We start from the raw sequence: 72,089 nt of genomic DNA, 5'->3' as shown, positions 1-72,089 counted from the left end.
CCTGACTTCTTGCACCCGCAGTATGCAAAGAGCCACCTTTATGGGATGCACGGCCAGCCTTTGCCTGCTCAGACTTGGCGATAAACTCAGGAGTTTGCCAATATGCCTTAAGTTTCTCCCACTGTTCAGCGTTTAGCCATTGGGGCATCGCCATATACCTTCTAGCCCTCGAAAACCAATCAGACAACCTTGCACTCCCCTTCTTCTCAAAGTTTGCAGCAACCCTATCATTGGCCATTGGATCCCATGTACAATACATCTGCAAATCAAATAGCTAATGTGAGATGATTTATATAAAAGTAAATTCAAGTTATGAAATGTATAATAAGATGCATACGTTAAACTCTCTAAACATAGCCTGTCGAGTATCATATGGGATTTCACCCCATGAAGTATAAAAATGATTGCCATAAAGCCTCCGAACAACATCCAGCACGACTTTTGTAGTGTCGTGATCTGGATAGAACCTGCAGTTAAAAAATTTAATGCATATTAGATTAAGATGAAAAAAAAACGTTAGGAAAACTTAATAAAAGACAATCTTACCCAACTCCCTCAGGAACGATGAAAATCCGACCCATCCCATCTCTATCTCCCGGCTGTAAACCATGATGTATCGGTTCTTATGCAGGAGCCGGTGCAGGTGCAGGTGCAGGTGCAGATGTATCGGTTATTATTATTTTTTTTAATGAAACCGACGTCCCACGTCGGTTTATTTTGGCGGAATTATATTTTCAAAATTCTTCCAAAAAAACCGACGTCGTCCGTCGGTTTTCTGATTAAAATAATTTTAAAAAATTAAAAATACAAAAAACCGACGCCGTGAGTCGGTTTTCCGTCGGTTTTTTGAAACGACGCAGTGTGTCGGTTTTTTATCCGTCGATTTTTAGCAATTTTTTAGTAGTGATCATAAGCCGACTAAGACTAGCTAACGTATATAAAGACAACAAGTAAAGATAAACACGTAAACCAACAAAGTACAAATCAACACGTATCCATATCCACGGTACAAGTCATCACCTATGTGATAACATCTAAACCTAATTGTGCCAAGTCTCAATATAATCAATCCGAACCAGTACATCACAATCATATCACAACAAGTCATCACCTATGTTATAGCACCAAGCCCAATGGTTCCAAGTCTCAGTATAATCATTCTGAACCAGTACATCACAATCATATCACAACAAGTCACCACCTATGTTATAGCATCTAAGCCCAACTGTGCCAAGTCTCAGTATAATCATTCTGAACCAGTATTTCACAATCGTATCACAACATATCACAGGAAACCAAAAGGCACAATGCAATGCAATAATGTATGTAATGCATATGCACCGTACACATGTATTCTGACAATGGAACATCACGTCTCGGCAACACAACCTATGGGGGACCCGCGAAGTCCATGTACCACTCGCTCTAGAAAATGACCTCGGATCACGAGCACTCTCTCAATCCCGACAAGAGACCTCGGGCATCGAGCACTCATTTGTTCCCGGCAAGAGACCTCGGGCAACATACACTCATTTCGCTCCGAAAAATGACCTGGAATCACGGACTGTCATCTCTCTTTTACGCTCTCCGCCAGAGACCTCAAAGGAAGGCTACACTCTCTCACTTATCATCATCAGTACCATAACCATGCAATATCAATGTATCATGGAAATGAGTATGAACACAATGCAATGTAATATCAACAAACCATTCAATCCCAAATAGTACTGTTGACACCCAATTTTGTCCCGTCTCTCCTCCGAAATACCTATTTACGCTTCTAATATTTTTGAAAAATTAAAAAATATATATTTAAAAAATCAAAAAATATAATTATTAGCCTCTTATCAATACCGGCATTTCATTATTCTATTACAGTTACTAGCCATCATTATCATTATTATTATTATTATTATTATTATTATTATTATTATTATTATTATAATTCACAATTTTATCATTTCAGCATTTTTGCCAGCTTACACACACGCATCGCATTTATCTTTGCATAATTAAATAATAGTATTTATTTTACTGTGGATTTTCTACATATTATTACACGGTTATTACCATGTCATATTTTTTTTATCTGAGCATTAATGATTGCATATTTTATATTAAATAATATTTTAATACAAATTATTTAAATAGGCCTTTATTTTCCCAATCAACTCATATTATTTTCGGACCAATTCACAAAACCAGTCCACATTTTAATTTATGTGGCCACATTTTAATTCACCCCAGCCCATCCTTTTAATTTTGGCCAGCCCATTCACTTAATACCAGTCCAAAAGAAATTAAACCAGTCCATTATCCATTAACCCGGTCCAACCCAAAAAAGGGACCCGACCCGTTTTCTTAATTAATTGAAAACGGGTAGGGTTCCTATCCCCTTCATTTTCCCTCTCCAGCTGCGCCTTCACCCATCCCTTCCCTTCTCTCTTCTCTCCCGCTCACCTCTCCCTTCTCCCTCCTTCGGCTCTCTCTCTCTCCCTTTCCACGCCTCCACCACGCTCCTCTCCACTCACCACTGTCCCCCACTACACCTTGTCCCCCCCACGCTCCTCTGTCTCCCCACTTCTCTTTACCCCGCTCCTCTCTTCCTTTCTTCAGCACAAAAAACCAAACAAAAAACTATAAATAGTGGTTTAGTTGAATCGTCAAAGGGGGGGGGGGGGGGGGGGGGGATTTTTTGAGCTTGATCGGTGAAACCCCCAAAAGAACAGGATCTTTGATTCAAAAAGTTCCCCAATAACTGATTTGTTTTTCGGTTCAAGAAATCCCTGCGAAATATTTTGTTTAGTTGTCACAATATCACAAAAAATATCGAATCAGAAATACTCAAACGATTTTTTCGTCTGTTCTGTGTTTGTTGCGAATCTGAGTTTCGCAACCTCGAATTTGAAGTGTTCGAGTGTAGATCGAAGATTCGCACCCACTTCGCTGCACCCGAAGAAGGTAATACCCCTTCCATTAGTTATTTTTAGCGAATGCTTGAGTGTTAAACTGCTTACTTGATTCGTTTGATCGTTGATGATTTAGTTCCTGTTTGTGTTCGTTTTTAGTTGTATTACGCGTGTTTGAGCTTAGTCTAATCCTGTGTCTAGTTCTGTGGTTATTTAGTCCTATATTAGTTATCAATTTGGGTTAGTCATGTGTTTGTTAGGTTCATATTACTTATATGTTTGTCATTCGATTAGTTCGGAATATTAGTTTGTGGTTTGCTAATGATGTGGATGTGTTTACCTTCAGTTTGCCCCGTAAGGTTCATTTTATGCTTTTTGTTTTGATCAACCATATGCATCCAATTCGTAACAGTTAAGTGTAATTTGAATGCTCAATAATGATGGTTCACAGGTTAGTCTAGATCTGTAATTACTTAGCTATGCCATACATGTCCAGCCATGCCTAGTTATGCATCAGATAAACCTGTGGTTTACCTGGCTATGGTAATAACATTTAGTTTAGGTTTATTATTATCCCTCATATTAGTTTAGCAGAAGCCCTATCGGCACAATTGCATATGTTCACTCAGATGTTTTAGTGGTTCAATAAAGAAATGTGAATGTTGTTTCAGCTTAGTGTCCCTTTCATATCAGTTTGGCATAACCATATTGACCTTTTATGCCTCTGTAGTTGTTTGTTTGATTTGAACTTTGTCTGGCAGTTGTCATGGTAATCTCACTCAGAATAACAATGGTTTTCCTTCTTTGACTAGAATGTGTTGTAATAAAAAATGAATGAGTTTCAACATGTTAGACTAAGTTATTAAAAATCTATGTTCTGAATCTCATCTGTCTACACTAGGAATGCCAGTTTGGGTTTGGTATTGTTTGAATCCCCTGGGTATGAGTTCATTTACTAAGGTCTCTGCTTGTTCTATAAGAGTTTGGATAAACATTTGGCCTTAGCATAAGTTCATTTGAGTCTGCTTCGTGGAGTGTATATTAGCCCAAGTTAAACATTAGTCTGTTTCTTCTGTTGCCATTCTTAGTTTGGTTGTTGTTGTGATATGTACCTAGTCCAGATATTAGCATATGGTGCAACTTTTTAAATATTTTTGAAGCCACTGCTGAGACTTCAAACTGATGACAGTTTCAAAAGTTAACTTTGTTTTCAATATAGTTTGTCTAAATTTCTAGTTTGTAACTGTTTCCTGGCAAGTATCTACATTGTTGTTGTTAATCTCCAGATCAGCCCTTAGTTTGGACCTTAGGATCCATGATCATGTATTATAGTTCTGATTCTGCTGTTGTACCCTTCTCTTTCCTTTGAAGTCATAATTCGTGCCCTTTCCCTGTCTTAATATTCGAAATTAGTTTGAATTATTGAGTCGTAAGCTTGAAAGTAATGCTCACCTTGGGATATCAGGAAGTTGGTATATCTCCCTTTTGCTTTGTTTTCTGGTTTGAGGTTCAATTCAATACCTCTTCTTTCCTCCTTTATATGTTGACTAAAGAGTAGTTGCACTGAGAGATTTCTTTTTCCAATCTGTCATTGAAAAATGTAGTTTGACAGAGTTAACCTAAGATTGTAAAAAGTATTATCTTATCTATTCGATCAATGAACGTAGGAGTCGGAGTTATAGATGTCTATGCTAAAACCATGTTAACTTTACCTGCGATATTGAATATGAATCCAAGGATTTGCTGTTATGCTGTCGGAATATTAGTTGCATGTTGAGAATGTTTACTTAATCTTGTCCAGTTTATACCTATCAATTCATTTAGTTTGACATAGAAACTGTTCTGAGTTTGTTTGGACTGAATAATGAGTCTTGATCCCTCAATAGACATTCCTTATTTGTTTTCTTATGCTAATTTAAAGATATGTCTAGATGAAAGCTTAATCTTAAATGATCCTAACTTGCCAAGGATGTGCTAGTGAACTTGTTTGAAATATGTGATGGCCTGTAGTACATTAGTATTGGATAGCTGTTTGGTTTACATAGGTGTTCGCTTGAGCAGGCTATATTGTTTGCTTGCTGTTGCTGTTGTGTTTTGGGCTTGTTCATTTTATTTCTTAACTGATCAGTCCACCAAGTATAGAAATACATTTGAAACATGTTTTGAGTTTTTTTTCTTTATAGTATGCTTATTCATCTAGTTGTTAAACCCTTTTCTTTCCTCTCTATCTCCATTTCACGTTTAGATATACATAGCATATACACACCTGCTGATCTACTTTGAGTTTCATTTTGTATGTTTAGTCTTATTCGTTGATTATATGCTAATCCTTTTCCTTTCATTTTATGCATGAACATCGCATACAAGTTCAAGGGACTCGTTCTTCTTCTGCATTCGGTGTTGGGCTAAAAGCCCAACGAAATCCTCTCGAATCATTCTCCATCAGTCCATCTGCAGCAGCATATAAATTGTTATTGGGCCGAAGCCCAACAGCAGCCTTTGAACGCAGCCCAATCAGCAATCTGAAAGTGGGCAGAGCCCACTTTGATATCTCCAGCTCCCTTATTTCATTTTTTTTTTATGCATTTGATTTGTATTTATGCAACTAACATCTTACTTGTTTGTTTCCCTAGCTAATTGAATCTTAATGGGTTAGTATAAAATTTAGTTTAGTTAAAGGGTAGTCAATCTAAGGAAAACTAACAATTAGTCCTGTAAGTTTCATTTTCTTCCGTTATATTGAAGTTATTTGAAGCATTTATAATATTTAGGATAATTAATTTTTCAATAGCATGAAATTCATATTTTTCTTAAGTCAAAGGAATCATGTTTTACTATCTTAGGAATTTCAAAACGTCACTAACACGCAAATAGGAACTAAAGAATATTTTGTAGACATCTTAAGGTTTCATCCAAAATTATGCACACTTTAGTCAAATGTAGTTAACGAAACATAATCTCGGGTATTTCTAAAGCGCAAAGCTAATTAATACATAATTGTTAAAATTGTTTCATATAGTTATCAAAAAAGCATGTTACAAATTCGCATTTCTTCTTTCTATTTATATATTATATGTAAATTTTATTTCAAAGAGCATTATTATTTAAGGTCTTAGCAACATTTTATAAGTTTAGCTTAAATGACATTTGAAGTTTCCTTTTGTGTAAACTATTACATTTTCTACAAAATCTTATTCTAAATAGCATTTTTATTTAAAGCCATATCAACTTCTATAAGTTTTAAAATAACATTTAAAATCCTCTTTCATGTAAATTATTATGTTTTACTTAAATCTTATCTTAAGCAACATTCTTATATTTTTTATAAATCTCAGCAACATTCTTAGTCTTTTTTCTTAAAATTTCAGGCATCTTATTCAATCTAATTAATTAACCTAAGTTTTGTCGGATAACCGTAAGTTAACGGATTCTAAAGGATGCCTAACCCCTTCCCTTTAGGATAATATAGAGCCCTTATCTAGAATCACACTGGTTAAGCAGACTATTAATTGAGGTTTAGTTTTAACTTTGCCTTAGTTAATCTCTAGGTGTCCTAATTCACCGTTAAATTAATTAGGTGGCGACTCCTTAAAACAAATAAATAGGAATCACCAATACGTCATACTCCTTAAATCGACCTGGTTAAAAAGGGGTACGACAAGTACCACACAGGGCACACAAGTGATATCAATAATAAGGCTACACAATAAGCCACAATGGAATCACAATCTCATCTCAATTACAATCAAGTAAAGTACCGCAATAGCATATTCATGATATATCACTAGTCACAAATACCCAATGTCTCAAGGTGGTAACGAGCCAATAAGTAAATAGATCAAGATAAGTCAACGACGCAACGGGGTGGCTAGCCCCCAAATCATACAACAAGGCCCAACCTAAGACAATATCCAACCCAACTTCATACCCGAAGGTTTACATGCATTCTATGACAATATCATCTAAACATACGCTTCGCTAATCGAAGTCTCACCACACTACTAAAAAACTGGTAAAATTCGACGGACTGCGTCGCTTTGAAAAACCGACGGAAAACCGAAGCACTGCGTCGGTTTTGTGTATTTCTAATTTTTTTATTTTTTTAATTAAAAAACCGACGGACAACGTTGGTTTTTTCCGTAAAATTTTGAAATTATATTTCTGCCATTTTTTTGTTTTTACAAAAATTGACGTCCCACGTTGGTTTTATTAAAAACAATTAATTAATTAAAAACCGACGAACAACATCGGTTTTATTTTTAAAAACATATTAAATAATTTATAATTCATTTTGTTTTGTAAAATATTAATAAACAATTTTTTTTAAAGAAACTGACGGACTACGTCGGTTTTTAATTTTTTTTTTTGGTCAAAGGTTGGTCAACATTTTAAAAAAACCGACGGACCGCGTCGGTTTTTTCGTCGATTTTTTTTTTTAACAATATGATAGAAACGGGTTTGGAATATCATTTGCCATCTTCCCCAAAAAAATAAATACCCACTTCTCTCTAAAATAAAAAACACTAACCTGCCGCCCACACCTTTCTGCCCACGCCCGCCACCTGCTGCTATTGATACCCAATTTTATCCCGCCTTTCTTCCAAAGTATTTATTTTCGCTACTAAAAGTTTTGACAACTTAAGAACAGTTATTTATATTTAATTGCAATTATCAGCTTTCTATTAACATCTTCATTTTCATTATCCAACTATAGTCATTGTCTATTATCATTATTATTACCGTTATTATTATTATTATTATTATTATTATTATTATTATTATTATTATTTTCATTATATTGCCATCACTTAATATTATAATCATCAAGAGCACTTTTAACATCTTACGCATCGCATTTATTTTATACAATTAGACGATAGCATTTACTTACTTTTAAACTTTATAAATACTATCGCGCAACTATTACGATATCATAGGATTTTATCTCTATTTGAGTACTATTTTTATATTAAGTAATATTTTAGCACGCGTTAATTTATAATTAAATAAAAATTGTCTTTAATCCTAATTCAGAAGCCCAAAGAAATATAAGAATAAGGTATTTTTTTTTTCAGACCAAGAAGACTTCATGTTAGCCCAATCATGTGATCTTTTATTCAACCAATATTGGCTCAAAAGCAGTACACCAGGCCAGCCCATTTGATAAATTCATCCAACCCAATAAATTTAGTCCATTAAGACATTAAGTAGAATATATCCTAACCGTTGGATTACATCTAATGGTTCAGATTCACTCTTCATTTTAAACCCTACAAACTTGTTTCTCTCCCAAAGCAGCCGCACCTAGCTTTCTTCTCCACTTCCATCCTCAGTAATGTTCCAAAGGTTTTCAACCCCAATATCAGAAGAGGTCTCACCATTTCGGGAAAGACCTCCGAATCTCATGCTAAAAGGGCTCTTTGATTGAGGGCTGAATTCGGATTGGTGAGTTCAAATCCTTTTTCTTTTATCAGTTTCTTTTCATTTTCTATAGTACAAAGCTTTAATGGATTTTGGCTCCTTCTTTCTTTTCTGATCTGGTGACTGAAATATCCATAAAAAATCCGAATGTTTGGATTTCAAATGGAGTTTTGACCAAGAAATCCCGCCCAAAATCTTGGAACCCTAGTAAACCCTAAGCTCATCCTATAAATACTATTGTTTGGTTTTCATTGAGGGGGCTTGGCTGCTATTGTCCCTCTCTAAATATCAAAAAACAAAAAAAAAAAAAAGGTTTTGGAATCGCCGCCAACCACCCTTTTACCTGAAATTTTGATCGCCTCTCTTGCTATTCGCAAGCTCTTGTTTCCTCCCTTTCTTACCTCTTAAAAATCATCTGCTTGTTGCCATGTTTTGCTCATTCATTGTTGTTCATATCTAAGAAAAAAGCCTTACTTTGCTTAAGTTTCTGGAAATAGAATCTCTGTGTTCAACTCATTTTTTTTTGTTTTTATCCGTGAAGGAGGTCAGAGTCATTCGGATCTGAGACCCTGCACCCCAGTTCACTGCACCTAAAAAAGGTCAGTCTATCAACATTATATATTTCTTTAAGTTCATTTACTGTCAAAGCATGAAACACTAGTTGGATGGCATAAAAATTATGTGTTAGTTTCATTTTTCTTAGAAACGTGTCAGGATTTATTTTGATGACAGTTTATATTGCGATATAATATCTTTATATTATTTGATATTATTTGGTATCATATTTGTAGGGAGATAATTACCATATATTAGTTAGTTTCCTTGTTTCACTAGGATCTTAGTTTCCTTGTTTCACTAGGGTTCAAGATTGTATCCTATCTATATTCTCTCTTGGTGAATGAATGGAATAAGTCAAGATTGTATAGTTTCTACATGGTATCAGGCCACACATTTTTTTTCTTCTCTTCATCATAAATTTCGATGACCGGTGACGCCGTACCTCCTCCACCACCACCCAAAATTGAGTCTAATTCTCCCTATTTTCTCGGTCCTCAAGACCGACCCGGGGACTATATCATGCCTACTCATTTCAAGGGCGCATCAAATAACGCTGCCGTCGGTCAGCACTTTACTTCCGATCAATGGAAGGCTATTACGGGATTTTTTGGTAATGCTACAATTCCCGAAAATTGCTTGAATGGTAAGTTTGATGTTTTTTCTTGGATTATTGACACTAATGCTACTCATCATGTTACCGGTGAGAAATCTTGGTTGTTTGATGTCCATACTGTTGATTGTCCTATTGGTTTGCCTAATGGTGAAAAGGTGTTTGCTTCTTTGGAAGGTTCTGTTCGACTGTCAGATAAAATCACCTTACATCATGTCCTTTATGTGCCTTATTTACGTTGCAACTTACTCTCCGTCTCCCAACTTACTGATAATTTACATACTATTGTCTCTTTTAATTCTTATATGTGTGCTATTCATGACCCACTGAAGGAGCGGATTGGAACGGGAGTTAGGAGGGACGGACTATACTATTTTATCAAACCGGACGTGGTGTAACATGTGTCTACTGTCGTGGCAACGTCCGCATTGGAATTGTGGCATCGACGATTAGGGCATCCTTCCGAGAGAGTAGTTAAGTTGCTTCCTCATGTCAGTAGTGATAAGAGTAGTTTAGCAAAGGATTGTGAAGTGTGTTTACGTGCTAAGCATCCTAGAGACAAATTTCCTTTAAGTGATAATAATGCATCTAGAATATTTGAGAAACTACATTGTGATTTGTGACGCCCATATCGCCATGTTTCGTCGTGTGGAGCTCGTTATTTTTTAACAATTGTTGATGATTTTTCCCGAGCTGTTTGGATTTACTTGTTGGTTGATAAAACAAAAGTGTTTCCGATGTTTATGGCTTTTGTTGCTATGGTTGATCGACAATTTAATCAAATAATTAAAGTTGTACAAAGTGATAATGGTACAGAATTTAATTGTTTGATCGATTATTTTTCCGCCACTGGTATTTTATTTCAAACCTCTTGTGTAGGTACTCCGCAACAGAATGGGAGGGTAGAGAAGAAGCATAAACATGTGTTGAATGTTGCGAGGGCTCTCAGATTTCAGGCCAATTTGCCTATTTTTTTCTGGGGTGAATATGTTCTTGCTGCATCTCATCTCATAAATCGTACCCCCACACCCAAATTGGAAAATAAAACACCTTTTGAAATTTTATTCAATAAACCTCCTTCTTTTGATGCTATTCGTACTTTTGGGTGTTTGTGGTTTGCTCATAATCAAAAATCTCAGGGTGACAAATTTGCTAGTCGGAGCAGAAAGTGTTTGTTTGTGGGATATCCATTTGGTAAGAAGGGGTGGCGGTTGTTTGATCTTGATACGAAGGAATTTTTTGTCTCTCGTGATGTAAATTTTGTGGAGGATGTGTTTCCTTTTGCTTGTCCGGAAGATGTTAATATTTCATCTAGTTTTTTTTTATGAGGGTGCTGAAATTGATCGTGATTTTATGGTGTACGGGGATGAATTAGGGGGCGAAGTTGATAGTTCGGAGGCTGCCAAGCAGCAGCCGCAAACCATTGCCCAACCAGTGCCTGCTGGCAGCCAGGCCGAGCTGCAGCCAGCGGCCACTGTCCAACCCGCTGGGAACCCAGCGCCAGCTGCCAGCAAGGCTGAGCGGCTACCAACAGCCACTGCACAGCCCGCTGGGAACCCAGCGCCCGCTGGCAGCGAGGGGGGGCAGCAACACCATACCCCAGTCACGAATGTGGAAGGTGGCTTGGGGCGTGGTTTTCGGGAGAAATTTCGCTCTGTTGTGCTTCGTGATTATGTGACACACTCAGTTTTTGCTAATAGTCTGTCCCCTACAACTCCTGTTAACAATCAATCCTCAAGTACTCCCTATCCTTTGGCACACTATATTAATTGTGACAATTTTTCTGTAAATTATCGTAAGTTTCTTGCAGCTATTATTTCGGGTAAGGATCCTAAGACCTTCAAAGAAGCCATGAAACACAAAGGTTGGAGACATTCAATGAAAGAAGAGATACGTGCATTGGAAGACAATGGTACATGGACTTTGGAACATCTTCCTCCGGGTAAGAAAGCACTTGGTAATCAGTGGGTGTACAAGACCAAGTTTTTGTCAAATAGAGATGTGGAATGGCTCAAATCGCGCTTGGTTGTGTTGGGAAATCATCAACAAGCGGGGATTGACTACAATGAAACTTTTGCTCCGGTCGCCAAGATGACTACTGTTCGAGCCTTCCTAGCCATTGCAGCATCCAAAAATTGGGAACTTCACCAAATGGATGTTCATAATGCCTTTTTACATGGTGAACTTGATGAGGAGGTGTATATGAAGCTCCCTCCCGGGTTTGAAAGTCCAGATCCTACGTTGGTGTGTCGTTTGCGCAAATCGTTGTATGGGTTGAAACAGGCCCCTAGATGTTGGTTTGCAAAATTGGTGACTGCTTTGAAAGGGTACGGTTTCCTTCAATCTTATTCTGATTATTCTCTTTTTACATTTACTAGAGGGAATATTCAAATTAATATCTTGGTTTATGTTGATGATCTTATTATTTCTGGGAATGATTCTGCTGCACTTGCAACTTTCAAAGCCTATTTGAGTGATTGTTTCAAAATGAAAGACCTTGGGTCTCTCAAATATTTTTTGGGTATTGAAGTAGCTCGTAGTTCATCAGGATTGTTTTTGTGTCAACGCAAGTATACTCTTGATATTATTTCTGAAGCAGGATTGTTAGGTGCAAAGCCAAGTGGGTTCCCTATTGAGCAAAATCATAAACTTGTCCTTGCAAATGGAGATTTATTGTCGGATCCGGAGGTCTACCGTAGATTAGTCAGGTGTTTGATTTATTTGGGGGTCACTCGACTGGACTTGGCATATTCTGTTCATATTTTGTCTCAATTCATGCAAGAACCCCGAATTGAACATTGGGAAGCGGCCTTACGAGTGGTCTGTTATTTGAAAGGCACACCAGGACAGGGTATTTTGTTACGTGCCGACAGTGAGTTGACTTTGCAAGGATGGTGTGATTCTGATTGGGCGGCTTGTCCGCTTACTCGTCGTTCGTTGACAGGTTGTCTAGTATTTCTAGGTCAATCTCCCATCTCTTGGAAGACAAAGAAGCAGCACATAGTTTCTAGATCTTCAGCAGAGGCTGAATATAGGTCCATGGCTGCGGTCACTTGTGAGTTGAAGTGGCTGAGAGGTCTGTTGTTGAGTTTAGGTATACAACATTCCAAGGCGATCAAATTGTTTTGTGATAGTCAGTCCGCTTTGCACATCGCAAAAAATCCGGTTTTCCATGAACGAACAAAGCACATTGAGGTAGATTGTCACTTTGTTCGTGATGCAATTAATGAAGGTTTGATTTCTCCGTCACATGTTTCAACATCTTCACAATTGGCAGACATTTTTACCAAAGCTCTCGGCAAAACTCAGTTTGACTTCTTGCTTTCCAAGTTGGGCATTTTTTATTCCCATGCTCCAACTTGAGGGGAGGGGGGGGGGGGGTATTGCGATATAATATCTTTATATTATTTGATATTATTTGGTAGCATATTTGTAGGGAGATAATTACCATATATTAGTTAGTTTCCTTGTTTCACTAGGGTTCAAGATTGTATCCTAGATATATTCTCTCTTGGTGAATGAATGAAATAAGTCAAAATTGTATAGTTTCTACAGTTTATTAATCAAACCATATCATTGATGTTTGTCAAGATGTCTAAATAGCATTATAATATTATTCATGTTTTGATCATTGATGCTGCCTAAATACGAGATAAGATTGTGTGTTTAGTAGTTTCATTATGAGTCATATCGCAGTTTGTTTTCTAACAGGAGTTTGTTAGTCTCATCTTCATATCTAAGTCTAGATATAATGGCTATGTGTTAGACCCCCAGGTTCTGCGCGGCGGTGGTGACGCAGAAGAGAAAAAAAATCACCCCCGTCACACTATGGGTGACTTGTCATATGCTATTAAGTAATGGCATACCATCTGAGTTCTGTTGGGTTTTCTTAAACTACTAAAAGGCATTAAATGGACTCATGCTATTTCAAAACTTTGGATGGGACTTTAAACATGGGACATGACATGGATAACTATGTAATCTTTGTTTTAGTATGGTTCACAAGCTGCTATAATTCAAGTAGTTATGTTGTTTTCTTTGGGTTCTGTTTGTTGGTTTCCTGATGGATGTTTAGAAATCATATTTCTCTTTTCTAATTCTTATTTTGTTTTTCTCTTTTGCATATGCACATGGGACATGACAGGGATAACTATGTAATCTTTGTTTTAGTGTGGTTCACAAGCTGCTATAATTCAAGTAATTATGTTGTTTTCTTTGGGTTTTTGTTTGTTGGTTTCCTGATGGATGTTTAGAAATCAGATTTCTCTTTTCTAATTCTTATTTTGTTTTTCTCTTTTGCATATGCACTTGAAGCGACATCGAGTCTTGGTACAAGACTCACCACCATACCCGAGCATGGAGTCGATAGCACAAAGTTTCCCTTAAATGCATCAAATCTGTCAAGAGGAACGAGCAAAATTGCTCGGGACTTCTTTTGGCTATCCTTCTATTACCAGTCATTCCATTTTCATTTTTTTTATTTTATTGCATTTTTTTAAATTTATTTGTCAAACACAATCGCTGGTTTGTTTATGCTTGGTGTATCCCTGTTTTGGGATTTTAGGATAAACTTAGTTAGCGTAGGTTTTATTCTATCATTTAGACTATCCCAATCATTTATTATTAATAAAGTAATATTTTCACACTTAAAGAGTGGTAATATTTATATAGGAGCTGAAGATGAATCTGAAAACAATTTTTTGAAGGCGACATTATATCCATTGAAATATATTAGTGCACTGTTTGGACTGGTATTTTTATTATTATTTTGCAAATATTATTTTATTTTCTCGCTAAAACTGTGGCTTTGGAACAACTAGATTAAAAATTCCATTTTCAGTTTTGGCATATTTTAAGATAAAAAGAATACTATTTTATAAACGTTGCTCATGTTTTGAATTGACTGCTACTTGTTTCGAATCATTCAAATTCAATAATATTTCAATATGTGAAAGTGCCAGGATTTGTAAAGATTTCTTTTATATTTTATTTTGGCTTTAAAACTATAAAGTTGACTACTATTATTTATGTTTTAATACTATAAGCTTGCTAGTTACAAATTATTTTCTCAAATGGTCATAAAGTATCTAAAACGTTATACTTATATTTTGAGACTATTTTTTTTTTAAACCTAAGTTTGACCGGTTAACCGTAATTAACGGATTCTAATGGATGTCTAAGACCTTTCCATTAGGATATTTAGAACCCTTGCCCAGAATCATTAAGTTAAATAGACCTTTAAAAAATGAAGTCTATTTTAAACATTTATCTAGTTAATAGCTAGGTGTCCTAATTCACTGTTAAAATAATTAGGTGGCGACTCCTTAAGTTAAACAATATAAGGATCACCAATATGTTGTATTCTGCTTTGACCTGGTTTAAATGGGGTATAACAGCTTGGCGACTCCGCTGGAGACATTTAGGTTCTTAACCATAGCAAACTTAGGTTAATTAAGTTATTGTGCTTTAGTTGTTCCTCTTATGTGATTTGTTTTTTAATTTTATGTGATATTTTTGTTATTTGCTTTAACTATTTATTTTATGTGAATTCTTGTAATTATGTGTTACCGCTTTCTTTAACTGTCATTCCGTTCATATTTTCTCCACTTCTGGAAACTCACACTATCACACGTACACGCGAGGTGTGTTTTGCGCACCCGCAAATTTCTTTCAAAATTCCAAAATTTAGGAGAGTTGGCATATGCGCGGGGTGTCCGAATTTCCGGTGATCGCGTAGCCTTCTCACTCGAGTAGTCCGCTCGGGAACCTTGTGTCTAGTAAGCCAAATCTTAGAAAACTTAGGATAGAGCTATGCCACCAATTCCATTTAAGTCATGCATGCATAAACCTTAGGTGGGTTGGTCCTTGGTATCGACTCCACAATTAGGAAGCCCGCCAAATTGTCGACGGGTTTCATGACCCAACGGCGATCAAGCATATTATGTGCAACGTGATAATGATAGAAGGATCCAAGCTTAATCATGACACGTCGAGTTTGGAAATCATCTTTTTTCTTTTTTTGTAGGATGGATTTCGTCCCCCCAAATTCCCGAGATTAAGATGATCAGTGGCGTTCCAGGCAAGCTGAGGATATGAGGAGTGTGGGAGCAATGCCCAGCAATGACGGGGCATCATCTTCATTTTCGCCGCTAGCGGGATCAAGTGCAAAAGATCTAGGCCAAGTCTTAGGATTGTCTTTACATTATGTCATCTTTGATGTATTTTAGTTTACTGTCTCATCAATGTACTCGTTTTGATTATTTCAATGAAACTTGGCCTTTTATTTCCAAACGCAAGTGTCTCAATTTAATGGCTTGGATCACTCTATCATAATCTCGAATACTTGGCGTTAGGCCTACCTCTGGCACAAAAGAGGTCCCCTGCATAATAGGTTGCGCTATGATTGCTGGATTTCTCTTTTATTATGTGATTTGTTGCTATGTAATGTATGTTTCTTTCAACATGATTTGCCAAATGTTAATATTGTTTTATTAAAGTAGCAATCATTCACACTATACTAACATAGTTTTCTTCATTTTTTTTTAAAGGTTTTCTTTTATTTTGATTATTTCCCCAAAGGTTGATTCGTGTTGATTGCGAACTGGCGAATCACCCATACTTCACAAGAACAAAAGCACGAGCATCCAACAACATGAATGATTCAGGTGCATCTGAACAGACTGGCTTAGGACTTATCACCGTTCCGAGAGATGAACCTGAGGCTTCGGAGGGAAGGAATGCTGATGAACTCATCGCCCAATTGATGCAACAAATGGCCAACATGCAAAGTGAAATTAAGCGACTGCGAAATCTCACCAACCTGTCCATTACCCTCAGCACTCCTCATCATGAATAGAGAACAAGTGCGACAATCCCACCATCCTTTTCGCATGTTGACTCGCCCGCCCTTCAGCCCTTTCCCTCAAACCCTCCACTTCACACAATCAATCCAAGCACTACTAATTCGCCCCCATCCCACAACAAACTAACCTACAACAAACCATCTCACAACAATCTAATCCACAACAAGGCATCCCACAACCGACTAACTCACAACAAGCCATCCCGCAACAAACTAACCTACAACAAACCATCCCGCAACAAAATAACCCGCAACAAGCCAGCCCACAACAAGTTAACTTTCAACAAGCCAATTTGTTACCTTTCACCACTCCATATATTCCTCAGCCTTCAGTTATCCAAACTACCCCACTTACCCAAAGCTACCAAGCAACCCAACACATACCGTTGGCACACACCGCTAACCATAACATGTAGTATGTGCCACCGGTAGGAGTGTTCATGGTTCGGTTTGGGTCGGTTATTGATTAAAACCATAACCAAACCAATTTAGTCGGTTTTTAAATATCTAAAACCGTAACAAAACCAAATAAAATAATAACCACAGGTTTGGTTATTGTCGGGTTGGTTCGGTTTGGTTCGATTTTTCGGTTTATGACTAGCAGTCATGAGACTTATCAGTAAAACATTAAAAAGTTGAAAAATACATGTATTTTTTTTTATTCAAACGATAACTTTTATTTATAGTTTAAGGTTGAACGATATACATCATGGAAACATTTTCACTATTAGTGATAGTGTAGTACTCAAGTTACCAAAAGTTGCTAAACTGTTACATATAGAGATAAAAACTAACTTAGTAGTGGCTGCACCATTTTTGTCATCTTAATACACGTACCAAGAAATAAAGTAGAGCATAGGAGCTCTTAGTTGTTGTTACAAACATACATATTAATTAAACATAAAGACTATCTAAAATTAAAATGAAAATATATGAAATAAAAAAACTTTGTGTAATGATCCCAAACTTTGGGGCAATACTTGCATTTTGCCCTCAATTCTCCCATTTTATTGAAAAAACTGTGTGTAATGATCCCAAACTTCAGATGTTTTTCTATCATTATCCCCAAGGCTAGGGTCTCGACTACAAGGAGTTGTTCTTTTCTGCTTTTTAGGAGGATTACCCACGAAAGAAGTATTAGGGCATTACCATGTGCTAGAGTTGCAGTAAATGCTGATGTTACTGAAGTATCTTCTATAAGAACCTCCAAATCTACAACCTCTGTCCTTTTCATATGAAAAATATTAGAAGTTTCGGACCCATTCAGACAAGAAAAAAGAAAAGTATAAATTCGGAAAAAAGAAGAAGAAACAACCTGAAATCAAATGGCTGACAAAGAAAGGCTAAAAATTTAAGTTAAAGACATTAGACTCTAACGTGAGCTTCTGTTAGTAGGTTTACACTTAACACTTAAAGAGTTAAAAGACTTAAAGACATGAGCTTTGACATACTTTTAAAAACATGGGCCTTAAACAATCATGTGAAATAAGTAGACCAAAAATCAAATTAATAATTAAAAGGTATAAAATATTTATAATTATTTATGAAAAACTAATATTATACATATAAATAATTATAAAATTTATGTATATAATTTATCGGTTTGGTTCGGTTATTTTTTAATAGAACCATAACCAAACCAAATATTATTGGTTTTTAAAATTTAAAACCAAATCAAACCAAACCAAACCAAATGTCAGTTTTTTATTCGGTTTGGTTAAATTTTCGGTTTGGTTTTGGTTTTAACCAAAACCGTGAAGAGCCCTAGCCACCGGTATATGTAGCGGAAGCTCAACCTTTCACTACCTCATTTTCATCAATCATTGGGTTTTAAAGAAAAACCTCGTTATGTCGGCTTAGAAAGCCTCATTTTCATAAATCATTCGGCTTAAATAGCCTCATCTTCATATCTGGTTTAAGGCCTCATTTTCATTAAACATCGCCAAAGGCATCATTCTCATGAATCATCGGCCTAAAACCTGATTTGCATTAGCCTTAGCTAAGGCTATTCTACATCGCTTTACTTCCGATATTTATTTACTAACTATTTTATCTAGTTTAAGTTTCGCAGGAGCTTTAGCTAAACGTGGAACTATTTCTTCGACAGTGAACTGGGGCAATTTGTTAAGAAGGATAACCAGACTTCCCAACAAAGGTCAAGAGTCTACCTCAAACTTCACTCCGTCATTCAGGTTACATCGATAACCCGATCATCGAGTTCACACGTATTCATATTTCAGAATTCTCAAGTTCGATATATTTCCTTAATCATAATACCCAGTGTCATCATAATTCGACACTGGGGCAATTTTTTTTAAGAGATTTGCACTAGTCATGATTGCTTATTCGCGTGTGTCGTAGCTATCCCAGAACTACACACGGCCTGATTCTCGTGCAACCCGAGATATGTAGGCAACTCAAAGACCGGAGTTCGGCCACAATTCACTCAAATTTTCTTTACCCTTATACTCTCCCAAATTCTGCGAGACAAAATAGGCTACTAAGTCAACGTCTTTGCCCGAAAATTCTTTCATCATTACCGGCCAAAGAGGGATAAGTTGTTGACACCCAATTTTGTCCCGCCTTTCTTCCAAAGTATTTATTTTCGCTTCTAAAATTTTTGACAACTTAAGAACAGTTATTTATATTTTATTGCAATTATCAACTTTCTATTAACATCTTCATTTTCATTATCCAACTATAGTCATTGTCTATTATCATTATTATTACCATTATTATTATTATTATTATTTTCATTATATTGCCATCACTTAATATTATAATCATCAAGAGCACTTTTAACATCTTACGCATCACATTTATTTTATACAATTAGACGATAGCATTTACTTACTTTTAAACTTTATAAATACTATCGCGCAACTATTACAATATCATAGGATTTTATCTCTATTTGAGTACTATTTTTATATTAAGTAATATTTTAGCACGCGTTAATTTATAATTAAATAAAAATTGTCTTTAATCCTAATTCAGAAGCCCAAAGAAATATAAGAATAAGGTATTTTTTTTTTCAGACCAAGAAGACTTCATGTTAGCCCAATCATGTGATCTTTTATTCAACCAATATTGGCTCAAAAGCAGTACACCAGGCCAGCCCATTTGATAAATTCATCCAACCCAATAAATTTAGTCCATTAAGACATTAAGTAGAATATATCCTAACCGTTGGATTACATCTAATGGTTCAGATTCACTCTTCATTTTAAACCCTACAAACTTTTTTCTCTCCCAAAGCAGCCGCACCTAGCTTTCTTCTCCACTTCCATCCTCAGTAATGTTCCAAAGGTTTTCAACCCCAATATCAGAAGAGGTCTCACCATTTCGGGAAAGACCTCCGAATCTCATGCTAAGAGGGCTCTTTGACTGAGGGCTAAATTCGGATTGGTGAGTTCAAATCCTTTTTCTTGTATCAGTTTCTATAGTACAAAGCTTTAATGGATTTTGTCTCCTTCTTTCTTTTCTGATCTGGTAACTGAAATATCCATAGAAAATCCGAATGTTTGGATTTCAAATGGAGTTTTGACCAAGAAATCCCGCCCAAAATCTTGGAACCCTAGTAAACCCTAAGCTCATCCGATAAATACTATTGTTTGGTTTTCATTGAGGGGACGTGACTGCTATTGTCCCTCTCTAAATATCAAAAAAAAAAAAAAAGGTTTTGGAATTGCCGCCAACCACCCTTTTACCAGAAATTTTGATCGCCTCTCTTGCTATTCACAAGCTCTTGTTTCCTCCCTTTCTTACTTCTTAAAAATCATCTGCTTGTTGCCATGTTTTGATCATTCATTGTTGTTCATATCTAAGAAAAAAGCATTACTTTGCTTAAGTTTGTGGAAATAGAATCTCTGTGTTTAACTCATTTTTTTTTGTTTTTATCCGTGAGGGAGGTTGGAGTCATTCGGATCTGAGACCCTGCACCCCAGTTCACTGCACCTAAAAAAGGTCCGTCTATCAACATTATATATTTCTTTAAGTTCATTTACTGTCAAAGCATGAAACACTAGTTGGATGGCATAAAAATTATGTGTTAGTTTCATTTTGCTTAGAAACGTGTCAGGAAGTTATTTTGATGATAGTTTATTAATCAAACCATATCATTGATGTTTGTCAAGATGTCTAAATAGCATTATAATATTATTCATGTTTTGATCATTGATGCTGCCTAAATACGAGATAAGATTGTGTGTTCAGTAGTTTCATTATGAGTCATATCGCAGTTTGTTTTCTAACAGGAGATTGTTAGTCTCATCTTCATATCTAAGTCTAGATATAATGGCTATGGGTGACTTGTCATATGCTATTAAGTAATGTCATACCATCTGAGTTCTGTTGGGTTTTCTTAAACTACTAAAAGGCATTAAATGGACTCATGCTATTTCAAAACTTTGGATGGGACTTTAAACATGGGACATGACATGGATAACTATGTAATCTTTGTTTTAGTATGGTTCACAAGCTGCTATAATTCAAGTAGTTATGTTATTTTCTTTGGGTTCTGTTTGTTGGTTTCCTGATGGATGTTTAGAAATCAGATTTCTCTTTTCTAATTCTTATTTTGTTTTTCTCTTTTGCATATGCACATGGGACATGACATGGATAACTATGTAGTCTTTGTTTTAGTGTGGTTCACAAGCTGCTATAATTCAAGTAGTTATGTTGTTTTCTTTGGGTTTTTGTTTGTTGGTTTCCTGATGGATGTTTAGAAATCAGATTTCTCTTTTCTAATTCTTATTTTGTTTTTCTCTTTTGCATATGCACTTGGAGCGACATCGAGTCTTGGTACAAGACTCACCACCGTACCCGAGCATGGAGTCGATAACACAAAGTTTCCCTTAAATGCATCAAATCTGTCAAGAGGAACGAGCAAAATTTCTCGGGACTTCTTTTGGCTATCCTTCTATTACCTGTCATTCCATTTTCATTTTATTTTATTTTATTGAATTGTTTTAAATTTATTTGTCAAACACAATCGCTGGTTTGTTTATGCTTGGTGTATCCCTGTTTTGGGATTTAGGATAAACTTAGTTAGCGTAGGTTTTATTCTATCATTTAGACTATCCCAATAATTTATTATTAATAAAGTAATATTTTCATCACTTAAAGAATGGTAATATTTATATAGGAGCTGAAGATGAATCTGAAAACAATTTTTTGAAGGCGACATTATATCCATTGAAATATATTAGTGCACTGTTTGGACAGGTATTTTTATTATTATTTTGCAAATCTTATTTTATTTTCTCGCTAAAACTGTGGCTTTGGAACAGCTAGATTAAAAATTCCATTTTCAGTTTTGGCATATTTTAAGATAAAAGAATACTATTTTATAAACGTTGCTCATGTTTTGAATTGACTGCTACTTGTTTCGAATCATTCAAATTCAATAATATTTCAATATGTGAAAGTGCCAGGATTTGTAAAGATTTCTTTTATATTTTATTTTGGCTTTAAAACTATAAAGTTGACTACTATTATTTATGTTTTAATACTATAAGCTTGCTAGTTACAAATTATTTTCTCAAATGGTCATAAAGTATCTAAAACGTTATACTTATATTTTGAGACTATTTTTTTTAAACCTAAGTTTGACCGGTTAACCGTAATTAACGGATTCTAATGGATGTCTAAGACCTTTCCATTAGGATATTTAGAACCCTAGCCCAAAATCATTAAGTTAAATAGACCTTTAAAAATGGAGTCTATTTTAAACATTTATCTAGTTAATAGCTAGGTGTCCTAATTCACTGTTAAAATAATTAGGTTGCGACTCCTTAAGTTAAACAATATAAGGATCACCAATATGTTGTACTCCGCTTTGACCCGGTTTAAATGGGGTATAACAGCTGCTAGCCGCTGCCCACCCGCCGCTACCTGCGCAGCCAAACCCCACCTACCCCAGCCCTGTTTTTAACTTGTAATTTGAGGTAGTTTCTTTTAAATTAGGGCTTTTTAAATTCTTTCAAATTTAGTTTTATTTGTAGATTTTAGGCCTAATTTTAGTCTATTTAGCTTTGTTAAACATCATTTGCAATGTTATTAATGTTGAATTTGTGAAAAAATGTAAACTTTATTTGACTAGTTTACTTTTCATTTTTTTTTTTTTTTTTTGCTTGAGATTGTGCTATATTTTATGTTCATTGTCAATGTATTTGTGTTAGCTTAGTTATCATTGTTTATAATATTATTGATGTTGAATTCGTGCAAAAATGTATACTTTATTTGACTAGTTTTTTTTTTTTTTTTTTTGTGCTTTTTGTTAGAATCCATAAGTTAGTAGAATTTTTATTGAGCATTCAAAATTAGAATTGGTTGAGATTGTGCTTTTCAAAGTTAGAATTGTTAAGTTATAGTATTTCTATAACCTCAAAACTAAAGTGTAGACTTTATTTGACTAGATTTACTTATCAATTTTTGGAATTGGTTGGGATTGTGCTTTTCAAAGTTATATTAAAGTTAGAATCCATAAGTTATTAAAGTTAGAATTGTTATTGAGAATTCAAAGTTAGAATTGGTTAGGATTGTGCTTTTCAAGGTTAGAATGTTAAGTTATAATATTTTTATAACCTCAAAACTAAAATGTAGACTTTATTTGGCTAGATTTACTTTTCAATTTTTAGAATTGGTTGGGATTGTGCTTTTCAAAGTTATATTGAAGTTAGAATTCATAAGTTATTAAAGTTAGAATCCATAAGTTATTAAAGTTAGAATTATTATGGAGAATTGAAAGTTAGAATTGGTTGGTGTTGTGCTTTCTTAAATTATTGTTAAGTTTGTGAAAAAATGTAAACTTTATTTGACTATACATACATACACACACACATATATATATATATATATATATATATATATATATTTGCTTGAGATTGTGCTATTTTTTATGTTCATTGTCAATGTATTTGTGTTAGCTTAGTTAGAATTGGTTGGGATTCTGCTTTTCCAAGTTATATTAAAGTTAGAATTCATAAGTTATTAAAGTTAGAATTGTTATTGAGAATTCAAAGTTAGAATTAGCTGTGATTGTGCTTTTCAAAGTTAGAATTGTTAAGTCATAATATTTCTATAACCTCTAAACTAAAGCGTAGACTTTATTTGACTAGATTTACTTTTCGATTTTTAGAAATAAAGTTAGAATTCATAAGTTATTAAAGTTAGAATTATTATTGAGAATTCAAAGTTAGAATTGGTTGGGATTGTGCTTTTAAAAGTTATATTAAAGTTAGAATCCATAAGTTATTAAAGTTAGAATTGTTATTGAGAATTCAAAGTTATAATTGGTTGGGACTGTGCTTTTAAAAATTATTGATGTTGAATTTGCGAAAAAATGTAAACTTTATTTGACTAGTTTACTTTTCATATATATATATATATATATATATATATATATATATATATATATATATATATATATATATATATATATATTTGCTTGAGATTGTGCTATTTTTATGTTCATTGTCAATGTATTTGTGTTAGCTTAGTTAGAATTGGTTGGATTGTGCTTTTCCAAGTTATATTAAAGTTAGAATCCATAAGTTGTTAAAGTAAGAATTGTTATTGAGAATTCAAAGTTAGAATTGGCTTTGATTGTGCTTTTCAAAGTTAGAATTGTTAAGTCATAATATTTCTATAACCTCTAAACTAAAGCGTAGATTTTATTTGACTAGATTTACTTTTCGATTTTTAGAAATAAAGTTAGAATCCATAAGTTATTAAAGTTAGAATTGTTATTGAGAATTCAAAGTTATAATTGGTTGGGATTGTGCTTTTAAAAGTTATATTAAAGTTAGAATCCATAAGTTATTAAAGTTAGATTTGTTATTAAGAATTCAAAGTTAGAATTGGTTGAGATTGTGCTTTTAAAAGTTATATTAAAGTTAGAATTGTTATTGAGAATTCAAAGTTAGAATTGGTTGGGATTGTGTTTTCTTAAGTTATATTTTAAGTTAGAATTCTTAAGTTAAAATATATTTCTATAACCTCAATAATTTGTGGGTATATTTTTGTAGATGGATCGTATGTGGATGTATAATATAAATAATAGTGATCGTGTGGGTGTACATGATGAATTTGTTGACAAGTTTGCACACATGCAATGTCACTTCACCCTTTTCATTTTGAAGGGGTAATTAGGTGTGCTTGTTCTCGTTGCCGGTGTAAGAAGTATTTGAAACCGGAAGCGGTTAGGGTTCATTTATATAGTCGTGGGGCTTATGTTTTAGTTTGGATTTCATAATGGGCTTATGTTTTATGCTTTATGGACTTATGTTAAAACTATGTAGAACTAGTTAATGGTACTTTTGGTTGGACATTTAAATATTTTTGAACTTTGAAGGTCTATTTAGATCGTATTTGATGTGTTTAGATAGTGTTTGATGTGTTTGATTGTTACTTAGGGTGATTTTATGTGTTGTAGCTGTTGACACCCAATTTTGTCCCGCCTCTCCTCCAAAATACCTATTTTGCGCTTCTAATATTTTTGGAAAATTAAAAAAAAATATATATATATATTATATTTTACTATAATTACTAGCCTTTTATCAATACCGACGTTTCATTATTTTATTGCAGTTACTAGCCATTATTATTATTATTATTATTATTATTATTATTATTATTATTATTATTATTATTATTATTATCATTTCGGCATTTTACCAGCTCACGCACACGGATCGCATTTATCTTTGCATAATTAAATAATAGTGTTTATGTACTGTGGATTTTCGAAATATTATTGCACGGCTATTACAACGCCACTTTTTATCTGAGCATTAATAATTGCATATTTTATATTAAGTAATATTTTAACACAGTTATTTAAATAGGTCTTTTATTTAAATGTAGTAGCCCAATCAACTCATACTATTTTCGGACCAATGCACAAAACCAATCCATATTTTAAATTACCTGACATTATTTTAATTTACTAGCCCAAATAATTAACCAACACTTTTCGGATCAGCCCATTTTTTTAATTTTGCCCAGCCCATATTTTAGCACAACTAGCCCACTATTTCGCCTGACCCGGTCCACTTCCTTTCCTCTTCATCATTTACCCTAATCTCTTTTCCCTTTCATTTTCACTCCCTTCTCACCTTCTCCTCCGCCGCACCCTTCCCCTTTTCCTTTCCTCTCTTCTCCCTCGCCTTCACTCTCTCTCCTTCGCCTCCCACGTTACCTCTCTGACACCTCCACTCCACCATGCCCTGCCCCTCCACAACATCTCTGCCGTCCCACTTCACCTTGTCGCCCACCCCACGCGTCTGACACACCCATACCACTGTCACCACACCACGCTCTATCTCCCCTCCCTTTTTTTTTTTTTTTTTTTTTTTTTTCTCTTCAACGCGAAAGAACCCCAAAAAAAGAGAAGGATAAATAGTGGAGGGAATCGTCTGAAAAAGGGAGAAAAAAAAGGAGTTTTGGAATCGGCAAGAATCCACTTACCAAAACGAGTTCTTGAACCCCTATTTTGGATCGAAAACATTCTCGAAGAACAGTGAGTTCTGTCGAAAACCCCTACCTTTTTCCGCTCAAGATACGAAATCTGACACCACTCTTTGAAATAAGAGTTCTGAGTCACCCTTAAAGTCTCCAAAATATCGAGTTTTATAGTGGTTTAAATCATTCAAAACACCGAGTCCAAATATTCGGATGTTTATTTTTCCTGTTTCGGTCGGTTTTTGTCTGTTGTTGTGAATTCAAACAACTTTGTTTCAATAGTCTTCGAGTGTAGACCCGGAGCCCCGCATCCCATTTCGCTGCACCCGAAGAAGGTGCGTTAATTTCCCCTTTGTTTTCTTTTATTTTTTGCATTTTTTTTAACTTTTTTTCATTATGTGTTAGCATCAGTTTATTGTTTGCATGAGTTATTATTATGTTAGTTCAGTTTAGAGTTTGTGAAGCATATTATATGCTGGTGTGATTAGATGAAATGCATGTGTCTTGATTTTTCTTAGTGGTTAAACATGTTTTAGTATGTTAGGTTAGTTTAGTATTGAATATCCTGCATGTCATAGTCTATTAGGTCGAACATGACTGTTTGCATCAGAGTCGCAGTTAAGTAATCTGAGAATAGCATGAAGTTTTTTTGATTGTTTGTTGGCAAGACATGATGTGTTTTTAAAGGAAACCTTTGTAAATTTAAGATTTTGCACTGATTTCTGCTCAGTATGAAATAATTTAAACATGTTTAATTGTCCTGAAATCTATATACACTACATGTTGGGTGAAATTGAGATTTGAAATAGTTAAGGTGCAAGGGTTATGTCCTGTAAGTCTCATAGGTCTGCTAAAACAATGAAGGTTTAAATATTCATATTTAGTTAGTTTGAGTTGGTTTTGCATCTGAACTTTGAAAACAATTTGCGAAACTGGACTTACGTACAGAATGTAACAAGCCTGGTCTAAAAAGGATAGATATGATATAGGCCTTTGAATGTTAAATGTCCATATTTGCTGAAAGGTCATATGAGCTATGTTGGAGTCTCCATCGTTGTTTGTTGTTATCATGCCCTTTGTCTGATTACATTTGCTGTCTAATTATCATGAGATCCTGCATGCCATTATTGGTGGTTTGACCTCTGGTGAGAGTATTTTTCCATGTTAAAATATATTAAGGGTGTCATGGGGGGTAATTCTGTAAGCACATGATCCTGCATCACTGAATGATCATCTAATCTGCTATTTCCTTTGCATTTTACATGTCCTAGATGACTTGCCCAACTTTCATGTCTTGAAGTGTCTAGTGGTTCAAACTGGAATCTGAACTTTGCTATGTGTTATTTGTCTAGCCTTTGCTTTGACTGCTTTGTCTTCCCATGCTCAAGTCCCACCTAAGTCTAGTTCTGTATTCTCCATAGAAAGACTACTATTGTCTCTCCTTGTTTCTCATGCATGAAATGATATTGCCTTAGAATCAGAAATACTTGTACTTTAGTTGATTTACTCGATGGTCCTGAAATTTAAATCTCTGGGGTCTTATCTTGCCTTTATTTACTTCATCATTATTTAAATCACTTGCTCAATGTTAAACAAATCACTTTGTGCCTGCTTTCGCTCAAAATGCCATACTGTGGAACTCTTTCTATTGCTCTTGCCAGCAGAAAGGGGACCTGTGTGATTTCTGTATGTGTTGTGTGTCCTCTTCTAACATTTCATGTGCCTGTGCATTGCAAGTGTACTATGCATGAATGTATATACATGAAATATACCTAGATATACATAGTGTGTATACGAGTTGCTGATTTGCTTGTTTTGAATCTTACATTATATATGGCTTTATTTATTGAGTATACACTAATCCTTTTCTTTTGTCTTCGGGCACGACTACCGCACACGAGTCCAAGGGACTCACCTCCCTCCGCATTTGGTGTTGGGCTAAAGCCCAACGAAATAATCTTCTCCAGTCACTCCTCATTTAATCCATCCGCAGCAAATAAAATTCTAGGCCGAGGCCCATATAGCAAAACAAAATTGCAGTCCAGTTGGGGCAGTGTGAAGAAGTTTCTGGGCCAAAGCCCAAAGGCAGAAAAGGACTACAGCAGTGGTCCAAACGAACCAGATCCATTTATTTGGCATGCATTCATTCTATTTTTGTTTTGTTATGTATTTGATTTTCATTATGCATGACTAACACCTTCATTTTTAGTTTAGATAATTCCTCATGAATCAATGGGGGTAGCTTTAGTAACGGTAGTTAGTCTAAAAATCGTAATTAATTCCGTAAGTTTCACTCTTATTTTATGTCACGTTAAAATTATTTACAGTATTTACAATATTCATCTTTCATTGGAATAATCGATTTTCAAAACAACATATTGTGAGCTAAAGGAATTATACTTTATTTTACTATCTGGAAAAATCTCGAAGCGTCGCTAGTATGTAAACATTAATCCAAGTACATTTTATAAAATATTTTAAAATCGATTGGATTATACATGTATTTATCCAAATATAGTTAAATAGAGCCAATAAAAAGGAAAACTCATGCCCGTTGCATCATGTAAAAAATAAGTCTAGGCTTTTCTACATTGCAAAATTCGTATAATATACTTTCTATCTAAAGCTCACATTCGCTAAATCACTTAAAAGATTATTATTTATAGGCAAATTATTGTATTTGCTACAAGTATTATCTATAAAGTCTTATCAACCTTCATAAATCTTATTTCAAAAAATGGCATTTGAAGTTTTCGTTTATACAAATTATTGCATTTTTGTAAATCTTATTTCAACTAACATTATTTTCTGTTAAAACTTTAGCAATATTTTTTAGTCATTTTCTAAAATTCAAGCACTGTATTTAGCCTCAATTAATTAACCTAAGTTTGGTCGGATAACCGTAATTAACGGATTCTAAAGGATGCCTAACCCCCTCCCTTTAGGATAATATAGAGCCCTTACCTAGAATCATACTGGTTAAGCAGATTATTAACAGAGGTTTAGTTTTAACTTTACCTTAGTTAACATTTAGGTGTCCTAATTCACCGTTAAAATAATTAGGTGGCGACTCCTTAAAACAAAATAAATAGGAATCACCAATACGTCATACTCCCTAAATCAACCCGGTTAAAATGGGGTGTGACAGTAGCTCTTTTAGAATTGTTTTGGAGCATTTTAATGCTAGTTTTGAGCAGCTTTTGGTACTGGTTTTTGAGCAGGTGTGGCTGCAGAAAATGCAGCAATTGCATGCAGGAAATTTTCCAGAAAATTGACGGAAAACCGACTCAGTCCCTCGGTTTTCTAGAAATTAATTCTTAAAATTTTCGAGAAAACCGACGCACTGTGTCGGTTTTTTCATAAAATTTATATTTTTTTATTTAAGATAAAAAATCAGAAATTAAAAAAACCGACTCAGTCCGTCGGTTTTTTTTTTTTTTTTTTTTTAATTATTGGATAAAAATCGATGGACCTCGTAAGCGACGCGGTCTGTCGGTTTTCAAAAAGCGAGGCTATGTAAACCGACGGATCGTAAAGGGTCGGTTTCCCGTCGGTTTCATTGAAAAAACCGATGCGGTCCGTCGGTTTTTTTTGTCGATTTTTGACAGTTTTTTAGTAGTGCCATAAGGTAAACTGTAACATACCTGGAGAGCCGAGCAACAAAGTCTCCAATAGTCAAACCTTAGTCTTTCCTTCCCTTTGAGCCTCAAGATAATGGAAGTCTAGTCATATCTGAATCATGAAATTAAAATCAAGAAGAACATCATTCAAACCTTACTTCTATTCAAGACTCAAATCCCAACCTATGGAGTGGGGTTTATGAACTAGAGAGATGGAATAACAAATCTATAGGTCTCAACATGAAAAAGATATTCTAGGTGATCAATTCCCATCAATTATAAAGCTAGGAGCACTAACAAATCACTTAAATTTGGATTCTAGGCAAACCCCTCAAATTTGGATATAAACCCTAGCTTTTCAATTCAAGAATTAACCTCTAATAATGGATGATACATGCTTAACAACATTGAATACATCAGATTCTATGATTATCTTAGCCAATTTCATCAACATAATCAACTTAGGAAGTCTAAACCCCTTTTTAAGAAACTTTCATGAAAACCTATTTAATCCCTCTTTGATTCTATAGATTTCTAGCATTAGATCATGATAAGGAATAATAACTTGTGGAATCTAAGACCAAGAGAATTATCTTGATGAAGAATCTGCCCCAAAACCCTTAAATTTGCCTCCAAAGCTTAAGGTTATGAGAATAGAATATAGACATAAGGGTTGGGGTTTTGTTAAGTCATTAAATGAAGAAACTGCCCGACAACCACTTCTGCGATCACGGCACCGCTATAACGGTCCCGCTTCAGCGCTCACCCCATCGCTACAGCGGTTACCTAAAAATGCACTTAGCCGCTTTTGCGGCATGACCACCGCTATTGCGATACACCAGAAATCAGAAAACATTCATGTTCCACAAACTCATTCCGAAATTCGATTATCACCGAGGCCCTATACACACAAACCAGATATCCATATATACATAAAAACACGCTACGAACTCACCCGTGCCTCGGATTTCTCAACGGGGGTCTCATTGACCAAGTCAATCCCCCAAAACCCAAAACCAACTTTCCAACACTAGTCCCAAAACAGACCCAAGTGCATTGGGAACCGAACCAAACCCACCAATCAGTCACAAATGATCATTCGAACCTCTCGAAATCGATGGAATTTCAATAAAGGTTCGTTTACCGAAAAGTCAACTTTAAGTCAATCCTTTTTAGCTTTAAGCCCAAATTTCCACAAATCGCCCAAATCATATCCAAAGACCTTGGGATGCTTGTCAACGGTCCCCTTGGGGTCAAAAGTGAGCTAACAAAGCTAGGGAAAGGATCAAAAGCATCGAAAAAGCAATAACGACCAAATGGATCGTTACATGCGACAATATGTAAGTTTTAGTGACTAATTAATATCGTTTTAATTAATGGCTAGGCGACTACTTACTGAATTTAAATGCAATGAACTGAACTCTTGTTCATTTTATAGATCAATTTATTCCTTACTTAAGATCGCGACGAAATGTATGTTTTAGTAACTTCATAAGTCATTCTAACGGCCAGGCGACTACTTATTAAATTTAAATGAAATAAACCATATAACATTTTTAAAATTTGGAAGGTAAGTAAATCCAATTATTTTCAGTAATCTAAACGGATGACGTGTCATGTACTCTTGATTCATTTTACACATCGACGACTTACTTTTCACTTCACGGCAATTTTTACAATAGGTAATTGTAGTAAAACCTTTTCAATGTATCATATATAATTATAAAGTGGGAAGGCTCTAAGTGAAAAGTTTAGTTTACAAAAATCCCCATAGAAAATGAATGACATTTTTATCCCTCAATCAAAAACTACTTCTTTAATATTTTGTACAAAAATGTAAATACACACTTCAAAGATTAAACATTAGCTTTAAATATACACTTTAAAATTACTATTACATGGCTACATCACGTTCATAGAATCATAGTATGTATTAAATTTAGGCATTGATTTTTATTATAATTGCAGACCTTTGATTAACCTTTCTTGAGCTTTGATTTATTATTATTATATTAATAATGTACAATGTATGTGTTAGCTTGTAAACAGTATATACCATTTTGGCATTTAATATAGAAGAAATCTAATAGTCACTTTGGTGACTTTCCCACTCCCTAATTAATGCAATATATTGTTTATCTCCACACCCTAATTCGTTGTATTAATAAGGCTTCATGAACCACAGAGCCACAGTGAAGGATTATCTGTTAACGTCGGATGAAGTAATTGTGGGGTTTTAACTCCATAATTCAGATTATCATAGATGAAGCAAATATACTTGCCTTCCTTTTCTATGTTCATAGTTCGTTAGAGGTATATTTACAGTTTATGAAACTTTACTTGGGTTAATCTTTTTTTTTTTTTTTTTCGTTTTTGTATAGTTTTTGTGTCAATTTTATCTTATGTTTTGTGATTCTCTTTAAACTCTTGTTTGTATCACCATTGAATCCTCTCATGGCCATAACCAGCATGTTCTACTTTTTATAAGACACTTTTATTTATATTATATTTAACTACTTTTGTTAACTAAATTTACATATGAAAGAATTCATAATGCCATATCACACAAAGGTATATATACATGTAAGTATGATTTATATATATCATTTTCAGCAATTATTATTTCTATCACAGATAAATACAATTTCTGGAGCTGTACACTATGAAATTGACAATAATCTACTACACATAAGGAAGGGATACATTGATCGAATTTCTGTACAACTTCTATTAAACGCTACTTTCATTCGACAATAAGTTCTTGATATGTATGCAATTATAAAAATGAAGCTTCAGTTTTTAAATTAGGTGTTGTTGACATAAAAAAAGGGAATTACTGTCAAGTTGAGTATATATTTATATATAATAAGAATTGCATAATTGAAAGTGTTCGGACAATATTTTGCAGATTCATTTGATAGAAAATTCCCAGTATAATTATGCTTCACAACGACAATAAATATCAATCGAATAGGTTCAACATTTACCAGTTTGAATCTGCATTTTTTTCCCTTCGATTTTTGTCTAAGCACACTTATTATATTTTTGTAAAACGTTTGTTCTAATTAGCATGGGATACACGTGCAATGTTGCGCGTGCCCCGAGACTTACAGGGTCGTTTTCTCCACTAATATATTAAGAGATAATTTACAAAATTACAATGTATCAATGTAAAAGTAGCGCTTCATTAGAACACTAACTAAATTGAGTGGTCAATGGCAGATATATACTTTATGCATCTAAAATTGAAGAATATTTTTCAAATTGAAAGTAAATTTGCGTTATCACTAAAAATAAGATGCTTGAAAGTAACATAAATGAACAACATTTAATTCCCCCTTCGTGAACTGAAAGGGGAATAACAATTTTAAGAGAGGAAAATATATAATTGATCTTGGGTACGAACATAACGCTCTGTAAACTAGAGACTTTTAGTTAGCCGTTAAAACTTTACACGTCAGTAATATTCCTATTTTATAACTCAAAACTTTTAATATATATATAAATTTTATAATTATAATACTGGTAGGGGACAAACCCCAAAAACTAGTTACAGAAAATAACCAATACGTTCTGAAATGTGCTATTATAGAATATGGTAAAAAGTGATTATTTCATAATTACATTTCAAACGGTGACAAGTATTAACAAGCGTCTAAAAGTGACCATCAAAACTAATACTATTCACTTCATTAATCTCCCAATATAATATTGGAGTACATGCTAATCCAGCTCCTAATCGAGAAAATAAACAAAGGAATGAAGAAGATAGTATGAAGGAAGATGATACTACTACGAAGAAGAAGAAGAAGAGAAACAGATGGGGTTTCGGAGTAGTCGATGTCCTTGTCCCAAATTAGGAATTGTGAGCTGTTTCATAATACACAAAAGGACTAGACACATGGATAAACAAGAGCTTTTGATCATTCGCTACAAATAACCCCAATTCCAGCTGTAGCAGTGCACATGATAAGCACAAGGAAAAAATCTAATTAGTTATTTTTGCTAGCAGTAGACAAATAAGAAATCGGAAAAGGGTCAGATTTGCCCCTGTACTCTAAAAAAAGGGCTATATTTACCCTTTGTTATACTTTTTTGACATTTACTCTTCTCATCTAACTTTAGGGCCACATTTGCCTCTCCACCGTTAGTTTACTTGTCCCCACTTTTATTATCCTACGTGGCGCCTATATGGATATTTATTCCCACAAATTTAATTCAGCCAAGATAAAATTCCAACCCATTATTTTAACCCGATTCATTCAACAAAAAACCCACCCAACTTGAGACTTAACCCACTAGAAATATTCATTTCCATTCTCAAGTGAGAGATGAAGAATGTGGGTTTTGGGTTTGAGAATGGAAATGAATATTTCTGGTGGGATAAGTCGCAAGTTGGGTGGGTTTTTTGTTGAATGGGTCGGGTTAAAATAATGGGTTGAAATTTTATCTTGGCTGAATTAAATTTGTGGGAATAAATATTCATGCAGGCGCCACGTAGGATAATAAAAGTGGGGACAAGTAAACTAACGGTGGAGGGGCAAATATGACCCTAAAGTTGGATGGAAAGGATAAATATATCAAAAAAGTATAACGAAAGATCCCTTTTCAGAGAGTATAGGGGCAAATCGGACCCTTTTCCGACAAATATAAATGTTGTATTTCATTTATTCTTTATTTTAGTATACATAGAGATGTACAAATAGGAGTATTATAAAGATGAATATACACAAAAAACTTTCTCCATAATTCCTATCTTCCAAATTTCTATTATAGTATTAGAGCAATAACGAAAATCAATGTGGGTTAATTTAGTGACACAGATCTCTAATTGGACGACACATGCAAAACCTATTATTGTAAAATCGGTCATTTGAGCCGTTAATGAAAAGTGGCACGATTGTGCACTTTTTATCACAACGATGACATAAATGAGCCAAACTAGCTAAATTGATATGGAAGAAGAGTGGCATAAATAAGTCAGAGTAGTTCCATGACATATTTAAACTTTTTTTTTTAAAATGATCTAAAACCAAAATAACTAAACATTATCTTAAAACACAGTTATTCTAACAAAATTCTCTTCTCCCTATTTTTTTTTTTTCAAATTCCCTCGCCGCCCCCCCCCCCCCCCCCCCCCGCCTCCGCCGCAACCCACAAACCTAAATATCTTTTCAAACGAGTTATATCCAAGATAATTCTTGACCGCATCTTTGTTTCTTATTTTTATCGAGTTTTTCTCCTTAAATAAAGACCTTGACCAAAGCCAATCAGTACTTTTTCCCCATTTATAAAGTGCACTGCTTCTCTGCTGCTCTTGATTTCTTACGTTCTGCTTCAACTTGTAGATCAGAGGTAAATATCGAATTTCTTTCAGCCTTAAGTATGCCCCTGTTCTTCTTTTTATTGTCATCAGTTCACTCTTCCTTGTCCACAGAAAAAGTAAATGAAGTGGACATTTTACAATCATACCCATATAGCATATTAAATGGCGTATAGTTTTAATGGACTTGGGAAATGAGTAATTAATATTAAAAGTATAGTGGACAAATAAAATTGAACCGAAACAGTATTTGATAACGGACTGACTGAAAAGTTCCAAATTTTTTTTACTTGCAATAATAGTAGAACCTTTATTTCATCTTCTTCAAATATAAATTTCAATGCTATTGATTGTTCTTCTTTTTCCTGACCAGCTGAAAGGGTAATTACTTTTAACTTCACGTGTTCACTAAACTTGTATTACTACGAGATTATACTAAGTTAATTTTCAGTGTTCTGATTTTTACGCTATAAATATCTGCTTTCTCAGAAGAGGAAAAAAGGCCTTACAACATTTTTGTGCTCTCTCTTATGTGATTACATTTAGCTCCTGGGAAAATTGTTTTGTCATTCTAACGTTGATTTTTAAATGTCAAATCTGTTCTTGGATTATTACATTTAATCCTTTCATTAAGCCTATTTAAAGATTAATCCGGTCAAAATTCGTATATATCTTCCAGCTAAGCTAATGTTAAATATTTTACTTACCTAGCTCTTTATCGTTAATTAGAGGTTTCGGGGTTCGAATTTTTAGAATAAAGAAACTACTAGTTGGGAGCATTTTCCCCTTTATGGGCTCGCGGCGCGAATAGGGGGTTAGTCGGGCCAGTAAATTCCGAATACCAAATGATTATACCAAAAATTGTGTTAATTCTTATACTTTATAAATTCTAGGGAAAATGCTCAAATATGCCATCGAATTATCAGAAAAGACTTATTCATGCCATTCGTTAATAGTTGGGCTCAAATATGCCACCGACATTATCATTTTGGGTCATATATGTCATTACTCACTAGCAAAACTCTACTATTACCATATCTTGCCACGTGACATTACCCAAACTCTTCATTTTATGAGTGACATATATGAGCCATTTCGTATTTCGGTGGCATATTTGAGCCTTTTCCTAATTCCTATATAAATCCCCATATTTTCTAATTTTATGTAACAAGCTTATAAGGACAAATTTGTCCCTTATACTAATAACACTATTATTTTACATGTAAAAATTATATATTCTCTTATTTAGCTATATTATGAATCTAATCTTATTCTACATCATTCACACTTTTCACGTATTTTATGACTCTTTAAAAAGATTTAAAAATAATAAATTCGTTGGGTATGAAAAATACATATGAATGTGACAAATTTGAGCCTTCTCCCGAGCACTATTAACACCCAAAATATCACTCATATGTAAGTCTCTATACTCATCTACACCTCATTAATGTAATCTCTTTTAAATCTATCTCTTTTTGTTCTTAAATAAATTTTATGTGTTTTCTAAATCTTTTTAAAGAGTCCTAAAGTATGTAAAAATTGTGAAGGATGTAGAATAAGATTAGATTCATAATCCAATTAAATAAGAGAGCATAGTTTTTCCATGTGAGATATAAATGTTATTAGTATAAGGGATAAACTTGTCCTTATAAGCTTATTACATAAAATTAGAAAATATGGAGATTTTTATATGAATTGAGAAAAGGCTCAAATACGCCACTAAACTACGAAATGACTTATATATGTCACTCATAAAATGAAGGGTTTAGATAATACCACGTGAGAAAATCCGGTAGTAGTAGAGTTCTGTTAGTGAGTAATGACATATATGACCCAAAATGGTAACGGCAGTGGTATTTTTGAGCCCAACTATTAACAAGTGGCATGAATGAACTTTTTCTGATAGTTCGATAGCATATTTGAGCCTTTTTGCTAAATTCTATCAATTCTTTTGCGACGGAGAAAATTGTGACAAAATCGATTCTTAATGCGCTGAAATGGTGTAACAACACAGGTTCAAAAAGTTACAAAATACTCTTCTTCTCTAGAATCTTCTTCAATAATAAAATATGTTGTAAATAGGTAAAACTAAGAATTTGGAGGTTCGTTTGTTTTGGGACAAAATTCAAATGGAGGGCAAATGTATCTTATTTCCCGTAGTTGAGGGGGAAATCAGAGCCCGTTGACTAACAATTGAGACATATTTTGAACCAAATTCATATGGAGGGCAAATTTCTTTTAGGGAAAAGGTGCAAATATACTCCTCAACTTTGAGATTTAGAGCAGATATGCTCCTCATCAAAACAGTGGTGCATATATATACATATCGTTACACAAATGGTGCAAATATAACCTTTTCGTTGATGGAATTTTTTTAATTAAAATAAAATAAAAGCCCATTGTAAGGGTATATTTGCAGCTTTTCGCAAAGTTCAGGGGTATATTTGCACTTTCTCACACATGAATACTTTTGCTTTCTTTAATTCAACCATGAATTTGAATTTATTGTTTTGGTGATCAAATTTCTTTTTGTCCACATCTTATTAAATCTACCATAAATAAGGAATCTTGAGCTTTTGAGAAAAATTAATCTCAAGATTCCTTATTTATTCCCAATAATCATAAGTGACAGAATTGCAATTTCTATTTTGCGTCTAGATAAAAATAATTTGGTACATCTATGATAAATTTAATAAGCAGATGAGTGCAAAAAGAAATCTAATCATCAAAGCAATAAAATCCAAATTAATCGTTGAATTAAAGAAGGCCAAAAAAAAAAAAAATCATGTGTGTGAAGGTGCAATTATACCCCTGAACTTTGCGAAAAGCTGCAAATATACCCCTACAGTGTCTTTAATTAATTGAAAAAAAATCAGGAAAAAAGGTATATTTGAACCATTTGTGCAACGGCAGGGGTACATATGCACCATTTTTTTAGCAAGGGTATATCTGCTCTAAATTGCAAAGTTGAAGGGTATATTTACTCCTTTTATTTCTGCTAAACGAATTCAAAAAGTTACTTATAAGTTGGAAATTAGAAAATATTGTATGTTGATTATAAGTTTATCCACTACAACCGAACTAAATTATTATGGGTTTTTTTTTTTTTTTTTTGGCAGTGATTTTTGGAAGATCATGGTTGAGAAGGTAGTAGACTTTGGAGTAAATAAGTTCAAAAGTACTATGAGTGACTTCGATGATAATTTGAAGAGTCTGGAAAGAAGTGTAAAGCAATTATCAGATAAAGCATTCGATGGGAAGACCGAGGTAGAGAATCAAAAGGGATTTGGGAAGAAGAAGAGGAAAAGAGAAGTTGGTTCTTGGTTTGACGAGGTTATAAAGATCAAAGAAGAATTATGTGCTTTAAAAGAAGAAGTAACAAGAGGGGAGAAAAATGGAGGTGCTTTGGAGAAGATGAATGGAAGGGCTGGAGAACTTCTTGAGCAAAGTAAACATTTTGGAACACTCGTACATGATATGTATGAGAGTGAGGAGTGTCTACTGCTGGCACCTCAAGTTCATGAGGAAACATCAAAACAAAATTTAGAAGTGATTTGGATGTGGTTACATGGTGAAAATGTCTCAAGCATCGATATATATGGTATGGGAGGTGTGGGCAAGACGACTCTGGCAAAGCATATACATAATCGTCTTGTTAATGAGATTCGTTATCAAGTCCGTTGGGTTACTGTTTCTCAAGGGTTTAGCATCAAAAGCTTACAAAATGATCTTGCCAAAATAGTGAATCTGGACCTTTCTGATGAGGTTGATGAGCATAGAAGGGCAGCCAAACTAAACCGGGCATTCAAAGAAAGGAAGAACATTGTTGTCATATTGGATGATGTCTGGGATCGCCTTTGCTTGGAGAAGTTGGGTGACCCTCTTGGTGTGGAAGGCTGTAGACTGATTCTAACTACTCGCTCATGTGAAGTCTGCCAAAAGATGGGTTGTAATAGACTACTAGAAGTGGAGAAATTCAATATTTATGATGCTTGGGAGTTGTTCAGGCAGAGTCTAGGATGCGAGAATGTGCTTAGCCTAGATGTCGAGCCTGTTGCCAAATCCATGACAGGAAGGTGCCAGGGCTTGCCACTCGAGCTCATCACTTTGGCGGGAAGCATGAGAGGGGTGACTGATATAAGGGAGTGGAGGAACGCTTCGAAAGAATTCCCCGATGAACTACAGTATAGTTATGATTGCTTGAGAGATACAAATATGCAAAAGTGCTTCTTGTACTGTGCTTTGTATCCTGAGGACCGTAAAATTGATAGGGATGAACTCATTGGTAGATTTATCATGGAGGGATTGGTTAAGGGAAATATTAGGCTAGAAGAGTTTAACCAGGGCCATACCATATTGAATAAACTAGTGGAGGTCTGCTTACTTGAAGCTACTAATCCGATTGGAGAACTAGTAAAGATGCATGATTTACTCAGGGAAATGGCATTGCGGATCACAAATGTTAAACCAATGTACATGGTAAGGGCTGGAATAGGATCACCAGTGCTGGAGGAGCAAGATTGGTCATTCGATTTGGATAAAGTCTCTTTTCTTATAAGCGAGATAAAGGGAATCCCTGAAGACATGGCATCCAATTGCCCCACATTATCAACCTTGCTTTTGTCTAATTGTAGTTTGAGAAGGATCCCAGGTCCTTTCTTTCAGTACATGAACAACCTCCAAATACTCGACTTGAGCTCCAACCCAGAGCTTAAGAATTTGCCGAGTTGCATATCTGACTTGGGAAGTCTTAGAGCACTCTTGCTTCCAGGATGTAATAAGATCAGATTTATACCTCCACTGGGAAAGCTCAAAAATTTGAGGGTGTTAGATCTATCTGGCACTCTTATTGAGGAATTACCTCAAGGCATGGGAAGCTTAGTCAAGCTTAAATTTCTAGATATTGGTGAATTATATCTTTGATGAATTGCCAAAGGAGATATTACCTAAACTTTCCCAGCTTCAATACCTCAAACTTCCTCAATTTGTGAATGCACGAGGTGAAGACTTGGCCAGATTAGCACTGCTCGAAGAATTCGAAGGCCAGTTCTACGATTTGCATAACTTCAACCAGTTCATGAGAAGTCGCCCTTACTATGAGAGAGATTGGAGGTATGACATATTTGTAGGGCAAAAGATGTTTCCTTCTCATAATGATGACTTTGGAGATGGTATATAGAAACAAAGAAGAGTGATTGTAGAAGATTACACCATTGAAGCAGGTGGAGGAGATGCGCCAACATCAATTATTCTTCCACATTGCATTGACATTCTAGAGATTACAAACTGCCATGGGCTGAGTAGCTGCTTGGTGAAAATTTTTCTGTCACGTACTACTTTAACAGGCTTGAGCTCTGACATCGTTGCTTGTGATGACATAGAATGGATTGTAAACGTGCCCTCTGGTAGAAATACTACTACAGACCCCCACTGCATACATTCTTTGCCAAATCTTGTTGGGCTTTGTAAGGGAAAAATTGCCCCTCACATCTTCTCGGGTCTAACAGAATTTATTATCACCAAGTGCCATAAGATGAAGAAGTTGTTTTCACGGGCTATCTTGCAGGATCTCAAAAACCTTCAGAAGCTCAATGTATATTGTTGTGATGAGATGGAAGAGACAATAGCAGAGGAAGCAACTGACCAAGAGGGAAGTAGCCAATTAGGTACAAGCAGCAGTCCCCGTGGTTCTTCAGTGAGTAGTGACATTCTCATTCTTCCAAAGCTAAAAGAGCTCACACTGTCCACCCTGCCTAAATTGAAGAGAATCTGTGAGGGAAAACTGATCTGTGATTTCCTTGAATCAATGAGTTTAGATCGCTGCCGCGAGCTGAGGCGGTTGCCTTTCTATACTCCCAATAAAAATGGGCATCCTCTCCCAGCCCTCCAAAAAATCAAAGTTGAAGAAAAATGGTGGGAAACATTGGAGTGGACCAATCCTACGTTAAGAGCCTCATCCAACCTTACATAGTGCGAAATAGTTAAGGATCCATATTTTGTTAACAAGAAACATTTGTTTTAGATTCAGCTTTATGTTTTAGATCCTTTCTCTATGAAGCAAGTGTTCTACTTTTGTTACCTAATGCTAATTGCATCTGATGATGATGATGATGATGATGATATTTCATTTGATGATTGTGGATAGTTAGGCATTGAGTTTCACTGGCTGAGTAATAGTTAGGCATTGTGAAACTTATCTTACCTACTTCTATTAGGGAAGTCATTTTCCTCATTTTTAAAAAACTTATTTTTTTTCAGAGAATGTTTTCAAAAAATTTTGAACAACATTTCATGAAATATCGAAAAATATTTTCCTCTACTGAACAATCTTTAAGTTGGTAGTCATTTTCTTTTTGGTTAATCTCTCATGTTAGTCATCAATTTTTTACGTCTTAATTGTATTTCTCTTACTATTATGCTTCATTTGTGTTCTTTTCTCATAAGCAACACTTTTCTGATATCAGTTCTTGCTTTGTACTACTTTTGGGAGACGTGGGGTGGATGGTTGAATGGAGGAGAGCTGCACACAAACGTGTTCTGAATTTTGAACAACCAACAATATCGAGTTTTGACGTAGATCACTTAATTATTACTGAAGCTTTAATCTTTGCCCCGTCAAACTACCACACTCATAGCCTGTTTGACCAAATTTTAAAAATAACTTATTTTAAAAGGACAAAGGGTCAAATTTACTTTCTAAATATGATTTATAGTTCAAATTTGTCATCCGTCAAAGTTTGAGATTAAATTTGTCCTCTCCGTTAGGATATTTGATAAATTTGCCCCGATTATAGATGGAAGTATGACTAGGACTCCTTATCAGTCCACATAGGCGCCATGTGTATAAATAAATTTATTTTTCTTTTAAATCTTAGTATAAAAACCATACTAATTAAATTTTGTCATGTATTTTTTTTTATTAAATAAAAAAGAATACAATATCTAATCTTCTTCTCCATTAAACAACCATTTCCCCTTCTTCTTCTTTGCCACTATCATCACAGTCCACCACTCTCCACCATCGGTTAATTTACTAAAAATAACCCATATATCTTGCAAACATTTTTTTTTTTTTTTTGTGTTCAATTTGTCAAATTTTTACTAAAAAGTACGGGAGCCGTGGTATTCTGTTTTTACTTTTTAAAATTTTATTTTGCGTTGCAGCTTCTTCATTTATTGTAGCATAAGAAGGCTATGGTTATAATGCCATTTGTGGCCTATTTAAGTGGCATGTCATTTTCTGACTGATGATCGCCACTGCTATTTTTCAGAATAGGATAGCTCAGGAAATGATCCTGTTCAAAGATGAACAAATAAGGGATGCCCAGGTTTTGATGGCTCGTGTTCAGGAAGTCGATGCCTTGCAGCAAGCTGAAATACGGGAGCAAGCTGAAATACGGTAAAAAAGTTGGAAAATAATGGGTTATTTTTAGTAAATTAACCGATAGTGGAGGGCGGCGGACGATGATGACAGTGGCGGGGATGAAGAAGGGGAAGCGGTGGTTTGACGGAGAAGAAGATTAGATATTGTATTTTTTTTTATAATTAAAAAAGAAAAGAAAATACATGATAAAATTTAATTAGTATGATTTTTACACTAAGATTTAAAGGAAACATATTTTTTTTTTTTATACATATAGCGCCTATGTGGACTGATAAAGAGTCTTAGTTATACTTCCATCCATAATCAGGGCAAATTTATCAAGTATCCTAACGGAGAAGGAAAATTTGATCCTAAACTTTGACGGAGGGCAAATTTGAACTATAAACCATACTTAGAGTGTAAATTTGACCCTTTTCCCATTTAAAAAGTACTTTTCAAGAAAGTAATTTTGGCTAAAAGCAGTTTGTATTTGGCCAATTAATTTAAAAAGTATTTTTGAGCAGCAATTAGTATTTGACCAAGCTTTTAAAAAGTGCTTTTATGTGTATTTTTCTCAAAAGTACTTTTCAAAAAAGTGCTTTTGGGCAAAAGCTATTTTTTTTAGTTTCTGAAAAACTGTTTATGCTATTCCCCAAAAGCACTTATTTTCTCCCAAAAGCTTGGCCAAACACCTCACTTTTTTTAAAATAAGTATTTATTGAAAAAATAAGTACTTTTGGGTGGAAAATAGGCTTGACCAAACAGGCTATTAAATTGGGACGGAGGGAGTATGTAATTTCGAATAAGATTACATAACATTTGTTATGATTAACAGGGTATAACTTGCGAGGCACGTTCAAGACTAGTTAATAATTAAAAGGGGAAGTTTCTATATATTGTTATTGTTACTACCATTAGAAATGAGATGTTTATACTTAATAAAACATTTTATTAATTATTTGTTCTAATTTTTTAATGTAGTTTTCAGAATTAGATAAAAATCGATGAAGAGAAAAATATAGTTTCGGTAGAAAAGGAGTAAGAAATATTACCTCTCTCTATATCTATATTATTTTAAACGCTACGAAATCCCTTATCAAAATACCGTTTACTTTTTTTTATCCTTTAAACAGTAGATTTCGTATTGGACAAATTTGTCATTTTGATTATTTTCTAATATTTAGTACTTTTGGAATCAACTAACTTTTTCGTCGCTATTACCCTGTTTGGATGGTTGTTTCCCGTGATTCATTAATGTATGATTTTCTAGGAAAACATGTTTGTATCCGCTGTTCTTAAAATTATATTGCATGATGTTGTAAATCCGTTGTAATTCCGCGGTTATATAACCATGAATAAGTTTAATTTTTGTAACCACAGATTTTGTGATTTTTGTGTGGTTACGTGTCACACCCCAACCTTGGGGGGTGTGGCCGACACCCGAAGGGCCGAGCGAACCAACTGCGATATCTGAACTCTGTAGCATGAATCATAGGCCAACAAGGCCGCTGAATAACAATTGTAAGAAGTATATCATGACAACCTACAAGCAGAAAAGGCCCAACAACACATATATGCATAACTAGGGCCGATAAGGCCACAACCAAGAAAGATAACTAGTCAGAAGGCCGGCAAAGCCAAACACAATACTTGTACACTGAGTAATAGTCTATAAGCCTCTACGAGCACTATTATGCATCAACTGGTCGGGACAGTAGCCCCGACGTACCCATAGCCATACTCATAATATATATATGGGACAGTAGCCCCGACGTACCCATAGCCATATATATATATATATATATATATATATATATATATATATATATATATATATATATATATATATACATGCATGCATCCTATTTAATGACTCTGACCAGCAACTCCGAAGAATGGAGTGCGAACATCCCTGCTAAACTCTGGTATCCTACTGAGAAAGGTACACCAATCCGTCTACCGTACTTGTGGGCTTGATCACAGCGCACAAAATGCGTCAGTATGAAATATGTACTGAGTATGTAAGGCGGTAAGCATAAACATAACATAGGTATAAGAGATATAAATGACAAGAGGGGAGATATAGAGGCAACCTGAACTCTGAACGAGGCCACTGAGGGCGACCATAACCATGACATAAATATAAATGCATGCTTGTAAAATCATTCCTCACTATGGAGGCATATATCATATCATATAACAATAATAAATCCCTCTGTGGGGTGAGCTCATCATCATAACATCATCTTTGCCCAACTGATCAGTGGTAATGCACAGCTACGTGCCTACCCGGCCGCTTACAACACGGCTCGGTAAAGAAAGAAATACATCTAGGTGCACAGCTACGTGCCTACCCGGCCGCCTACAACACAGCTTGGTAAAGAAAGAAACATATCTAGGTGCACATATAAGTGCCTACCGGACCGACTATAGCGCGGCTCGGTAATGAAAATAAATACATATATATAAGTGCAATGCAAGACTAACTTCAGAAAAGATATCATAAGAAGAGTCCGAGTGACCTATCGTCGTTACCCTCCAGCTATCGTTATCGTCGCTACATTCTTTAATCAATAGGCCAAGAAGTAAACGTACAGGGAAACATCTTGTTATGAACTATACACAAAGCCAAAGTTAGCCAAACTCTTATGAAATATGATCGACACAACTTTTATCGAAAAGAGTGTTCTAACGAGAGGTTCGTCACCTTGGAGTAATAGACAAGAAGATAAGGATTAACTCAATTAAAGGAAGTACAATCAACTCAACTTTGATGTGAAGAGTACCGTAACTAGTATCATTCTTCATTTGATAAACAAGAGGGATATGAAATGTGAAAGGTACTTCAATACAAGCTATGCATGAGAAAAAGGTAAGCTTAACCATTTTGTAACATAATCAACACAAGTTGAACGGAAAGTCTTTTAATCGATAGATAAAAGGAGATGTGGAACATAATTTGGTACAAGTCATAGATGAAGTATGCGTCAGCTTAATTACCATGGAACGCGATCGATTCAAGTTAACGGAACAAATTTTCAATGAAAGGTCATTTGAAATCTAGTCATGCCACTAAGAGAATAGAAAGCCCTACATACCTCGTCGACGGAGTTATATATGTTTTCCAAGTCCTCAAATGCCTTATGAACGATCACCTACATCATACGACCAATATGGGATCAATTCTAAGTTCAAAGCTTATGGAAATACTCATTGAGGCATTTCGTCGAACAACTTGCGGGCGTAAGTTCGTAGGATCATTTGCAGCTTAATTTCTTTATTCAAGACTACCATTTTTCTTCTCCTTTACTCCTATTCTTCCTTATCAATCCATCCATACCTTCACAGCTCCAAGAAAATACATTTAAACCACATAAAGCAGCTCAACCAACCAATTTCATCCATACTAGTTCATATTAATATACGTCGGATTTCCTCCAAATTTCTTAGATTAAATACTTGAAGAATCATAAGGAGATGATTAAGAGGATAAAACATACCTTAGATTCCCAGAATCAATCCAAAATAGAAATTGCTTCAAGATGACGTTTTCTTCCGAAAAGTGAATTTATGGAGAAATGAAGGTTTCGTGATTGCCACAGTCTTTGTTGTGTTAAGATGGATTGATTAGCCCCTTCATATGTTCATAGATTATGGAGTAGCGTTTGAGAGGGTTTGGGAGGTGTCTTAGGGTTTGGTCTTGAGAGAAATGAGGTTCAAAATGATTTGGGGCTTTTTTATGTATGTTGAACTAGGCAGTCACCGACCTCGGGCTTTTCTATCCCGTGACAGTTTACATCCTTGGACCGAAATGCGAATATCTCTCTACTCCGATGTCGTATCGACGAACGGTAAAATGTGCTGGAAACTAGACTCGTAGAACTTCGATTTGATAGGGGGATCACCCCGTAACTCCAAGTAGATTAAGAGAAAAGCTTTTCGATATCTGACCCAAATTTCAGTGAAATTTACAAACTTAACTTGCGACGCCCTTTGTCGACTTTCATATTACAACTCGTTTGACTTCCAACTTACCAAGAGACCATTATAAGATTTAAATACTTCATGTCATTACTTTCTTAGCATGTGAAGCACTCCTATTCTCACCCAAAAGTACAAGTAGTTATCGTATTCCCAACTTGCCGACTTTTGACGAAAATCATGTTGTTTTTTTTTTTTTTTTTTTTTTGAGAAACATTTACCATCTAAACCTTCCGCCACTTACTAATATTATTTATAGACTCTTATAACCATTTATATTAATAAGCTCAATCCCTTTTAAGATCAAGATAATTTCTTTTGAACTTGCGTCGACTAACTCATGATGCAACTTTAACGTGTGAAAATCCGAGATGTAACATTACGTATTTCATTTCTCCATTATACCCCCACCATCCACCCCCACCCCAGCCCCACCCAACCACTCACCCCCACCCTACCACCCACCACCCTCTACCCAACCCCACCCCACAACCACTCACCCCCACCCTACAACCCACTACCCCCACCCTCATCTTACAACCACCCACCTCACACTACACACCACTACTAAAAACTGCCAAAACCCGATGGCTCGCGTTGATTTTTTCATTGAAACTGATGGAAAAGCGACCCAACACGCTCCATCAGTTTTCATAGCGTCACGTTTTAGAAACCGATGGACTACGTCGCTTATGTGGTTCGTCAATTTTATATCTAATAATAAAAAATATTAAAAACAACAGACGAAATGGGTCAGTTTTTTAATTTTTAATTTTAAAAAAATAATATGAATTTTATAAAAAACCGACGGACTGCGTCAGTTATTTATTTAATTTATATTTTTTTAATTGACGTTATCTGTCGGTTTTGTGAAAAAAAAAACAGCAGGTAATTGCTGCATTTTCTGCAGCCACACCTCAACAAAATTAGCACAATAACCTGCTCAAAACGAGCACTAAAATGCTCCAAATCAATTCTAAAAGATGTACAACACATAAAATCACCCTAAGTAACAACCAAACACTATCTAAACATATCAAATACGATCTAATAGACCATCAAAGTTCAAAATATTCAAATGTCCCACCAAAAGTACCATTAAATAGTTCTACATAGTTTTAACATAAGTCCATAAAGCATAAAACATAAGTCCGTTATGAAATCCAAACTACTGCAACTCTTCATCCGGTGTCCGGGCTACGTAATCATCGTCGTCATCATCATCATCATCTCCTGGGGGTTTTTTTTTGGGGGGGGGGGGGGGGGGGGGGGAAGAAGGGGGCACTCCAAATCGTCCACATGCAATGTGTCTTTTAACTTGTGCCTTGAGCAATTCAAGGTTCGCTTTCATCAATTTACTTTCCGCAACTCTTTGTGCCTCGATCTGCACTAATTTTCAATTAAGTTCTTCCATTTGCTGCGCCATAGCTGCGACCTGAACACCATCAACTCCCTCGGCTTGTTGAAAAGACCCTTCACCTCGCAATCTTGACCGAAGGCGACTTAAGTGTTACTTGGGCCTAGACCGTACGCTCTACCCTTTTGTACTCCCCCAATTGCTATACACCAAAATTCTGCCTCTAATTTCAGTGGAGGACGACTTGGGTGGTCAGGCTGAGTTTGGTTGTACTGCTCCACATCTTGTATAAATTGCATCTATATATTTAAAAGTGAAACTTAGTATATAACGAATATATCATAATTAGACTGATTTATTATTACTTAAAAAATAAAATTTTCACTTACACAAGAATCATGAGCCCTGTTCTCAACCTATTCGATCGGATCCGACTCCTCCTCCTTCTTTTTTGCGTGGGTCTTTAGGAATAGCTCATCCTAAGTCGGCATCTTTACCGTAGCCTTTTTCTACAAAAAAGTTAAAGATAGAATTAATAAGTCAGTAATGACATATTGATCGTAGGTTACTTTAAAAGTATAAAACTACTTACCATTGTACTAGCCACATGCCCCTGACCTCTTGCACCTGCAGTGTGCAAAGAGCCACCTTTCTGGGACGCAAGGGCAGCCTTTGCCTGCTCATACTTGGCGATAAACTCAGGAGTTTGACAACATGCCTTAAGTTGCTCCCACTGTTGATAAGTTAGTATTTTACCAACTTATTTCTTCTTTAATCTTAGATTGTTGCTATGTTTTGATTAAGAAAATAGTGTATTTAATGCCGTTTGCTTCCATTTTATAGATTCATATAATTCAGAAGAGCTTTGGAAGAAACCAAGTGAAAAATAAAGTCAAAAAAAGCCAAATTGAAGAAATGACAAAAACTGGAAAGTTTTGCAAAAACAGGTTAGATTTGCAAAAAACGAAAATCAAGGGCTGTTTTGATCTAATTTTGAGTGGGAAAATTTTGAGACTAAAAAAGCAAGACTTGAATGCATTATTTTTCATCTTTGGCCATTTTTACACAAGTTTGGGAACTAGGGTTTTGCTCCACACTTTGGGGCTGAAGATTTGAAGAATTGGGTTGAGAACTTTCTTAAATTTTTTCTCCATTTCTTTGATTCCTTACTTTGTAATGAATATCTAAGTATGTAGTATTTATTTTCTTCACTTGAATCTTGTTTATGGAAATATTCTATGATTAAAGTGTTGGATAAAACTCTTGTTTTGCTTAGGTATTGGATGATTTTTATTGCTAATGAAGTGAGTTAATGTGGTTTTAATTAATCTTGTTCTTTAATGTTTCTAAGAGATTAGCTAACCCTAAAACCCGCCCATTTACTTCGATTTGACAAGAATTTGGGGATTTAAAACCCATCTAATAACTTGAGCTAGAGATAGGAAAGTTACTCGAGGTTATATTGATTGTTCATATTTTCCACATTCTACGGCTTGAGAAAGCTTAGTAATGACATTCATCAATTTGATCGAGAGACTTTTGATGAGATTTTAGAAATCATTATCTAATTAGCGTAAACTCACTCATAGTTGTAAAATCGTGAAATACATTGGATCGTTACTTGAGCGTAATTTCCTTTATATCCATACTTGTGGCCATTGATCATTTTACCCGTTTTCTAGTTAGTTTTATCTTTGTTAGTTGTTAAAGCAAAAATCAAATATTGAAAAAGTGTTTGGCTTAGCGTAGTTGGTGATAATTCCTTACTTGTCTAAATCACCTAGTATATTGTTCCCAGTGGGATGGACCCTGACTCATAGTTAGGTAAATTATATTGCATACGACCGTGTACACTTTCTCTTTGAGGAGTGGATTTGTATATTATCAATTTTGGTGTCGTTGCCAGGGAACTATTTCAGTTGGTTTGGGATTTAAGCTTGCTTGATTTAGTCCAAACTTGTGAATATATGTTTGTGATTTTTCGTGTTTCTTTGTGTTAGTTTTTATTTTTGTTACTTGTGTTACTATGGCATCATGGAATGAAAATGAGTTTGATGGTTACAACCCATATTTTGATGACCCATGTCCATATTATGGAGGACCCCATTTTTGACAAGAGTGAAAATGCTTCCGGGAGAGAGATGTGTGCACCGTCTCAATCCTATGATGGGAATATTTGTAATATATGTGGTGGTCAAGATGGACATTGGAGTGATTGTCCCAATTATATCGTCCCTCCTCCCCCCAAGTTGTTCCAACGAAAATGAAAGTTGTGCTTTTGAGTTTGATAGGAACAATGGCATGGCAAGTGAAAGGAAAAGTGTCGGATATGAAGACATCATGACAATGCTCCAAACATACTTAGATCAGGAAGCTAAAATGGAGGAAGAGTGAAAATTCATCCAACAATCCATTTTGGAAAATGATGAAGCTATGAAAAGAATGAATGATTCATTTGAGGATGCCAATTCCTCAATTGTCATGGAAGTGTCTACTCCTCAAAATGAATTGGTTGAAGAAGAGATTTCAAATTCGAAAGATGATCCTGACAATTCTTGTGACCACAAAATTGTGAAAGTGAAGAAGTGGCTCAACTTGAAGAAGAGCAAAATCTCGAAGAAGAAATCTCCAATACTAAAAAATAAGAAGTTGAATAAATTTTAAAAAGCATAATGGGGAGGAATGAAGAATATGGGAAATTCTTGACCAAATTGTGAGAATAAGCTCAACATGGAGATGATGAAACTATCCAAAATGTGTCTCTCACCATGGAAGAATTTTTACAAGCTTTGGACGACTCTCCCAATGAAGAAAAACTTGACAAAGTGGAAATTTTGAGCCAAGATTGGCTAATGAATCAAGCTCAACAACTTGAAGTCTATGGGGATCACCGTGAAGGCTTCTCACGGATGATGGAAGAATTTCTAAAATTGCATGTTGAGCAAAGTCAAGAAGTGGAGCAACTTGAAATTGCTATCCGGGAATTAGAGGCCGAATTGAATGCAAAAATTGAAGCATGTGATACTCAATATCAAGGGGCCATGGATTGTAGTTTTGAGTTGGTTTCTAATGAACAAGAGGTCAAGATTGTCCTTCTCGTTAACGACTTATGAGATCATAACTTATTCTTTTTGTTATGTACTTCCCATGGCTTGTTCATTCCAAAACTTCATGTCACGTCTCCAATACTCCATTAATACGGTGAAGTACATGGCATGCTTATGCTCTGAAAGTGCGAGGTGTAACACAACCGACCAACCCAAAAATAATGCATGATGCCGAAGTTGAAGAAATAATACTAGAGTTGCATAAAAAGGTTCACAGAATAATTTTTGAGGACTCTAGTTCATTTGTGGGTGAGGATGTCAAAGTTCATGCAAGTTTGAAATTTAAGCACATTAGACCACATTCTAAACATTTTTCAACATTGAACTTGGCAGGTGAAATGGGAGTTGAACTAACCAAGCCTATGAGAATTTTGGAGATGAAAAATAAAGTGTTTTCATTTTGAAGTTTGCTACGCCAAGAAGACAAAATGACATCCCTCACTTAAAGGCCAAAAAGTACAAAATGTGATACCCAAAAGTTGGCCTCATTACTTTTCTACCACCATCCCATGAGCGTCATCATAATCTTGATTCAAAGTTGGGATCCTCCAAATGGAAGGAAGAGTGGTAAGGTTGACAATCGTCGTGCCGCGACGTTAAATCAAGGGCTTGGTGGGAGGCAACCCTTCATTTTAAAAAATTTAAGTCGTTTTTGAAATTTTATTTTTTAGAATAGTTTATTTTATTATTTTTCACTAATCTGCTAAGTTTCAGAATTTTTGAAATTGTTTTGCGCAGGTCGAGGTTTCAGAGCAGCCACAAACCAATAGTTGTTGCTGAAATATGATTCTAGGTTCCTAAAAAAAATCTCAGGTGACATCACCTACGGTTCGCAGGTGCTGACAGTAAAAAAAAAAAAAAAACAAAAAACTCAGGTGACATCACCTGTGGTTCGCAGGTCATGCCTACGTCTCGCAGGTGCTGACAGTTGTAAAAAAAAAATGCCTGATGCAGACTTTAGGGAATCCCTTAAACTATTTTGTGTTTTGTTTTGATTATATGCAGTAAGGACACTGCAATGTTTGTAGTTGGGGGTGACATGTGGTAGCACATTATATTTTGGTTATGCTTGATTTGTGCCCTAGCCGGACTTTTGTCTTATGTATAGATATTGTGTGCCCTTGCCAGACTTATTTTGTGACTGTGGATAGACGTTGTTACAAATAGAACTTGCTCAAATTTTTGAAAATTTCGTTCTTTTAGTATGTTGTGGATTAGTCACTTTTATTATTTTGTTTCCATTCTTAGTTAGGTAGTTTAGGAGTAAAAATAGTGTTGGGATGTGATTTTTGCCCCTTGGCTAACTTTTGGCTTGCTTGGTACCAACTTATTTAAACCTTGGCGTATGAATTCTTGATTTTTGAAAAAAAAAATGATTGAAGTAAGGATTCTTGTTGTGACTTTTTAGACTCAATTTTTGGCTCTTACTTTTACTAATTAGTCTCTTTAGGCTATGAGTGACTTTTTTAGTTCATTTGTTTCAATTGATTCTTGGATACATATTTTTCTCGAGTTTTCATGTGCCATGTGTGGTAAGGTTTATTTGTGAATTCTTTTGCATTATTTGTGGTCTAGAACTTGCCCGAAATGAGTTTCAAGGCGAAATCCTAGACTACACTTGGTTTGAAAAATGATGTTAGGCCTTCCTTGGACCGTTTTTGTGCCTTAAATATCCTACCCTTGCATATTTTCCTTAGTCAACCCCTTTTGAGCCTTTAACCTTTTCTTTGACAACCATGTTACAAACTTTACCTCGTTCTTCATTGATCCATCTTTTGGTATCCTACCTCCTTAAGTGCGTTGAAATTGCAAACATAGGCTAAAAGCCTAAGTTTGGGGGTGATGGTTGGAAAAAGTTGTTATGTGAGAGTTACTTTAGAGGTGAAAAGGTGGGGAAAAAAATGGAAACTTCCTTGTTATTTTGCAAAAAAAAAAAAGAAAAAAAAAACAGGAAGGAATAATAAGTGTTGCGAATAAAAGGAAGAATAGATGGTGAAATGAAAAATGAAGAAAGGGGTGGAAAAGTTTCAAAGGAAGTGTGTTTTGAATGTTGAAAATTGTAGTGCTTAGGGAGGTTTTGAGTCACTTTTACCCAAATTGTGCCCTATCTTAACCAAAGCCTACATTACAACCCTGTAAGTCCTAATTGATTTTGAACCAAGTGTGTCTACATTAGTGGAGAAATACATAAAGGGCAAGCTTATGATACTACTTGTGTGCATTTGAACATCTTTGTGTGAGAGAGAGTTAATTCTTTCTATTTGATATCCCATTTGTGTTTTGAATTACATTTTCTAAGTGCGGGATTCTCTCTTGAGTGTGAGGGCACATGAGAATTTAAGTTGTGAATTTGTTCCATTTTCCAATTGAGAGGAATGAACAAAAGAAAGTTGTTTTGTGATAATGAGGCAAGTTTTGAAGCTTTAGTGTCATGACTTGATTGCTACTTTGATTAACTTTGTGTTTGAGCACTTGAAATGAAAATAAAGTTTTTGAGAAGAAGTTGGTGATTCATATGTTTTGGATTAATTGGTGATACCAATCAAAGTCATGTGTTTGTGCTTAAAGTAAACTTTTTGACTTGGTATGATGGGTGCACTTTTGAATGGAGTCCTTTGAAAGAAATTGTATGATTTGATTTGCTTGAGGACAATCAATAGTTTAAGTTTGGAGGTTTGATAAGTTGGTAGTTTACCAACTTATTTCTTCTTTAATCTTAGATTGTTGCTATGTTTTGATTGAGAAAATAGTGCATTTAATGCCGTTTACTTCCATTTTATAGATTCATATGATTCAGAAGAGCTTTGGAAGAAACCAAGTGGAAAAATAAAGCCAAAAGAGGCCAAATTGAAGAAATGATAAAAACTAGACAGTTTTGCAAAAACGGGCCAGATTTGCAAAAAATGAAAATCAGGGGCTATTTTGATCTACTTTTGAGTGGGAAAATTTTGAGACTACAAAAGCAAGACTTGAAGGCATTATTTTTCATCTTTGGCCATTTTTACACAAGTTTGGGAACTAGGGTGTTGCTCCACATTTTGGGGCTGAAGATTTGAAGAATTGGGTTGAGAATTTTCTTAAACTTTTCTCCATTTCTTTGATTCCTTTATTTTGTAATGAATATCTAAGTGTGTAGCATTTATTTTCTTCACTTGAATCTTGTTTATGGAAATATTCTATGATTAAAGTGTTGGATGAAATTCTTGTTTTGCTTAGGTATTGAATGATTTTTATTGCTAATGAAGTGAGTTAATGTGGTTTTAATTAATCTTGTTCTTAATGTTTTTAAGGGATTAGCTAACCCTAAGACCCGCCCATTTACTTCGATTTGAGCTCGAGAGAGGAAGGTTGAGTTTGGGAAAGATTAATTAACTAGAATTTGGGGCTTTAAAACCCATCTAATAACTTGAGCTAGAGATAAGAAAGTTACTCGAGGTTATATTGATTGTTCATATTTTCCACATTCTATGGCTTGAGAAAGCTTAGTAATGACATTCATCAATTTGGTCGAGAGACTTTTGATGGGATTTTAGAAATCATTATCTAATTAGCATAAACTCACTCATAGTTGTAAAATCGTGAAAATACATTGGATCATTACTTAAGCATAATTTCCTTTGTATCTATACTTGTGGCCATTGATTATTTTACCCGCTTTCTAGTTAGTTTTATCTTTGTTAGTTGTTAAAACAAAAATCAAATATTGAAAAAGTATTTGGCTTAGCGTAGTTGGTGATAATTCCTTACTTGTTTAAATCACCTAGTATATTGGTCCCTGTGGGATCGATCCCGACTCATAATTGGGTAAATTATATTGTATACGACTGTGTACACTTTCTCTTTGAGAAGTGGATGTGGATGTTATCAACTGTCCGTCGGTTAGCCATTGGGCTTCTTCATATGCTTTCTAGCCCTCGAAAACAAGTCAGACAACCTTGCACTCCCCTTCTTCTCAAAGTTCGCAGCAACCCTATCAGTGTGTAATATAAACAACATCTGCAAATCAAATGGCTAATGTTAGATAATATATATATATATATATATATATATAAAAGTAAATTCCAGTTATGAAATGTACAATATGATGCATACGTTAAACTCTCTAAACATAGTCTGTCGAGTATCATATGGAATTTCACCCCATGTGGTATAAACCGATGGCCATAAAGCCTCCGAACAACATCCAGTATGGCTTTTGTAGTTTCGTGATCTGGATAGTACTTGCAGTTAAAAATTTCTACGCACATAAGATTAAGATAAAAAAAACTTTAGGAAAACTTAATAAAGACAATCTTACCCAGCTTCCTTAGGTACGATGAAAACCAGACCCATCAAATCTGTATCTCCCGGTTGTAGACCATGATATTCTGGTGCCAGTGCAGGTAACGGTGCAGGTGCAGGAGGATGGGTATGAGCCTGGCTCAAAGCTGGCGTGGATGGCTGTGACTCAGGAGATAAGCTCCTGGGTAAGCGAACCCTCAACCCAACAATGAATAAATACTTAAAAGGATGAAAATTAAGCAACGGAATAGAATAAATACGTAAGTCTATATATATATATATATATATATATATATAAGTAGTAGAAGTGCGGAATGACCACAAACACCCCAGGGTCTAGTCTGAATAATACAAAAGCATCTAAGGGAAATAATACAATTTGGAATACTAATACATAAAATGTCTATGCCTCTGAATAAAATAGGACATGATAGGAAAGTCTTCAAGGTCAACGGACAGCCATGCTCGCCCTGGAAACTCGAGAGAAAGCTGAAGCGTCGATCAGCCATGGGTCATGGAAGTGGATCCGACCTGATACTCTGCATTCATAAAAGAATACAGCAAGTGCAGGTCAGTACAAACAATAGTGCTGGTAGGCATCATCGGTCGACTAAACATAGCTAACACAATTCAGATAATAAAGAAAATAAGCAAATAAACCAGCAAGTATAAGACAATGCAATCAATTCCAATTATCCGACATCACCTACGTAGAGCATCTAATCCCATATGTGCCAAGTTTGAAGGTATCCAATCCAATCTAACATCACAATACAACACCAAATATCACAATCACGTCATAACACAATGCAATGCAGTAATGGTATGAATGCAATGCAATGCCATGCAAATGCGGTGTACACATGTATTCTGGATGAAAATATCGACGTCTCGGTAGCACAACCTAGCGTCACTCGCGAAGTTTATGTTCCAGCCGTCCCAGATCTTTGCCCAACAGACAGACGGGACCCCGGATCTTTGCCTACGGGGGGTTCTCTCTGGCACCACCCTGGGGGACCCACCGAGTCTATGCACTAACAATAATTCCGAAACTAACATCGGATATCGGCCATGCAACAACGATTTCGGAATTGATCATCGGGCATTGGCCATCTCACGTGACTCAAGTAAAAGAGTTTCATCAATATCACTTTCACTCAATCAACGATTCTGGGATGAACATTGGACATCAGCCATCTCACATCACTCAAGTAAAACTGTGTCTAGCTCATCAAGTATTTCATCAAATATCATCAATATCTCAACAATGTATCATGAAAATGACAGTGCGTGCAATGCATGAGTCACATCAATAATCATGCTCAATATCACAAGTACCAACAGTGGGTACACCAATAATGTAGCCGAATCACAAATACCAACAATAGGTATGCCAATAATATAATCGAATCACAAGTACCAACAGTAGGTATGCCAATAATATAACCAAATCACAAGTACCAACAGTGGGTACGCCAACAACATATCCAAGTACACCAACAACGGGTAGGTCAATTATATCCCAATCAAGACGATAAAATAGAATCCAATATCTACCAACTACTCATGGCATCAAGCCAGCACAATAGAACAATTAAAGCATACATAACGGGGTGGCTAGTCCCAACACACATCAGGGCCCAACCTAAGGCAATATCCAACCTGAATTCTTACCCGAAGGTTCACATGCTGTCTCCAGCAATATAATTTAAATATGTGTTTCGCTATACGAAGTCTCACCAAAGGTAAGCCATAACCTACCTGGATGGCCGAACCGCAACACCAACAACTCACTTATTTGCCTTGCCCTTCCGCGGAACCTCAGAACCAAAGTAGTCTAAGCATAATCGAATTCTAGATTAGAAATTATGAAGAATGATACTAATATTACTACTATTCAAATTAGGTCAATTCTAGCCCTAGAAATTGGGAAAATGGGTCCACAAGGGCAAAACGGGAAATTCGGAAGAAAAATATCAAATTAAGCACTAGGTGATCATAACCCAACCACTAATTACTGATTTAACTCAAAGATTAACCTAATTTCTGATTTCAAGCGAAACAACCAAATTGGGTATAAACCCTAAGTTTTTTATTCCGAAATTCAACATTAAAAGTGGAAGATATATGATTAATAAGCTTAGATTAGTCAAAATCTAACATAAACATCATCAATTTCCTCATACATGAGCCTAAGGAAAATTTCATCAAAACCCTCCTCCAAATTCCATTACTAAGGGGTTGTTAAAGGAAAGGGGAATTTCTAAGATGATTGTGGTTAAGGAAGAGTAAAGGATTAGGTAAGGTTTACCTCCAAGAATGTCTCCAAAATATCTCCAAGAACTGTTCCCCAAAGCTCTAATTTCGAAATGGGAAATAATGAGGGTCTAAGGGCTTACTTAATGCACATTTAATGAAACACCTGGCCCGTCACCGCTACGACAGTAACGGTGCCGCCCAGCCGCCATAGCGGTATGACCAACAATACACATGGCCGCCCCAGCGGCCAACACACCGCAACAGCGGCGCCGCCATTGCGGGCACCAGGTACCAGAATCCCCCATTTTTTCTAAGTTTTCAATCGAAATCCCGGTTCATTCCCGAGGCCATCTGCTCACAAACAATACACACAAACCCATACAAAATTACGGTACGAATGCGCTTGTGGCCTCAAAATTTCCAATGGAGGCCTCGTTGCCCTAGTCAACCCCCGACACCTTTGTTTTATTTCCAACCCAAGTCCCAAAACACATTTGAGTGCTTTGGGAACCGAACCAAATGCACACCTAAATTCTAAACGACCATCCGGACCTCTTGGAATCGATGGAATTTTGAAAAAGGTTCGTTTATCCAAAAGTCGACTTTGGGTCAACCATATTTCACTTTAAGCCTATATTTCACAAAAGTTGCCCGAATCTGATCTAGACACCTCGGGAAGCATGTCAACGGTCCCCTAGGCTCAAAAGTGAGCTAATCAATGCTCGAGAATGGGAGAAAATGCCGAAAGGACTATAACGACCAAACGGGTCGTTACATCAGATACCAATTGAACCGTTGCTCGTCCTCGAGCGAAGAAAAAAAGGGGAGTAGGGAGATACCTGAATCAGTGACCAACTGGGGATATCGGCTACGCATGTCGGATTCGTTCTCCCAAGTAGCCTCCTCTATAGGACGGTGCTTTCATTGTACCTTCACAGAAGCGATCTCTTTCGACCTCAACTTTCGAACCTTTTTGTCCAAGATCGCGATAGGCTCCTCCTCATAAGTCAAATTCTCATCAAGCAGTATAGAATCCCAACAGACAATGTAGGTACCGTCGGCATGGTACTTCTTCAGCATCGAAATATGAAAGACCGGATGAACTCCCGCCAAGCCTGGCGGCAATGCTAACTCATAAGCTACATCACCGATATAGTCCACAATCTTAAATGAACCAGTATACCTGGGGCTCAACTTGCCCCTCTTACCAAACCTCATAATACCCTTCATGGTTAAAACCTTCAATAGAACCTGGTTACCAATAGCAAACTTTAAATCTCGGACCTTCCGGTCCGCATACATCTTTTGCCGACTCTGAGCTGCCAAAAGCTTGGCCTGAATAACTCTCACCCTATCAAGGGACTCTCTCAATAGATCAGTGCTCCAAGGTCGAGCCTCGAACCCACCAAACCAAGCAATTGGAGATCTACATCTTCTACCATATAAGGCCTCAAAAGGCGCCATGCCAATACTTGAATGATAACTGTTATTATACACAAACTCTACCAAGGGCAAGTGCTGATCCCAATGACCACCAAAATCAATAACACACGCTTTCAACATGTCCTCGAGCACCTGAATGGTCCACTCGGACTGGCCATCGGTCCTGGGATGAAAGGCTGTACTAAGATCCAATCGGGTACCTAACTCCTCGTAAAATGCCCTCCAAAATCGGATGGTGAAAATAGTACCCCGATCAGATGCAAAAGAAATAGGGACCCCATGTAATCTCACAATATCCCGAATATACATCTTAGCTAACTGTTCCACGGTATAGAAAACCTGAACAGGAACAAAGTGAGCAGACTTAGTCAACCGATCCACCATCACCCAAATAAAATCAAACTTGCTAAGGGTCTTCGGAAGACCAATGACAAAATTCATAGTAATCCTCTCCCACTTCCACTCGGGAATGGGCATCCTCTTAAGCACCCCACCGGGCCGGTGGTGCTCATACTTTACCTGCTGATAATTTTCACACTTAGCCATAAAGTCAACTATATCTCTCTTCATTCGCACCACCAATAGTGCTGTCTTAAGTCACGGTACATCTTAGTATCCCCCGGATGAATGGAATAGCGTGAGCTATGGGCCTCAGATAAGATTAACTGAATCAAATTGCCAACACGAGGAATACATGCGTTCTCTAATCCTCAGAATGCCCTTAGAATCAATCACGACCTCCTTGGCCTCAACTCTCGAAACTCTATCTCGGATATTGCTCAACTGAGCATCCTCAAACTGATGAGCCCTGATCCGAACCAATAAAGATGACCTTGCCTCTATACAAGCCGAAACCCTGCCCGGGGCTGAAATATCAAGACAGACGAAACTGTTGGCCAGAGTTTGAACCTCCATAGCTAACGAACGCTCGAAAATAATCAATCAAGCTAAACTCCCCATACTCACTGCCTTGCGACTCAAGGCATTGGCCACCACATTGGCCTTCCCGGGATGATATAGAATAGAGATGTCATAGTCCTTCAGGAGCTCCATCCATTGGCGCTGCCTGAAATTAAGATTTCTCTGGGTAAACAAATGCTGGAGGCTACGGTGATCGGTAAAAACCTCACAATGGACACCATACAAGTAATGCCTCCAAAGCTTCAAAGAAAAGACTATGGCCAACAACTCCAAATCATGGGTAGGGTAATTCTTCTCATGAACTTTTAACTGAAGGGAAGCATAAACTATCACTCTAGCCTCCTGCATCAACACCATACCCAAAACCATATGGGAGGCATCATAATAGACTGCGAAATCCTTACCTTCCACAGGTAAGGCTAGGATCGGGGTTGTAGTCAAAAGAAGCTTGAGCTTTTGAAAGCTCTCCTCACATTCATCCGTCCACTGGAAGGTAACATCCTTTTGAGTCGATCTGGTCAAGGATGAAGCAATGGCAACAAAGCCCTTCACAAAGCGACAGTAATAACTGGCCAAACCCACAAAGCTACGAATGTCAGTAATAGTAGTGGGCCTCGCCCAACCCCTCACAGCCTCAATCATCTGTGGATCAACCATAATCCCATCCTTAGACACCACATGGCCCAAGAATGTTACATACGCCAACCAGAACTCACAGTTAGAAAATTTAGCAAACAGGCTATGTTTCTTCAACAATCCAAGAACAGTACGGAGATGACTCTCATGCTCCACTCTACTCTTGGAATACACCAAAATGTCATCAATAAACATAATTACAAATGAATCAAGGAACGACCTTAAGATGCCATTCATCAAAGTCATAAATGCAGCCGAAACGTTGGTAAGACCAAAAGACATCATTAAAAACTCATAGTGGCCATATCTCGTCTGAAATGCTGTCTTCAGAATATCCTCCACCCTGATCTTTAACTGGTGATAGCTGAAACACAAACCAATCTTTGAAAACACCGAAGCACTCTGAAGCTGGTCAAAAAGATCATCAATACGAGGCATAGGGCAATTGTTCTGAATAGTGACCTTGTTCAACTGGCGGTAATCGATACACATCCTCATGGTCCCATTTTTCTTCTTCACAAATAACACCGGAGCACCCCAAGGGGAGCTAGGTATAATAAACCCCTTGCTCAATAAATCCTGCAATTGTTCCTTAAGCTCTCTCAACTCGGTAGGTGTCATCCGATATGGTGGGATGGAAATGGGATGAGTGCCCGGGTCCACGTCGATACAGAAGTCAATGTCGCGATCGGGTGACATACCTTGCAGATCTGACAGGAACACCTCCGCGAACTCGCTCACAATGGAAATAGACTCAAGAGGTGGAGATGCAACATTGGTATCCCGAACATACGCCAGATACGCCAAACACCCCTTACTTACTAATTTCTTCGCCCATAGGAAGGAAATAATCTTCTTCCGGGCGGGACTAGCAGTACCTCTCCACTCAAGCCTAGGAATGCCCGCCATGGCTAAGGTGACTGTCTTGGCATGACAGTCCAAGATCGCATGAGAAGGAGAAAGCCAGGACATCCCCAATATAATATCAAAGTCCACTATATCGAGAATCATTAAATCTACCCAAGTATCATACCCCATAAAAGTAACCAAACAAAATCGGTAGACTCGATCAATAACTACAGACTCTCCGACCGGAGTAGACACATGAACAGGTATATCTATGCTATCACATGGAAAATCCCAACCAACGGCATGAAATGCAGATACATACGAATAAGTGGATCTAGGATCAAATAACACAGATGCTACTCTATGACGGGCATAAATGGTACCTGAGATCACAGCATCTGAGGCCTCTGCCTCGGGCCTACCAGGAAATGAGTAACAATGGGCTTCACCATGCCCCGTCTGAGATCCCACTCTCACACTCTAAGTACCACCTCTAGCTGGCTGGGACCCTGTAACTTCCCGTCAATTCGTATAGGGTGTGAAAGCATTGTATGAGTCCTTTGGAACCTTATATGTTGGGTTACGTGCATGACTTTAGGCCAAAGACCCAAGAGGAGATAGTCAAAATGAAAATTCTCTACAGTTTCACGGAAAGGAGGTTTGACGGTCGTCCTTTGTACTGTCGATTTTTTTGACGCTCCGTTCTTTGCACCTTCGATTATGAGGAAGAGAAAGTTGCTCACTAAAAATTTCATGACAATGACGGAGCAGACTGACACTTCGTCGTTTTTACCGTGGAATTGACCTAGCACAAAGATCATTCGATGGAGCAGATCGACGCTCCGTCGTTTGTACCGGACGGGCTGAAATTATATAAGATGCAAAATTTTAGTTTTCCTTCCATTCTTTTCACTCTCAAAAACTCTATGGATGAAAATATCTCTCTAGGGCTCCAACACTAAGGTAAGAACATCTTAATCATTGATTATCAATCCTAACATCAAACTCATGATTCTTAATATGATTCTTGTGACTAAAACCTAGAGTTTGCAACATAATTCTTCCTAAAGTGATTCAAGCTAGGGTTTGGGTGTTCTTCACTAGAAAAGTGAATTGTTACACTTTGTTTAACATGCTAAGGTCTAAGGTATGTCTCTCTTTTAAAAACCTTATCATGGATATATGTTTTCTTCTCAAAGGTTCTTTATAGAATAAAAAGGTGAACTTCTCATGCAAAACCCTAATTCATGTCTTTGCTTGTGGTTGGTGTACGTGAGGGGACAAGCCCACATTAAACCTTAATTTTATTATCCTCTATATACGTATATGAAATCATAATAGTTTTCTTCTATAAGAGATGATCAGTGATGATGGTTAATTGTTGGTATTGATGACTTTACAAAGAAACTAAGACAAAAGAATCTTGTTTAAAGAAGTGGAAAGGTTTTCAAGATTATCTATGAAATTATGGATTTTCGTAATGGCATAATGAACTTTAATGCTATTTGATGGTGTGACTACTTTGAGACAAATTGTGAATCGGTTTCTATGCTATGAACTTTGTTGTTGTGTTTGGCCTAGCTACTCGGGAGGAAGGGTAGCCACTATGGATCCTAGTGTGATAATGCCTACCCATTCGGGAGGAAGAGTGGCCACTTCCGGGTTCGCTACCTGGGGTGTGATTATGCCTAGCTATTCGGGAGGAAGGATAGCCACCGTTGAATTTCATATTTCGGTGTGGTGAGCTGTGACAAAGGAACCTCTATGGTCACCTCTTCGATGTGCTTGATTCTTGGGCCTGTATTGGTATGTGTGATATTCTTATTTTCTCTTGGAATTGCTAGTGCTAATTATGATCAATTGAGAGGCATATTTGAAGTTGTACTTTGACAAGAGGCCTTGTAATCGGTTTTGATAATTCTTATTGAGATACACAAACTGAATTTACATTGGTTTCACATGATTTTTGGGACTGATTTCTTTATGTATTATTGTGCCTTATTTTCATATTACTTGTTGTCCCCGAGGCACTCACTAAGTACGAAGTACTCAGGCATATAATTGTTGTTTTAGATGGTATGTTAGGTAACGGTGAAGAGCAACTTCTTGATTCTCCGGGCATTTAGGAAGGACTTGCGGTTGCTGCTGATTTGGTGAGCCCACACATTCATTCGTGGGACACCCTATAGCATCCCGATGAGTTAGACATTTATTCCTTATTCTTAGAAGCTCCTTAGTATACATTCGAATGTGGGTAGAAGAAGAGTTATTGTTTAACCCTTTCGGGCACTATAATGTTTTGGTTGAATTATTTAAATTATAAAGACTTCCGCTGATTTAATTTATATATTCATGATTTGTTACATTTCTTTTATAAACTGTTGGAGGCGAATATTGAACCTAGCGGGTTCAAGTGTTAATATTGTGTCCTTTAGGTTTTTCCGATGTTGTTCATGACGTCGGATGCCAGTCACGTCTAGGGTGGGTTTTGGGGCGTGACAATCTTGGTATCGGAGCCTAGGTTTAAATACGTCCTAGGATTATTGTCGGTGTCTGTGGAGCTGTGTCTAGTAGAGTTTTCTTGTGCAGCCTGATTACCTGCATGACTGAGAAACTTCCAAGATATTTATAGGTGTTTCCTATTCTTCTTAATTCTAGATTGTGTTGTAGAGCTTCAAGCCCTTTTAAGATCGTTGTAATTCGCTCGTTAATTCGTGCATTACAGAAATGGCTCTTGATCAATCCAAAAACGGTAACCGAACACAAGCCGCGAGAGCTAACCGAAATCTTAGGGGCGCGAATGCTGGTAATGAAAATAATTCTGGAAATCAAGCACCACCCCCAGCACCACCTGCTCCTGCTGTTCCTGTTGCAGGTGTGCCTGAGATTGGTACTATGTAAACTGCTATTCAAATGTTGACTGCATTAGTTGTGGCTCAGCAGCAGCGTTGAGGGGTGGGACCTCATGGTGGAGGCAAACTTAAGCAATTACTTGACTTGAAGTCACCAGAGTTCTTTGGGTCATGAGAGGTGGATGACCCCCAACACTTTTTAGATGAGACCTTTAAGGCATTGAGGGCAATGGATGCCCAGGATTCCGAAGCTGTGAGGCTCGCTTCGTACAGTTGAAGCATGTTGCTCACACATGGTTTGAGATGTGGGAATCTGAGAGGGGTGACGCTGTTTTAGCTCCGACGTAGGCTGAATTTGAAGAGGCGTTCATGGAAAGATTTCTGTCTGATGAGGAGAGATTTGCTATGGCTACGAAGTTTGAAAAGCTAGAATAGGGTAACAAGTCGGTTCGTGAGTATAGTTTGTAGTTCAACCGTCTGTCAAAGTATGCTTTATACATGATTCCGACTGAAAAACATAAGTTGAATCATTTTGTGAAAGGCTTGGTACCACGTATCAAGTCTGCATGTGCTGCTGTTGCTATGTCTCCTACTTGCACTTTCTCATCTCTGGTTGGGTTTGCTGAACAATAAGAGAGTTGGAAAAATGAAGAGAGCGTGGATCGAGATCAAACAAGAAGGACCGATCGGCGGGTGGTTTTAGTGGTAATAATTATAAGGGAGGGCAGAGTAAAAGGTATTCTGCACCTGCTCAGTCTGGCGCTTATTCCCATGCTAGTGTGCCTTCCAGTAGGCAAGGCCAGAAAAATAATAATAGCAGTAAGTTTTCGCACGGAAGTAGTCGTCAGCCAGTGTGGGAAGAACGTATCTGTCATCATTGTGGGATTAGAGGCCACATTAAGAGGGAATGCAAAAAATGGCTACGTGAGATGGCTGCTATAAATAACCAAAAGAATGATTCACCTGTTTCTGCATCTGCTAGAAATCCCCCTGCTAGTAATGCTAACAATAATATTCAGAATGCTCGTAATAACGGCAAAGGAAAGGAAGTTGCTAATACTTCTGGTGGAGGGACAGCTCGACTTTATGGGCTGACTGGTAGGGAGACAGCTGAGGCTTCTGACGTTATGATTATAGGTATCCTTACTATCTGTTCTTATAATGCTTACACATTGATTGATCCGGCTTCAAATTTATCCTATATGACCCCTTATTTTTCTCTCGATATGGGTATGAAACCCGAACCATTGTTGAAACCCTTTGCTATTGATACGGCTTTGGGTATTCCTGTTATTGCTTCTAGAGTGTATAGAAATTATGTTGTCGTGATTAAAGGTCGTGAGACCGTGGATGATTTGTATGAACTTGAGATGGTGGATTTTGATGTAATTATGGGGATGGACTTGTTGTCCGCGTGTTATGCTAATGTGGATTATTGCCATAAGTTAGTTCGCTTCGCCTTTCCCGAGGAGCCTTTTATTGTGTGGGAGGGTGAAATCGCTAAGCCAAGGGGTAGATTTATTTCTTTTCTTAAGGCTCATAAGATGATTACTAAGGGGTGTATTTACCATTTGGTTGCTTTTAATGATACAAAAGCCGTAGTACCTGAATTTGCATCTGTTCCCATAGTTAGTGATTATCCCAAAGTGTTTCCCGAAGATCTCCCTGGCATCCCTCCTGATAGGGTTATTGATTTTGGGATTGATATTATTCCCGACACCCAACCTATTTCTATTCCACCTTATCATATGGCTCCAGCAGAACTAAGGGAGTTAAAAGATCAGTTGAAGGACTTGTTTAATAAACGTTTCATCCGACCAAGTTCCTCACCTTAGGGTGCTCCAGTCTTGTTTGTCAGAAAGAAAGATGGTTCCCTTAGGATGTGTGTTGATTACCGTTAGCTTAATAAGGTGACCATTAAGAATAAATATCCTTTGCCTGGGATAGATTATCTATTTGACCAACTTCAGGGTGCTAAGTTCTTTTCAAAGATTGACCTGAGGTCAGGGTATCACCAATTGAAGATAAAGGAAAAGGATATCCCGAAAACTGCTTTTTTTACTCGTTATGGGCACTTTGAGTTTCTAGTGATGTCCTTTGGGTTGCCTGATGCGCCTGCTGCGTTCATGGATTTGATGAACTGGGTGTTTAAGCCGTATCTAGACCGCTTCATTATTGTGTTTATTGATGACATCTTGGTGTACTCTAAGGATCGCGAGGATCATGCTAATCATTTGAGGATAACTTTGTCAACACTTGAGGAGAACGAGCTTTATACAAAATTCTCTAAGTATGACTGGTGACGACATTAAAGTAGACCCTCATAAAATTTCAACGGTGAAGGATTGGCCTAGATCCACTAGTGCGACTGAAATTCGTAGTTTCTGAGGTTTGGAAAATTATTACCGAAAGTTTATGGAAGGCTTTTCGTCAATAGCCTCTCCATCGACTAAATTGACACAGAACACTGCTAAGTTTCAGTGGTCCGAATCTTGTGAAAAGAGTTTCCAAGAGCTTAAGACAAGGTTGACTTCGGCTCCTATTTTGACTTTACCTTCTGAGTCTAGTGGATATGTGGTGTATTGGGATGCTTCTAGAATTGGTTTGGGTTGTGTATTGATGCAGAACGGTAAGGTGCTTGCTTATGCTTCACGTCAGTTGAAAAGACATAAGAAGAACTATCCGACTGATGACTTGGAGTTGGTTGCTATGGTATTTGCTTTGAAAATTTGGCGTCATTATCTGTATGGTGAAGCATTGTGATGTTTTTACTGATCACAAGAGTCTGCAATATATCTTCAAGCAGCGAGAGTTGAACCTCAGACAGAGGAGGTGGTTGGAGTTGTTGAAAGATTACGACTTGAATATCTTGTATCATCCTGGTAAGGCTAATGTGGTTGCTGATACTTTGAGTAGAAAATCTATGGGCACGTTGGCTTATTTGCATGCACATGACATGCCCATGGGGAAGGAAATTCGAAGACCTGCTAGTCTCGAGGTCAGACTTGATGAAACCAAAGATGAAAAGTTAGTGGGAATCACGCTATCACGGTCTGACATGGTGGAAAGGAAAAAAATCAAGCAATATGATGATGAAATTTTGGCAAAGCTGAGAGATGGAGTGGAAAGGGGTGAGTACACTTCATTTACCGTTGGTACTGGTGATAGTGTTCTGTGGTTGCAAGGACGATTGTGTGTTCCTGATGTTGATGGTCTTTGACAAGAATTAATGATGGAAGCTCATAGTTCCAAGTATTCGATCCATCCGGGATCCACCAAAATGTATAAGGATTTGAAACAACAATATTGGTGAAAGAGCATGAAGGTTCATATTTCTAACTTTCTGGCTAAGTGTTTAAACTGCCAACAGGTGAAGGCTAAAAATCAAAGGCCTGGAGGCCTGGCTCAGAATATCGAGATTCTGCAATGGAAGTGGGAGGAGATTAATATGGATTTCGTTGTAGGGTTACCCCGCACAAAGGCCATGTTTGACTCGATTTGGGTTATCGTGGATAGACTCACAAAGTCTGCCCATTTTCTTCCTGTGAAGACGTCATATACCGCAGCGGAGTACGCTAAGTTATATCTGAAAAATATAGTTAGATTGCATGGTGTTCCGACATCGATTATATCTGACAGAGGTTCGCAATTTATTGCTCATTTTTGGACATTCTTTCAGGAAGGGTTGGGAACTAGAGTGAAATTGAGCACTGCCTTTCATCCTCAAACTGACGGGCAGGCGGAGAGAACTATTCAGACTTTGGAAGATATGCTACGAGCTTGTGCTATATATTTTAGAGGAAATTGGGATGAACACCTACCCCTGGTGGAATTCGCTTACAACAATAGCTATCAAGCGAGTATTCAGATGGCTCCTTATGAGGCTCTTTATGGAAGGCGTTGTCGGTCTCCAATTGGTTGGTTTGAACCAACTGAAGTGGAGTTTTTGGGTCCGGATTCAGTTCATGAAGCAATTGAGAAGGTTAATCTTATTATGCAATGGCTCAAGATAACTCAGAGTCGACAGAAGTCCTATACCGATATGAGGCGACGTGAGCTAGAGTTTTCTGTCGGTGACAAGGTGTTCTTGAAAGTGTCGCCGATGAAGGGAGTAATGCGGTTTGGTAAAAAGGGGAAACTTAGTCCCCGTTTCATTGGCCCTTACGAGATTGTTAGGAAAATTGGGACGGTGGCTTATGAATTGAAGTTACCATATGATATGGCCATGGTGCATCCTGTGTTTCACGTTTCGATGTTGAGGTTGTACAAACCTGATCCTTCCCATGTGTTGAGCCATGAAAAGATTGAAATTAATGAAGGGTTAACCTATGAAGAAAAACCGGTTCAAATTCTAGATCGTCAAGTTAGAAGGTTGAGAACAAAGGATGTTGCATCGGTTAAAGTGTTGCGGAGAAACCATAATACTGAGAAAGCTACTTGGGAAGCAAAGAAGGATATGAAGAAGAGATATCCCCCACTTGTTCCCTATGAAAGGTATGAGTTAGCGTTTTAAATTACTCATGGATGAATCGTTGTGTTTGGTCGAGGCAACTTGTGGTTTAGTGAATTGTTTTTCTAGACTATTATTCTCATTCGAGGATGAATGAATCTTAAAGGGGGGATAATGTAACATCCCGTAAATCCGTATAGAGTGTGAAAGCATTATATGAGTCCTTTGGAACCTTATATGTTAGGTTACGAGCATGACTTTAGGCCAAAGACCCAAGAGGAGATGGTCAAAATGAATATTCTCTACAGTTTCACGAAAAGGAGGTTTGACGGTCGTCCTTTGTACCTTCGATCTGTTCGACGCTCCGTCCTTTGCATCGTTAATTGTGAGGAAGAAAGTTGCTCACTGAAAATTTCATGAATTTAACGGAGCAGATCGACGCTCCGTAGATCTGATCGATGCTCCGTAGATCTGTTCGACGCACCGTCATTTGTACCGTAGAATTGACCTAGCACAAAGACCATTCGACGGAGCAAATCGACACTCCGTCGATCTGTTTGATGCTCCGTCGTTTGTGCCTGACGGGCTGAAATTATATAAGATGCAAAATTTTAGTTTTCCTTCCGTTCTTTTCACTCTCAAAAATCCTAAGGACGAAAATATCTCTCTAGGGCTCCAACACTAAGGTAAGAACATCTTAATCATTGATTATCAATCCTAACATCAAACTCATGATTCTTAATATGATTCTTGTGACTAAAACCTAGAGTTTGCAACATAATTCTTCCTAAAGTGATTCAAGCTAGGGTTTGGGTGTTCTTCACTAGAAAAGTGAATTGTTACACTTTGTTTAACATGCTAAGGTCTAAGGTATGTCTCTCTTTTAAAAACCTTATCATGGATATATGTTTTCTTCTCAAAGGTTCTTTATAGAATAAAAAGGTGAACTTCTCATGCAAAACCCTAATTCATGTCTTTGCTTGTGGTTGGTGTACGTGAGGGGACAAGCCCACATTAAACCTTAATTGTATTATCCTCTATATACGTATATGAAATCATAATATTTTTATTCTATAAGAGATGATCAGTGATGATGGTTAATTGTTGGTATTGATGACTTTACAAAGAAACTAAGACAAAGGAATCTTGTTTAAAGAAGTGGAAACGTTTTCAAGATTATCTATGAAATTATGGATTTTCGTAATGGCATAATGAACTTTAATGCTATTTGATGGTGTGACTACTTTGAGACAAATTGTGAATCGGCTTCTATGCTATGAACTTTGTTGTTGTGTTTTGCCTAGCTACTCCGGAGGAAGGGTAGCCACTATGGATCCTAGTGTGATAATGCCTACCCATTCGGGAGGAAGAGTGGCCACTTCCGGGTTTGCTACCTAGGGTGTGATTATGCCTAGCTATTCGGGAGGAAGGATAGCCACCGTTGAATTTCATATTCCGGTGTGGTGCGCTGTGACAAGGGAACCTTTACGGTCACCCTTTCGATGTGCTTGATTCCTGGGCCTGTATTGGCATGTGTGATATTCTTATTTTCTCATGGAAATTTTGTTGTTAATTATGATCAATTGAAAGGCATATTTGAAGTTATACCTTCACAAGAGGCCTTATAATCGGTTTTGATAATTCTTATTGAGATACACAAACTGAATAACTGTTCTTACATTGGTTTCACATGATTTTCAGGACTGATTTCTTTATGTATATTGTACCTTATTTTCATATTACTTGTTTTGACCGAGGCACTCACTGAGTACGAAGTACTCAGGCATACCATTGTTGTTTTTGATGGTATGTTAGGTAACAGAGAAGAGCAGGTTCTTGATACTCCGGGCGTTTAGGAAAGACTTGCGGTTGCTGCTGATTTGGTGAGCCCACACATTCATTCGTGGGACACCCTATTTATTTAATTCCCTTTATTTATATTAGTTTCCGGGCTGCGTCCCTATGAGTTAGACATTTATTTCTTATTCTTAGAAGCTCCTTAATATAAATTCGAATGTGGGTAGAAGAAGAGTTGTTGTTTAACTCTTTCAGGCACTATTATGTTTTGGTTGAATTATTTAAATTATAAAGACTTCTGCTGATTTAATTCATATATTCATGATTTGTTACATTTATTTTATAAACTGTTGGAGGCAAATATTGAACCTGACGGGTTCAAGTGTTATTATTGTGTCCTGTAGGTTCTTCCGATGTTGTTCATGGGATGCCAATCACGTCTAGGGTGGGTTTTGGGGCGTGAAAAACCCACCTCTCTGAGAAGTCCCACCTCGACCACCAGATGATACAGGATTCCTCGACGGTTGATAATCCCGCCTAGGTCGGGGACATCTCCTGGCAACATGCCTAACCTTTCCACAAGAATAACAAGTAAGAGGAGTCGAGTACTGAAACACAGAAGCTGAAGGCCCGGATGAAGCAGTCCTGTCCACTGGTCTGGAGAACGAACTCTCCGGAGCTCTCTGCCTAGGTAGCTCACTAGAGGAACTCGTAACGATGAATGCACGGGACGATCGGAATAGGACTGAGGTGGCCTCGAAAACTGACCGGCACCCCTCAAACCAGAACCCCTAAAACTGGCAGTCTGACGTGGCCTCTTGTCACCACCACCAAAAGCACGAGCCTTAGCGCCCTCAACCATAGAAGCATGCTCGATAATGGACTGGGAGGAAGCCCTCATAGACTCCATCTGAAGATAAGAAATCTATAGAGAGCCCACTAGTTCTCCAACAAAGCGTCTGATCCTATCGGCCTCAGTAAGGATCAACGAAGTAGAATAACGGGCCAAATAGAGAAAGCTGGTCATATAGGACTCCAAAGACATGCCCTTCTACTCAAGCTGTAAAAACTGCTCCCTACGCACCTCTCTCAAAGACCGGGGCACATACGTCTCAAGGAAGGCCCGGTAGAACTAAGTCCAAGTCAAAGGAGGAGAACCCTCAGGTCTACATGCCACGAAATACCTCCACCACGTCTTCGCATCGCCGTGAAACTGGTAGGACACATAATCAATGCCGTAGGTCTCCACTATCCCCATACGGTGCAGCAACTCATGCATATCAAGAATAAACTCATAGGCATCCTCACACGAAGTACCAAAGAACCTCGGTGGCTCTAACTTCCTGAATCTCCCCACCAGGTCCTGATCATCAGTAATCAAAACAGCGTCCTCCATGGGCCTAATATCCTTAAAAGGGGAGGGTATTGCATCAATGCGGGAAGCCATAGTTGCGGCGGAATGTGCTGCCCGTGTAGGCTCCTGCTTAGGGGTCTGTGCCCCAACCCTAGTCTGTTAACCCCCGACGGGAGTAGTAACACCAGCAGCCACTTGCTAGGCATCAAGGTGGAGTAAAATCCTGGCCATAGTGTCATGCACGACCTGGTCAGAAGTAACCTCAGGTTGTGTCCGCGCTGGGGCCACGCCATCCTCTACGGCCTGGTCTCTACCCGGCTGATACTTGAGCTCGGGAGATGGAGGCCTCCCTCGTCGCTGGCCCACCGTAGGAGCTCTGCCCCTGGCTGGGATTCTTGCTCTGCCGCGTCCCCTGGCTATATGGCGCTCTCGAGTGCCAGCCGTAGCTGTAGGCTCCGGCACCTGACCTCAAACCATCGTAGCTCGAGTCCTCACCATCTGTGAGAGAAGAGAATAGAGTCAAATACCAATTTGATCCTTCTAGATACCAAATTGAATAAAGTAGCACGAAGAATGAAAAGGAAGTGAGGTTTCCTAAATGTCCTATAGCCTCCCGCAGATAAATACGGAGCTTATTGTACCGATCTATGAGACTCTAATAGACACGC

The 72,089-nt window shown here is 36.8% G+C and overlaps 2 protein-coding genes and 1 long non-coding RNA gene across 3 annotated transcripts; all 3 read left to right on the top strand.

Moving 5' to 3' along the window:
• The first annotated feature begins 19,303 nt into the window (after positions 1–19,303).
• Positions 19,304–21,489, top strand: LOC132603647 (uncharacterized). Its single transcript, XR_009568472.1, has 2 exons — positions 19,304–19,768; positions 20,272–21,489. It is a non-coding gene; the product is annotated as an uncharacterized LOC132603647 (long non-coding RNA).
• Positions 21,490–34,640: 13,151 nt separating this feature from the next.
• On the top strand, positions 34,641–40,860 carry LOC132603645 (probable disease resistance protein At4g27220). Its single transcript, XM_060316787.1, has 2 exons — positions 34,641–34,800; positions 37,891–40,860. The coding sequence occupies exon 2, from the start codon at positions 37,907–37,909 to the stop codon at positions 39,692–39,694; it is 1,788 nt and encodes a 595-aa protein (XP_060172770.1). The 5' UTR covers positions 34,641–34,800; positions 37,891–37,906; the 3' UTR covers positions 39,695–40,860.
• LOC132603646 (probable disease resistance protein At5g47260) lies at positions 40,305–40,898 on the top strand. Its single transcript, XM_060316789.1, has one exon. It carries the CDS (start codon positions 40,305–40,307, stop codon positions 40,740–40,742), a length of 438 nt encoding a protein of 145 aa, XP_060172772.1. The 3' UTR covers positions 40,743–40,898.
• Positions 40,899–72,089: the final 31,191 nt, after the last annotated feature.

The sequence above is a fragment of the Lycium barbarum genome, chromosome 7 (assembly GCF_019175385.1).
Source record: "Lycium barbarum isolate Lr01 chromosome 7, ASM1917538v2, whole genome shotgun sequence".
NCBI classification, from domain to species: Eukaryota; Viridiplantae; Streptophyta; class Magnoliopsida; order Solanales; family Solanaceae; genus Lycium; species Lycium barbarum.
This window is presented reverse-complemented; position numbering and strand designations above follow the sequence as displayed.

Excerpts from the sequence above, each read along its gene's own strand:
- LOC132603645 (XM_060316787.1), top strand. The coding sequence starts at position 37,907 with ATGGTTGAGAAGGTAGTAGACTTTGGAGTAAATAAGTTCAAAAGTACT.
- LOC132603646 (XM_060316789.1), top strand. The coding sequence starts at position 40,305 with ATGAAGAAGTTGTTTTCACGGGCTATCTTGCAGGATCTCAAAAACCTT.